Here is a 72089-nt window from a genome sequence, read left to right as displayed (position 1 = left end):
TCCCCGGCGTAGGGGAGCCCCACGCGCAAGGAGTGCACCCCGTAAGGCGAGCCGCCCAGCGTGAAACAAGTGCAGCCTGCCCAGGAATGGTGCCACACACACGGAGAGCTGACACAATAAGATGACTCAGCAAAAAGAAACACAGGTTCCTGGCGCTGTTGATAAGGATGGAAGCAGTCACAGAGGAACACAGCGGATGGACATAGAGAGCACACAAATTGGGGGTGGGGGAAGGAAGGGGAGAGGGAGGGAGGGAGGAAGGGAGGAAGGAAGGAAGGAAGGAAGGAAGGAAGGAAGGAAGGAAGGAAGGAAGGAAGGAAGGAAGGAAGGAAGGAAATCTTAAAAAAATTAAATGAAAATTCTTCAAAGGCTGAATGTAAGAACTATATTTAGAAATCTTAGAGGATACATAGGTGCAAATCCTTGTCATCCTGGAGTAAGCAAGGATTGTTTTTTAGATAGTTCACCAAAAGCACAGGCAAAAAAGAATCAATAAACTGCATAGCAAAACTCAAAACTTGAAAGAGATGTGGCAGAAAAATGAGAAATGTAGAGGTATCTTTGAGCTCGGACAAGAAGTATGTTTGAGTCGTCAAGTAGAAGGTTGGATAGGAAGGCTTCACCCAGGACATTTTCTTAAGCTTTGCAAGCACAGTTCTAGATGTTAAGAATTCAAAGAAGGGAAGCGGACCAGGCTCAACTGATAGAGCGTCTGTCTACCATATGGAGGGTCCAGGGTTTGATACCCAGGGCCTCCTGACCTGTGTGGTGAGTTGGCCCACGTGCAGTCCTGCCGCTTGCAAGGAGTGCACCCCACAAGGGCAGCTGCCCTGCATGAAAAAAGTGCAACCCACCCAGGAGTGGTGCCACACACACGGAGAGCTGACGCAGCAAAGATGATGCAACAAAAAAGAGATGCAGCTTTCTGGTGCTGCCTGGTAATACAAGCAGACACAGAAGAACACACAGCTAATGGACACAGCAAGCAGACAATGGGGGTGGGGCGGGAGGGGAGAGAAATAAATAAAAATTAATCTGAAAAAAAAAAAAGAATTCAAAGACGATTGCCCACAGTACCTAAAAGAAAGAAGAGAGAGAGAGGGAAAAAAAAGAAAATATTGCACAGCTAAAAGTCACACAGATAGTAGAACATATATACACAAAATGGGGGAAAAATCAGCAGTGACTCAAGAAACTGAATTATAGCACAAAATGCACAAACATTCATTATGGGTGTCCCAAAAGAAAAAGAGAAGCAAAATGGAGCAGGAAGAGTGTTTGAGGAAATAATGGCTGGAAATTTCCCAACTCTGATAAGGGTGATGGGTGTCCTATCCAGGAAGAGCAGTATATGCAAAACAGAAAAATATCTTACCAGACCTACTCTGGACACATGCTAACCAGATTGTCAACAGCCAAAAATAAAGAGAATATCCTGAAGGCAGTAAGAGAAAAGAGATCCATCATATGAATGGCACCAGGGGGTTACTACCAAGCAAAACCAGTACATTTGGACAAAGACTTGACTAAAAGGAGAAAACATTAAATACCAAAGAGATTTTATGACTAAGAGATTTCAAAATGAGTCAGGAGGCCATTCCAGAGGTTATACTTAACACAGGTCTCAGGGATGGATGTAGGATAACTGAATACCTGAAAGTAACTTGTTTCTCTCCCTGATGCTAGGCTACAAAGAAAAGAATTGTAAGTAAATCAGAAGGTAATGAAATGCAACCCTCTCTTTGGGCCAAATTCCACTTTGGGTGGTCAAGAATATCCTGTTGAAGCAACGAAGTATGAAGACCAGCTTCAACCAGTTAGCTGGACCTGTGGAGAAGCAGCCCCTTGCTATCCTCTCTTCAACTTGCTTAATTCCCACCTAGGGAATTTTACTGGCCTTAGCTCCTTACCTCTGCAGACGTAATAAATGTGAGTTTGCTTAACTCTCGTACTGAAGTTTTCTTCATGCCGTCTCTGGTTATCCATAAAGGCCCTGCTTTGAAGCCTAACATCAGGATCTCACCTTGCCTTGGAATATATGACAACCTATTTCCGTACTGAAACAGAGTTACATTCATTTATACTTTCCCTACACATGATTTTTCTACATCTTTTTTTAAGCCGATAGATAGTACTCTACCCACTAAATATGTGTCCGAGACTTAAATCTTTCATCTGTTCACATGCTGGTTGAGCTCTGAATCTCAGAGAGCAAGCCACCTACTCTCCAATTCATCGAACTCACCCGATGATGATGATGACGGGCAAGCCCATCCTGAAAAACACAGTATCTACTACTGCAAGCAAAACAGTTACTTCCATCTGCCCCATGGGATCTAAGCAACCGCTCAGTTGGAAGCAGGGTGGACATCACCATCCCCAAATCCTCAAGATTGAGGAATGAACAAACATAGGAGGAAATGCAGCCATGGACAAAGTAAGCGTATTATTACTGAAGTAATGGAAAACAGGAAACATGGGTATCAAGATAGTTGGTTACCAGATGTCCTGAGGGGAAGAGGGAATAATAAGTGGAACAGAAGGCGTATTCAGGGCAATGGAATTAAGTGTAAACAACAATGAAAACTACAGACCTTGGTTAATAACAATGCTTCAATATAATTCATCAGTTTTAACAAAAGCACATCACACTATTATAAGAAGTTAACAAGGGAAGATGTGGGAGCGGGGAGAGGTGAAGTATATGGGAATCCCTTATACTTTTGACTCCGTTTTTCTGTTTCTAAAACCTCCTTAAAAAATAAAGTTTATTACACGAAAAAATTACATGATGCGGTAAAGTCAGTGCTGAAAGGGAAATTATATCCTAAGTGCTTACAGTAAAAAAGAAGAAAGAGCTAAAATCACAAACCTTACTATGCACCTGGAGGAACCAGGAAAAGAACAGCAAACTAATCCCGAGGCAAGCAGAAAAAAAGACGGAGCAAAGATGAGAGCAGAATTAATGAAATTGGGACTGAAAAACAAGAGAGAGATTAACAAAACCAAAAACTGGGTTTTTGAAAAGATCAATAAAACTCACAAACCCTTAGCTAGACTAACAACAACAACAAGAAGAAGAAAGAAGACGCAAATAAACAAAAAATTAGAAATGAGTGAGGGGACATCACCATCGCCGCACAGAAACAGAGAATAAAAGGGTACGATGAAAATCCATATGCCAAATTGGACAGCTTAGATGAAATGGACAAAATTTCTAAAAACACACGAGCAACCAACACTGATGAAAGAAAAATTACAAAGTCTCAAAAGATGTTCTTTTATGAATCCCAAAAAGAGAAAGATTATGTTTTTACGTTTTTGAATGAATCCATTTCTGTGGGATAGAGACCCTTTTGATTGGGCTACATCAGGGATGCGAGACTCAGGTTGGGTCTTTTCCTTCTTATTGGAGCTGCTATAAATGGAGACAGAGAGAAAGGAAGCCACCATTTTTTACCGTGCTATGTGAGAGAGGACTCGAGGATCACTAGCAGCCAACACTTAAGCAGAAGCTCCCAAGCTGCTGGGCCCACAGAGCAGTTGAAGAAGAGATGAGCCCTGTCCTATGCTTAATCACCATGTGGCAGGACACCAGGATTACCAATAGGTGACTTTGGCTTTGGGACATGGAGCTGCCCTGGATGGTGCTTCAGAGGCAATCACCGGACATTGTATATCCTCACAGGGCCCACTGGATGGAATGGGGGAGAGTATGGGCCATGATGTGGACCATTGACTATGAGGTGCAGAGGTGCCCAAAGATGTACTTACCAAATCCAATGGATGTGTCATGATGATGGGAGGGAGTGTTGCTGGGGGGGGGAGAGGTGGGGTGGGGAGGTGGGGTTGAATGGGACCTCACATATATATTTTTAATGTAATATTATTACAAAGTCAATAAAAAAAAATAGGTGACTTTGGTGACAAAATATCTCTGATGGTGCTTTGATTTGGACATTTCATGGCCTTGGAACTGTAAGATTTTTACCCATTTTATAAGTCAACCTGGGAGCTGGTGTAGCTCAAGTGACTGAGCACCTCATTCCCATTGGGTTCAATCCCAAGTACCACTGAAAAACAAACAAAAAAGGCTAACGATAAGCCTAGCTCTCACAAGGAAGCAGATGTAGCTTAGTGTTTGAGTGCCCGCTTCCCATATACGAGGTCCCGGGTTCACCTCTCAGTGCCTCCTTTAAAATAAATAAAAATAAAAATTACAAGAACCATTTCTGGTACTTTGCATCAGCAGCCCTTTGGCAAACAAAGACAAGGTCAATCACAAGTAATGAGACTGAAGAAGTTGCTGAAAACCTCCCAACCAAGAAAAGCCCAGGCTCAGAAGGCTACAAAGGTAAATTCTACCAATCATTCTAAAAAGAACTAACACCACTCCTGCTCAAACTCTGCCAAAAAATAAAGAAAAGGGAACATTACCTACCTTCGTCTATGATAGCAACATCACCCTAACACCAAAGCCACTTAAAGATGCCATAAGAAAAGAAAATTACAAACCAATCTTTCTAATGAACTTAGATACGAAAAAGCCTCAACAAAATACTTGCAAATCTAATACAATAATGCAACAGATGAATTACAAACCATGATCAAGTGGGCTTCAACCAGGTATGCAAGTTTGTTTCAACTTAAGAAAATCAGTGTAATATAACACATTAAGAGAGCGAGGGAGAAAGATTACATGATCATCTCTAATGACACATAAAATGTATTTGACAAAAAATCTTAGAGAGACAGAAGTAGAAGGAATCTTTCTCAACATGCTATAGGGCATATATGAAAAATCCACAGCTAATATCATACTTAATGGTGAACAGCTTTCCCTCTAAGATCTGAAGAAGACAAGGTTGCCCTCTGTCATCATTCTAATTCAACATTTTGTTAAAATATTTTCCTATAGTCCCAAGGCAAATGAAAGAAAGACTGAAAGATTGAAAGAGAGAGGAAGAAAGAGCATCCAAATTGGAAAGCAAGAAATAAAACTTCCACTATTGCAGATGACCCGATCCTACACATCAAAAGTCCAGAAAAATCTATGGCAAGGCTACTGATAAAGAGCTGATAAACGAGTTCAATAAAGTGATGGGATATAAGATCAATACACAAAAAAATCACTAGTGTTTCTTTGCACTAATAACAAGTGATCTGGGGAGGTAATCAAAAGCAAAATTCCATCTTCATTCTTTTTTTAAAAGTAATTTTTAAAAGATTTATTTACTTTTATTTTTCCTTCATTTATCCTCCCCCCGTCCCCCTACCATGGCTCTCTCATCTCTGTTCTCATTGTCTGCTCAACTTCTCCGGGAGGCACTGGGAACCAAACCCAGGACCTTCCACATGGGAGGCAAGTACCCAGTGGCCTGCGTCACATCCGTTCCCATTGGCTGCAGCCTCTGCTGGTTTATGGCATCTGCTCATTTAGGCATTTGCTCATAGTGGCTGCGTGGTGTCTAGTGAGGTGGTGCAGTGTCTGCTCATCTTCTTTAGGAGGCACTGGGACCTCCTGAACGTGGGACCTCCGGTGTGGGAGGCAGGCACCCAACTGGTTGAGGCACATCTGCTTCCCCACCGATTTTTAATTGTCTGCTTTGTCCTGGCCTGTTTCATGGCATGTCTGCTTATTTACATCTTCAGTCCGATGCAGTCAGCCAGCCAGTGCTGAAAATGAAAAATTTCTTCTCCACCAAAACTGATTATTTGGATGAAACTATTTCAATCTGACTGTGGCCTCTGGACAGACCTTACAACATACCAAACAATGTTCAATATCCATGGACGTCATCTCACAACCAATCATTCCCTGTTAAACAAGTTTCATGCTGTCTTTATCCACCATTAAGACATCAGTTGGGATCTGACTAATTTACCTCAAGAGGCTAGGCCACCCTTCCAGACATGGATTTGAATGAATTTGGAATCACCAACTCCCCGAAAGAGGGGCACTTTTTCAACCTCATTCGACTTACCACCGTGACTCAGATATCCAAGAGCCTTATCGCTTCTCGATGGTGCGCATGAACCCTTTGCATCTGAAGTGCCGAGCAAAGAGAATTTTGTGTCCTGGGTTGTATGTAACTGGAACACTGAGCATGCCAAGATCAAGAACTACAATGAGATAAGAAAAAGCACGGACATCCATAAGTATGGGCAAGCATTTGGAAAATCTGCGAACAATGAAATTTCTATTCCTACCATACCTACATGCGAATGTTATCTTTCCTTTGAAAACTCAATCCATAAAGATTGCATCACTGGAAAGTTCCATAATGCTTTTCTAGCTGGCTCTGTACCTGTTATACTGGGGTCATCTAGGGAGAACTACAGAATTACATTCCACCTGGTTCATTTATTTATGCGAAAGATTTTACTTCTCTCAATGGGCAAGGAAAGTATCTGAAGTCAATGGAGAGAAACAGTAAGTTATACCTTAGTTAATTTAATTAGAGGAAGGATTTCACAGGGAATCTTCACCAATTTTGGGAAGCACATGCATGCTTGGCTTGTGTCCATGTAGAAAGACATAAAGAATATATGTTCATCAATTGTAACAAGTACGCCACACTAATGAAGGAAACGTTGCAAATGTGGGAGTGTTTGGGGGGGGAGGGAGTAGGGCATATGGGAATCCCTATATTTGTTGCGTAACATTGTGGATCGAACACTTCCTTAAAACAAACAAACGAACAAACAATCTGTTGGTAATTTAGAGAGAAGGTTTTGAGATTCAAGTTTCCCACCATTTTCCACAGTGGGTAAAATATCTTGATGAGAAATGATCCAAGTTTTGAGGATAAGAAGAGATAACATTCTGCTTTTGTGTCACATTTTATCTTTCATAACATGTATATCTTGGTGGAGACTTTTAAGAGTGCAGCATTACTAATGGTTCCGTTTGGTTTTAATTATTCTGTGTACACCATATTATGGGCACTGAAAAATAATTTATTCTTCACTATCATTTTTAAACATTGTTTTTTCATATTTTTGTCGTTTTCTGTAACGTAAGTTTGTGATTTGCTTTCTGTGTTCCTAAATTTTTTTAGAGATTTATTTTATTTATTTCTCTCACCTTCTCTCCCCCCCCCTTCACCCCCCCCGTTGTCTGTTCTCTGTGTTCATTCACTGTGTGTTCTTCTGCGTCCGCTTGCATGGATTATCAGGCGGCCCTGGGAAACTGCGTCTTCTTTTGGTCGCATCATCTTGCTGCTTCAGCTCTCCCGTTTGTGCGACACCACTCCTAGGTGGGCTGCATTTCTTTTCCACAGGGCGGCTATCCTTGCGGGACACACACCTTGTGTGTAGGGCACCCCTGCACGGCACGGGCACTCCTTGTGCACGATGGCACTGTGTGTGGGCCAGCTTACCATCCAGGTCAGGAGGTCCTGGGGATCGAACCCTGGACCCTCCATATGGTAGACAGACACTCTATTAGTTGAGCCATGTCTGCCTCCCTTTGTGTTCCTAAATTCATCAGATGTTTAATAAATTTGGAAGATGAAGGTGCACATATTAAAATACCAGGAAAGAATTTCACTAAATAATATGATCTCTAGTTCCAAGTTTGCATAATGTAACGAATGAAGAACATATTATAATTACGACCCCTTTGACTTCAATGCTGAACAAACAGTTCTGTTTGGTCTATTTTTCAGCTGTTTATCACATTTCTGAAAGCAGAATTAGTCATGTAGTACACGAAAAAGAGATTGAAGCATAACTGTTCTATTCAGAAGGTCATCAGACTTCCCATTTATTTTCAATATGCTGACTGGTGAATATAGTCATTTTAGTCTCTTCATCTTCAGATAAAATGTTTAAGTATTTTTGAAAATCCAATTTACCGAGATTTTTCATACCTGATAAATAATTCAATAATGCTTATGAACAACTAAGGCAGTTCTCTTTCTGATTCTGATAAATCTTGGTAAAGTAGAACAACTTATTCATATAACAAGGAAAAAAAGAGTATCTATAGATACAAATTGCAATTATGAATAGTACCACTTATGTGGTACTATGCTTTTTAACTACACTTTTATTAGGCCCCACTATTTAAAGCAATTTCATTTTACCATATGCAAAAACAAACAGATGTAACATTTGAGCTAAGAGAAGCTAAAAAGAAATTATCATTGAGGTGTCAAAAAAGGAAAAAAGAATGAAAAGGGATCCCTGTCTCACACCCTGTGCAAAAATTACCTCAAGTTGCACAAAGACTTTCTGGGACCACAAAGCTCCTAGAAGATAATGTAGGAAAGTATCTTTGAGATTTTTGTGGCAGGAAATGGTTTCACAAACTTTACAACCACAGCATGAACAAAGAGAGAAAATAGATAAATTGGAACTTCTAATTTTAAAAACTCTATGTTTCAAAAGAGTTTGTCAAGAAAGTGAAAAGGCAGTCTACTCAATGGAAGAAAATCTTTGGGATCTAATATCCAGCATATATAAAGAAATCCTACCACTCAATAATAAACAGGCAAAAACAAAAAACAAAAAAACCGTTGTGCGAAGATGTCAACAGACTAACAGGCAGCACTGAATGCTCTGACAAAAACAATGAAGAAAGAGCCAAAAGCTGCCTGAGGGACTTGATTTGGAGGGTCATCAGATGAGGACAGTACTACACAACTCCCAGGAGTGTGATGGACAGGGAGATCAAGAAGCAGAAACCACTTACCAACGAGTCACCAAGCTCAGGTGGTGGCCCATCCTCCACCCTCAAGATACTAAGCTGGGGTACACCACCTTGCTCACCACAGCCAACTGAGAGGGGAACAGACATCTTCCTCCCTGACAGCTGTTCAAGAAAGAAGGGAGGGGAGGTCGGGGTGCTTTTCTTCAGTGATTTGGGCCAGCAGAGCCAGCTTTCAACACAGCCACACAGGAAAACTGAGACCGAAACTCCTCTGGGAAAAGGTGCACTGACTCGGGCCATCTGCTGGCCAGCCTGGAAATTGCATAGACGGGAACTGTTTGGCTTGCTCTCTGTATGCAACCCTGGGAGAAAATCTACACCCACTAGTTATGTCTCTGGCCTGATTTTGAAAACTTCAGCTGGGCAATTTTAAAGACTGAGAAGAAGTTGAGCCAAATATCAAAGAAGAACTGTGAGAGAAAAAAATAGGCAAGAGAGAAGTTAGCCATCACAGTAAATTAACCAACGTATTCAATGTACCTGTCAAGTATATTTCTTAGAGACTTAAATTTGCGGACTGTTCATATGCCCCTGAGCGCTGAATCCCAGCAGAATAGTGACCAAGTCCTACTCTCCAGTTCTAAGGCTTTCCCTGGCACACAAACAAAACAATGATGATAGACAAGTGCCATTCCAAATAACACAGAGTATCGACAACTGAAAGCAATATAATTCTTTCCATCTTCCCCATAGTATTGACATTCTCTCTCAGCCTGAAAGTGGACATCATCCCAAATCTGTCAAGCTTGAAAAATAAACCTTCATGGGGGGGGAGGGGAAATATAATCATAGACCAAAATAGTTCATTATCTTGTGCCAATGGAAGATCTTGTAACATTGATACAGTCATTCCCAGCGGCTCAGAAGGGAGTGGGAGAGAGAAATGGAGAAAACGTAGGGCATATGTGGGCCAATGCGTTTCCACTGTATGGTTCTACAATGATAGACATACAACATTATGCATTTGTCAAGACTATGGAACCGTACAGCTCAAAGTGTAAACCATACTGTAAACTAGACTTTGGTTAGTCTGTAGTTGGCTCATCAACTGTATTGGTTCATCAACTGTAACAACTGAACCACACTGACTTAAGATGTCAATAATAGGGGAAACTATGTGTGTGGGTGTCCGGGGGGTTGTACGGAAATTCCCTATACTTTCAGGGTATACACTAATATAATTTACTGTACTACACTGCATTAAATTATAGCATAATGACTGTACTATAATATACTGTACTAAATTACAGAATAATTACATTATAATTTCATAATATAAATCTAAAACTTCTCTAAAAATAAAGTTTAAAAACAACTCCAAGCTTTATGTGTTTCAAAGTGCCCATTAGGAAAGTGAAAAGACAACTCTTGGAATAGAACACTTCTACAAATCATATATTTGATAAGGGCCAACTATCTAGAATATTCAAGAAACAGACATCACAATTAACAACCAGGCAAGGAGTCAAGTAGACATTTCTCCAAAGAAAATATACAAACACCCAAGAAGCACATGAAAAGATGTTCAAGGTCATCAGCCTCCAGAGAAATGCAGATTAAAACTTCAGTGCATACTCAGCGCTGTCATGACCAATTTGCTTAAAAAGACCCACTGGTCTGGGGCGATTGGCTGTGATAGTTGCACATGAGAGATTAAGAATTCTGCACCCAAAAACCCTCGATTTTCTTCAGCAAATCCCTAAAAAAGGCAGCATATAAAAATATACAGAACAAATTAAAATGAGAAGTTGGGTATACCTGGGTATTGTTAAAATACAACCAGGTGCTGAAAAATTAGAAGACAAGCTTCAGAGTGGCCAAAGAGAAGAGGTAATTCTTGACGCTGAGTGCAATCGAAGTATGCTGAGAGAAACGATACAGTGGAGATCATGGGAGCCTGTAGTGGAAGAGCCTCACATCAATTAATGGAAATAGTCAGTGTAACCATCATTAAATGACTTTGGTGTGTTGACAGGTAAATGATAGAATTAAATGTTCAGGTATATTATTAAAATGTTTCCATATTGGGGCCATCTGAAAACCAAGAAAACTGTTACAAAACATATTAAGGCACGTATTAAAATTAGTGCTACTCAATATTTATAGTTAACAGGGATTTATGAATCACTTTTTTATTTGTAAAGCTTTCACTCAAAATAAATTATTTCATATGTTATTTCTTTCAACAGACATGCTGGGAAGACTTGAAAGTTAATTGGAAAAATTCCTACACAACTTCAAATCAGAAAACATATTCTAAAGGGGAAGTACCTTTAACTGGTATTTTATCTTTAACATATCTTTTTAAAAAATTATCCTAGAAAAAAGAAACTTATTTACTATTATTGTATAACCAAACATATAAATCACTGCTTGAAGTGTTAAGAGTGAAGATCAAATGTGATGGAATAGTGAAGGAAGCAGGTGATAAAGTTTTCAGTTATGGTTAAACTCCTTGACTCTGTATGTCAAGTAAAATTTAAATATATGACTATACACTAATTAAGAACCCATGGTAGTTGTGATTTTCCTTTAGCCTATTTTTGAATTACTTACTCTATTTACTCAGTTTTCATATTGTTCATTTTATTATATCTTTACTATAGTACATTAGAAAATCTTCATCAAATTAGAATTCATTGTACGGTAAAATAAATTGTTTCAGTACTCGAAAGAATGATTTCTTACTGTGCAGGGGTAGTTGGAAAAGTTTTCCCTTTTTTACCATTTAAGAAGATTAACTTTCTGGTCCTTAGCCCTTTTTTTAAATCAACCCAACTGCATTACGATACTGGTAGAATTTTTATTAAAAGGAGACATGAAGAATTCCTAAAGATTTTCTCTGCTTCTTAGCATCGTCTGTTACTCAATCCTTTTTATTTTCTGATTTCCAGGATTCAAATTCCCTGCCATGTCATCTGAAGAAGGGACTCTCTTTATGGGAGGGCTTAATTTCAATGCCAATGAAGCAGGCATTTGAAGACCACTTCAGCAGCTGTGGCCTTATCTCTGACGTGCTCATCGTCAAGGGCCGGGAGACTCAGCAGTCCTGGAGTTTTGGCTTCATCACCTTCACCAACTCAGAGCGTGCCTGAGATGCCATGCAAACCATGAACGGAGAGTCCCTGGATGACCACCAGATCCGTGTGGACCATGTGGGCATGTCAGCCCGAGAACCAGAGGAGATACATTTGGGGTCATGGGCATGGTTGCAGCTAATATAGAGGTGTTAGGGACCAGGATATGGGAGCAGCCAGCATGACAGTCAGGGAATCCAGTGGTGAAAGATGGACTGTAGTTAACAGGACAAATATGAAAACATTCTCTTGTGAACAATAACAAATGTGTAATACTTATACAGGGAATTAATAATTAATAATTGGGTGGGTGGAAGGAAAATACACCAAATTTAAGATATGGAATATAGTTAGCTGATCTATTCTGATGATACTATTTCATAGTTTGGAACAAACGTTTCACAATACCGCAAGGTTTTGGTGGTGGAATGATGTATGGAAGCCCTGTATGATGATATGTTTGTTTATTTTATAAATTCACAACTTTAACTGTACACTTATTGTTTATGTACGTTCATTTATGAATGATATACTTCACTAAAATTTTATTTTAAAAAATTTTGGATATGCCAGCCCAACCCACACACCAAGTCTTCATTCTGTGTTAATTGTAGATTAAAAGAGTTATTTATTCCAACCTCTAGACTTTATCAAATATACGATTTGAAGAGATTTTCTCTCATTCAGTAGAGAAAATCTTTTCCCTCTTTCCCCCCAATTTTTGCAAAGATTGTGTCCTTGTCCTGTGTGGTCACTTAAGTCTCAATTCTATTGTCCTAGACCTGGCAGCCTTAACCAGCCAAAATTACATAAAGGTTGAACATCCTATCAAGGGGAATTGCTAGCAGACTCCCTCTTTCCATGTTTTTATTTGACCTTATTCAATCATCTCATAAGCCAGGTATTGTAAATATCAGTCTCACACTTCTTGAGGATGAAGACCATCTGTGACACCCAGGAGAAAAATTATGGTCTTAAACTAATCCATCCCCATGGGTGTGGGGCCCTTTGCACCAGATTCAGTTAAGGGGCCTTTGATTAGATTGATAAGATCAATTTGGGGTTTCTGATTGGACTATGTCAGTGAGTCATGAGCCAGTCTGGATCTGTGCCCTCCTGCTGGGTCAGATATAAACAGTGATACACAGAGACAGAGAAAAACACAGAGAAAGAAAGCCACCGTCCTTGACCCTGAAATGTGAGTGAGAACTTGAGGATCACTAGCAGCCAAGCTGAAGCAAGAAGCCCCTAGAGGCTGGGTCCACAGATCAGGTCGAGGCTGAAGAGATGACACAAATGCCTGATAGCTCAGAGGAAAGCAGAGCAGCCAAGACTGAGAGGAGGTCTGGAAAGAGACAAGCCCTATGCCTGGCTGCCCACAGCTGAGCTCTGGGAGATGGTAGATTCTGGAGGGGAAGGCAGGGACCAGGCTGAGATCAGCAGCCATCTTCCCCATGTGGCAGGACTCCAGGATCACCAGTAGCTGACTTTGGTGAGAAAGCATCTCTGTTGATGCCGTGGTTGGACATTTCATGGCCCCAGAAGTAAAGCTTTTATCCTAAATAAATTCCCATGATACAAGCCTAACCATTTCTGTTCTTTGAACCAGCAGCCCTCTGGCAAACTAAGACTCCATTTAATGCCCGTTACCACTTTTCTGAACTATTTTATTCCTGGGTACTCGCAAACAGGTACGATGAAACTGTTTGCAATTGTACGCTTGGGGAAAATGAGACAAATTAGATTTATGCCAGGATCTAATCTGTAAAATTAATACAAAAGCTGAGTGCAAAAAGACCATGACATGGACAATATGCACTATACTTACCTAGAATTAGGATTGAAATTAACTTATAAAAAATCCAGAAAATGGTATGCTTGCCAAAAGTCTTGCACTCACCTACCCTGTGAGTCATTTTTCTTGAAAGAACCTTACAAACTGGTCCTCCTATGCAACCTGTGCTTTGACTTGAACAAAGCTTTTGAAAATTGCAACATTTTCCGGAAGATCCAGATCCTACAAGAGACCTATCAGGAAATCTTAAGTGCACCAAAAGGTACATTTTCATGTATGGCAATCCTAAAAGTTTTCTACGTTTTGAAGGCACTGTAGAAGGCGTCTATGATTCCCAAGTCAGGATGACTCAATGTGTAAATGATGTTTGGTAAGAGGCCAAGGCACAATAGGATATCTAAAAAACCTGGTATCTCCATTTACCAACCCACTGGTCATACCAAAATAATTATACCAGGAGCACATTATGGGACTAGGATTAGCCATGGGATCGTTAGCTCCCTGTCGAGGATTTGCTCATGATGAAGCCACTCTAAATAATGTACCCGTTACAGCAGAAGAGCTCAATACATATCGTCATGGACAGCTGGGTTGCTCTAGACTATCTACTGGGAGATCAAGGAGTATGGGTGGTAGCCAATACCTCCTTCTGTACATGGGTAAACGTCTCAAACCAGGTTGAGCTCTGTATACAGAAACTGTATAGTCAAGCTACAGGCTTCATAATCTTTCAGAAGGACAGTAAGGGGTAGAAAATTTGGAACAGAGTAGAACAGGCAATCCCCACTTTCACTTTGTTCCCCCCATTTCTGTGACCCCTGGCAGCAATCCTTCTTTTCATATTCAGACCCTGTCTTCTTTTTTTTTTTTAATTTATTGAAATATACCACTCATACATAAACATGCATAAACAATAAATGTATAATAGTTGTGAACTTACACCTTAAACCTTTTTAACTAATGGTTAAAGAGCATTGTCAAAATATTACTACTAAACAAAGTGTTTTTCCCCTAACCAATCCGATTATTATTATGTTTATATCATTTATATATGAACATACATAAACATTTAAGTATGTAGCAAAGTTGTGAACCTACAAAGCAAACATGCATAACATCATCCAGGGGTCCCATACATCAACCCTCCTGTCTTCTTAACGGCTTAGTATCCTTTGTGAGTAAAAGGACAGAAGCTATTAAACTGCACTTGATCATAGTCCAGGACTATGAAGAATTCAACCTTTAGCCTGGGAACTAGTGAGGGAGGTATTCTGCTCCTCTACATGGCCCCATAATGACATCGTTAGATGAAAGGAAGAAGTTACAGGAGCTAGACCTTCTGCCCTCAGGACCCCCACAAGAATGAGAAGCAGGAAACAGAGAGAGGAGCGGTTTTTTACCAGGAAAATAGGTCGTGACAGGACAAATAGGTCATGGAAAGCTCCACCTAGCCTTGTGTTTGAGCTATGCTTGCTTTCAGAAACTAAGTGCAGAGTGCCAGTAACCACAAGACCAACTTGAACTAATTTTACCCAAGAGGGTGCCAGGGTTTGGGGCACAAGAGTGTGGTCAAGAGTACTGCATGCAGAGGGCAGTCATCTGTGCATGCCCAAACCATGCCCCCATCTCATCTAATCCTCTATAAAAGAACTTCCTCTACCTCCCTTTTGATGGTTCCCCCAGCTCCGTACTTTGACCAAAGAATAAAGCATCTGCTCTGCTTTACCAAATGCGGTCTCATTAATTTGACATGATTGACACCAGGTAGCAGTCCCATTTCAAAGGCCTGGTCCAGAGAGTGTTAATAACAATACATTTCAGCACTTGGGGTAAATTAAGGAAAACTAAAATGTACCTGTATTCAAAACCAAACAAAAAACACTGTTGTGAGAGGAAAAAAGCTTACTCATTTTCAGTTCTGAATTGGCATCTGTCTTTAAATCCCTTCAGCAATCTCTCCAATGCCGTAACAAGTAACTCAAAATTACAAGAGTCTGAAAAATACTCTGTGTGTATAAAATTAGACATTACTATATATATTATGGCCTCCATTCTCCAACGCAAATTCCACTGCTTGCATGCTACTTTAGCCCTCCTCCTAAAAAATTGGCATATGATTCCTAGTATTCATTCAAAATAGTATGGCCTTATGTACCTGCCTCTCTAACTGCTACCCACCCCCCTCCTGTGTCAAAGCATCTACTAAGTGAAACACAAATGTGAACCAGAAAGGCAAGCTTATTCTTCATTACATATGTTTCTGTATTTTTTGTTTTCTATCATCTCTCTTGTGTTTGAAATAAATATACCCTCCTTATATTATGAACAAAAGAGGACAGGGAGGAGGACGGGGATATTTCCTGGGCTAAAATATCATGTTTTCATGAGTCTATTTGTGGCAGTCTGGGATTATTTTATGAATCCCCAAAACAGAAAGATTACATTTTTAAACTAATCTACTCATATGGGTATGAAGCCCTTTGATTGCTTTAAATTTGGTTGAGGATCCTTTGATTAGATTACTTGAAAAGATTGTTTTAGGGCTTTGATTGAAGTACATCAGTGAGGCATCTCTCAGATTGAGTCTCCGCTCTTTTGCTAGGGTCTGATAAAAACAGAGGCAGAGAGATAGAGACAGGAGAAAAGAAGCTGCCGTTTTTTATCCTGCCATGTGAGAGAGGTCTATAGGATCGCTGAAGTACGAAGTTCCCAAGAAGTTGGGCCCCTGTAGCTGCTCAAGGGGAGATGAGATCTGGTATATGCCTGATAGCTTACAGCTGAACTAAGAAAGAAAGTGGAGCATCTGAGACTGATAGAGAATGCCTAGAAAGAGACAAGTCCTATGCCATATTGCTCACAGCTGAGTTCCAGTAGATGGGCTTTGAGTGACAGAGAGCCCAGAGAGGAAGGCTGAGATCTCGGCAGAGATCAGTGGCCATTCTGCTCTGCCACATGCTTGGACAACTGGATCAACAATAGCTGACTCTGGTAAGAAAGTACCTTTTATGGTGCCTCAATCTGGACTTATAACGGCCTTGGAACTGCAAGCTTCTATCCCAAATAAATACCCCATATAAAAGTCACCCCATTTCTGGTACTTTGTATCAGCACCCCTTTGGCAAAATAAAACAACATCCTGCAAAAATCCACTATAGATAAGTTTGCTCAAGAAAAACTATATATAGGGGGTGACAACAACAATTTGGCATAGCAACATGCCACTGGCAGCTAGAAAACATATTTATTAAAACTTCTTCATTTAAGCAGCTCTGGATCTTATCGTTTCCTCAAACTGGTTGAGTTGGTTTTCTATTCATCTAATTTTGGAAGTGGATTTTTTGTACTTAGTTCCCTAAAGGATATTAACCAGAACTTCTCAATTCTGCTTACTGGAAAAAGATAATGTCTCAAAGCAAAATCAGACAAAATGGTGTCAGGAGCACTTACGACCCCAGTAAATCTAAAGCTTTCCTCAGATTAAAAAAAAAAGAAAAAAAGCAAGCCTGATATCCTTGAGCATTTGGATGAGAAATGAGTCATTAAAACCTTGCACATAGGAACCCCCACAATATCTAAACTGATCAATTAGCTGCTGAAACCAAGGACAAGTTTGATGTGCCTTACACAAGGTAGGACAGGGAATTTGCATGTACCTTCCTTATAAAATTCCTGGATGCATCAGTTGGTTTTCTGTTTGTTTGTTTGTTCGTTTATTCATTTTCATTCTCACCTGTACCTTTTTCTTCTTTTGCCTACTAAACTCATTCTCACTTTGAACTGGTTTGGGGACGATTCCTCCAGTTCCTTGCTTGTGCACTCAAAATAAACCACCTTTACCCTGAAGCATATTTCTCCTTTGTGGTGCTGGGTCAGGTGGGCCCTTCTTTTGGAAATAGCCAAGCTTATAGTAATAAATTTGGTGGGCTAGCCAGGAGATGCCCTGCTCTGGGATGCAGCACCCAGAGCAGCCCCGTCCATGTTTCATCAGCCACAGGGCTTCCCTGGGTCCCTTAGCTCAGTGCCTAGCAGCTGCCTGGGGATTTCCCTGGAGATCCAGGGCTAGGGGTTCCAGGTAAGGATTATGCCATGGGTGGGCATTGGGTGCTTTGTGTGAAGGTGATTCTCAAGGTTGGTCTTTCCCTGTACCAGGTAAGTGTGTGAAATTCTTATTTCTGTTCTATCTGAGCTTATTTAACTTTGCCAGTTGTCTCTTGCCAAGGCGACTGTTGATTTTTTTGGTTGATCTGAGCTTGTAAATACAGACTTAGTGGGTTTGAGTCCCATTATCTGTGATCTCAGATTTGAGGTTCACCTGTTGATTTTGTAACCACATTTGGTGGGGAACCTGTTGATTTTGAGAGAACCTCCTAATTTGGATGTTTGTCTTTGTGACCTCTGTTGTTGCCCAGCTGTGGGAAACTCCCAGACTGTGCCAGCTGTGTCTCCCTTGGGTTGTGATTTGGGCCTTGGCTGAAAATTGGAGGGACCTTCTAAAGAAAATGGAATTGATTTTCTGTTGTAATATTGCCTGATCACAGTATAAATGGGATGGCAGCAAAGAGTGGCCTAAGAATGGGATTATAAATTTTAATTCTATTTTGCAGTCATATTTGATTTACAAGAGAATCAAAAATTATGAGGCACCTTCTTCTGTTCAGATTTTCTTAGAATTGTATAATGACCATGAAGCTTTGGAAAAAGGTAAATTGTTGGTTTTAAAGGGTCAAAAGAAAGTGCCTCAAGAGCCTCAAGCAGCTCAAGGGGTGACCTCTTAGATGATATTCTGTTCCCTCCTCTGCCATCCCTTGTTTGCTTCATGGCAGCTCCTGATGGCCCTCTGGCACCTCCTCATGATCCAGGAGAGAGTGCAGCTGGAGAAAAGGCTTCTCCACCTCACACCCAGAGTGGTGTATTATTTGGTCAGGGAGCAGCTGCTTCTGGGATAGAGCAATCCCCAGTATGCCAAGTCCCTCCAAAGGGTGATCAAGGGCAGTTTCAAGGATTTGTTCTAGTACATGCCCCGTTCTCTACCTCTGATCTAATAAATTGAGAAAAAAGGCACCTTTGGCTGTAGAGAAGATCCTAAACAAATGAGAAGGTAATTTGTATCAACTTTTGCCACACACATACCTAACTGGGCAGATCCTCAGGCATTATTGAATATTTTACTGACTGTAGAGGAAAGGCAGAAGGTTTTGGATAAGGCTAGATAAGAAGCTGAGTACCTGAGGGAAGGGGCTCTTCAGAATCCTGTTTTTTCTTTCCCTGGAGATGCTGTTCCTGAAGTAGATCCCACCCAAACAAGCCTGTGCAGGGTGCCTGGTTGAATAATTATACGGTATGCAATTTGACTGTTTTAAAGCATGGGGTCCCAAAGCAAAAATCTCTGAAGAAAATGCAAGTGTACACCAGGAATATAATGAAAACCCCTATCTTTTTGGAAAGAATTTTTAAGCCATAGCACAGGGATGCTGATATAGATCCAGAGAAGCCTGAAAATTCTAGGATTATTAATGCGATTTTCACTAGCCAGAGTATTCCAGACATCCATTGTCAGTTGCAGAAAAAGAAGGTAGACTTCCAATGCCCACGGCAATGCTAAGAGATGCTGCCTTCAAAGTATACAGTAACCAGGAACAAGACTAGAAACAAAAGCTAGAGCAGCAGACTACATTGTTAGCTGCCACTCTACATGGAAACAAACTACAAGGGGAGTGGGGCAAGGGATTTAAAAAGGGAGATGGTAGACCTACTAAGAACCGTGCTTATTGTAAGGAAAAAAGACAGTGAAAGGAAGAATGCTGAAGGAAAGAAGGAAGAGAGGAAGGTAAGGAGGGATGGAGGGAAGGAGAAAGGAAGGGAAGGACAAAGGGAGGCACAGAGGGAGGGACAGAGGAAGGAAGGAGAAAAGCAAAACAGAAATGATGGCCCATGGGCTAGAGTCAGAGGATTCTGATCGGGAGGGCCCCTAGGATACTGGTAGCACTTATGTCTGCCACTCATTCCCTTCTCCCACCAAGGATCTCGAGGAAAAATAAAGGTGGAAAGTAAATTGATGGACTTTCTTACTGATACAGGGGCAATCTACTCAATGCTGAATCAGCAATTAGCCACAAAAACAAATGCACTGGCTGGATGTACTTCACTATCGCTGGGAGTGTGGAGAAGCACAGTCCATGTAACCTGCCAACTACATTTAGCAGCCATATTGTAATATTCTTGCATCAATGCCTAAGAGGTACTGTGTTGATAGTAAGGGGGTACGGAAAAGTAGGCTAAATGTATCGACCATAGTTGGTGGCAGTAGTCTGATGGTATTATTTCATAACCTGTAGCAAATGCTCCACAACTATGTGGTATGTTATTGAAGGGATAGTGTATGGAAATTCTACACATGTGCACGATTGTTTTGTAAGTTCACAACTTCTATAATAAAAATAGATTTTTAAAAAAACGAGCAGGTCATGATAATTGGAATAAATGGTCAAAGCATACCTAGAGTGTTTTGTAGCCCCTGAATTGAAAACTTGGAAAGAAATACCCACAGCATCAAGTTTGTATGTGCCTGCGTTTCCTAATGGGAAGACACTTGACCGAATTAAATGCTCAAGTTGTGTTTTCAGGAGAGACGCAGATATGGGGGCTCCCTGACAAAGCTTGCATTGCAAGCTGCCCTCCTTCTACTAGCCAAAGAAGTTGAAAAGGACGCTGTACCAGCCCACATTTTGGAACAAGTCACCACCGAGGTATGGTCGTCTGGCCAGGGAAGGTTGCAGCCACCACCCCAGCAAAGACTGAGCTCAAAACAAGGCAACTCAACACAAGGTACAGCAATACCCTTTATAAGTGCAGGCTAGGAGAGGCATTCAACCAGCAAGAGGACTATTAAAAGGGGCTGGTCCTGTTCAGTCTTGCCAGTCCCCATATAACACACCTATATTCCCAGTCTCGAAGCCTGGCACTGGCAATGAATATAGGTTCATTCAGGACTTGAGAGCTTTAAACAAGATTGAAAAGATGGGAAGCAGACTTGGCCCAGGGGATAGGGCGTCCGTCTACCACGTGCGACATCCGCGTTTCAAGCCCCGGGCCTCCTTGACCCATGTGCAACTGGCCCACGCGCAGCTGATGCATGCAAGGAGTGCCCTGCCATGCAGGGGTGTCCCCGTGTAGGGGAGCCCCACGCGCAAGGAGTGCGCCCCGTAAGGAGAGCCGCCCAGCGCGAAAGAAAGTTCACCCTGCCCAGGAATGGTGCTGCACACACAGAGAGGCGACACACAAGATGACACAACAAAAAGAAACACAGACTCCCGTGCCGCTGACAACAGAAGCGGACAAAGAAGAGCACACAGCAAATGGACACAGAGAGCAGACAAACAGGTGGTAGGAGGGGGAGGGGAGAGAATTTTTTTTTTAAATTGAAAAGATGTTTACCCAGTTGTGCCTAATCCTCACACTTTGTTAACCACATTAACAGGAAATTTTAAACGATTCTTTGTATAGACTTAAAAGATACTTTCTTTTGCATGCCCATGGTTTTTGAAGCATAGGAAATATTTGCCTTTAATAGTCAGAAAATTGTAAATTAAGAATTTTCCCCCCCTAAGCAGCTATAAAATACCTATTACCCCTCCCTAGCAGTGGTGGAACTGGCTGTCCATTAACCCTCCATCAAGAGCTCGTTACCATCTTACACTTAAGGCATTAACCAGACCTTCTCTGTTCCACGTACAACTCATTGTAAAACAGACAAGATGGCATCTTGGGGCACCCTGTGGCTCTGTAAATCAGTGACTTGCCCTTAACGATCAAAAGCCAGACATGCCTGAGTGGTCAGCAGAAAAGGGAGTTATGGAAGCCCTGAACTTAGAAGCCTGTACATCAAGATCTAACTCTGAGCTGTGGTTGATTAACCACTGAATAAGGATTAGGCTGACATACTCAAGAAAAAACAGAATTAAGGAGTATATCCTATTCCAAGACCCTTGAAGAAATTCTGCATGTTTGCTCATCTCGCAAAACTGTGCCATGTAGCTTTATTTTTTTGCTTTTCCTTTCCCTCATATAACACCCCCAACTCACATTCTCACTGTGAACTGGTTTTGGGAAGACTCCCCCAGTTCCTGGCTTGTGCACTTGAAATAAATCACCTTCTCACCGAGAGACGTGTTTCCCTCTGTAGCACTGGATTGCACAGGCCCTTTTATTGGAAATAGCTGTGACTATGATAACACCTTTGAGTGGGAAGACCCAAGCATGAAAACTTAGGAACAATTTCCATGGACTTTTTACCACGGCAATTTAAAAATTCCCCTACCCTTCTTGGGGAAGTCTTAGCCAAAGATTTACATGACTTGCAATTACATCAAGACATCTTACCCCAATATGTACAGGACATACTAGTAGCCAGTGAAATTGCAAAAGATTCAGCTGCAAATGCCATTAGAACTTTGAACTTTCTAAGCTCCAGGGCACACAAGCTATTTCAGGAAAAGGCTCAGATTACTGAATGCAAATATTCAGGGTACTTTCTCTTTCAGAGCCAGAGGGCCTTCCTCCTGATATCACTAAGCCCTGGTAAGTGTTTTTGACCCTGCGATGAAGAGGCGGTTAAGAGGGTTTGAGGAGTAGTGGACTTTTTTCCACATCTGGATCCTTAACTTTGGACTCACCGCCAAATCCCTGTATAATGTCGTGCAGGTTCAACAGGGAGGCCCTCGAGTGGACTGGAGAATGCAATCAGGCCTTTTACCAGATTGAGGAAAAGCCGAACACTCCAGTTTTGGAACGGCCTGATGGACAGAAACCTTTGACCTGTTTGTACGTGAAAGGTAAGGAGTAGGACTTGGTGTTCTCGTACAAAATTCGGCAGAGTGCTGAAGACCTGTGGTGTGTTTGTCAAAAAAAACCACACAAATAAAACAAAACTGGATTGGGTAATGCAGGGTTGGCATCTTTGAGGCAGGTTAGTAGAGAAAACAGGGAAGAAATATAGAAAACAAGGTCAGAACAAAGCCTTAATAGCCCTCACCTGCCGAAGAATATGATCATGAAAACTGACCTAGAAGCCCCCTGTGGGAAGGCAGCTCCTTGAGAACAAAGTCATAACCACACAACTGAAAAGTTGCCAAGACCCTGGTCACAAGTTCCCATTTCAAACATGAGCCCCAGATAACTCCAAAAAGAAAGGCATCCCTATAGGTTTCCTGAAAGCTAAGGTGATGATAGAAAGACAGTCAGGACAGCAAACAGCGGAGATTCCTCCTTAATAGGGGTGGTCAGGAGAGGCCCTAAAAAGGCCAACCCCCGGGCAGCACCTTGAGTCTTTCTGCCTGGAGAGTGCCCACCTTTCTTCCCTCACTTCTCAATAAACTCTCTGACTTGCCTCATTAGATGACACACCTCTGAAGTATTTCCTATGATGTAGCCAAGAACCTAGAAACCCAGACTCTGGCAATGCCTTGCCTTGGAGCTGTGACTGCTACTTGCCCGTTCTGCAGGAAGCTGCAAAGTTTCCCGTGCGTCAGGACGTTATAACGCACACCCCAATAGAGTGATCTCCCTACGCAAGCAAAAGAAGGCTACTGGCTGACTCAGCAGGCTAGGAAAATATCAAGCTATAGTACTGCATAATCCAAATGTGCACCTCTTACATTCTACAGTTCTAAACTGATGCAGTTTCCCAGTGCCACCAAAGGTGCAAGAGGACACAGAACACACGCAAGTGGACAGAGTAGACAACGGGGCGGGACAACAGGGCAGAAGGGGAGAGAAATAAATAGGAAATAAATCTTCAAAAAAAAAAGGTTGATTATGAAGAACGTAGAATCATATACCCTATACTTAAGTTATAATTGTCATTTATAACTCTGTCTCTTTCCCTGGGGCTCCAGCTTAAAACTTCAGCATCAAACTCCAACATTAAAACTTCAACATCAGAAACCCTCAGCTCTGTTCTTTGCTATGCCATGCCCCACCCAACCCAGGTGTGGGGAACTCAATGCCCTAATCATAACTCTCTTGTGCACAGGTACAGATAAGATTACAAACATAACCCAATATTTCTCTTTGGAATTCATCAGTAATATCCAACTACTTCAAAGTCACTTTTAAGTACTTGCAAAGACTTACAAATAAGTTAAAACACAAGGTTCACCTAGTGAACCACAGAAACCGTATGGTATTTAGTTTCAAAAACTAAGTGATTTATATCCAAGCTTAAAACACAATTTCAACTCAAGCACTTTGAAAAGAGCACAACATTTCATTTCAAAAGCTAATGAACCTCATTTTCATTCACTTCTACATATATTTATTGAAATACAATCCATGTACATGAGCAGCAAAAACAGCAAAATTTTAGTTTAAAAACCTATCTGAAGAAGGTTTGGATCACACAGGGGTTAAACTATGGCAGGGAGAGAGCACTGATGTGGGGTGTCATTGTTCATTGGGTATTATCATAGTGGATAGAGTTTCCTCATGGCTACTGAGGGAGTGCTGAGTTCCCATCCCGGGGAGCTCTGTCACATTTCCCAATGGAACAGCAACAATCCCCAAGTGTAAGGACAAAGACCAGGGAAGATGCATGGTCCAATCATGGGGCCTTGATACTGATGACTATGCTTGTGAGCCTGCATGCTTGAAATTTCAACTAGGTCTGGAGCTGCAGGCCTAAGAGTTACCTCCCGAGAGCCTCCATGTTGCTCAAATGTGGCCACCCTCTAAGTCAAACTCAGCATGCAAATGCATTACCTTCCCCCCAGTGTGGGACATGACTCTTGGGGATAAGCCTCCCTGGCACCAAGGGATTAGTACCACCACCAGCTGGGGATGCAGCTAGAAAAAAGACCTTGAATAACAGGGGGAAATGGTGAAGAGAATTGAGTTTCCATGGCTAAGAGACTTCAAAATGAGTCGGGGGAAACAGACTTCAGCCCAGTGGTTAGGGCGTCCATCTACCATATGGGAGGTCCGCAGTTCAAACCCCGGGCCTCCTTGACCCGTGTGGAGCTGGCCATGCGCAGCGCTGATGCGCGCAAGGAGTGCCGTGCCACGCAAGGGTGTCCCCCGCGTGGGGGAGCCCCACGCACAAGGAGTGTGCCCATGAGGAAAGCCGCCCAGCATAAAAAGAAAGAGCAGCCTGCCCAGGAATGGAGCCACCCACACTTCCTGTGCTGCTGATGACAACAGAAGCAGACAAAGAAACAAGACGGAGCAAATAGACACCAAGAACAGACAACCAGGGGAGGGGGGGAAATTAAATAACTAAATAAATCTTTAAAAAAAAAAAATGAGCCAGGAGTTTATCAGAGGAGTTGTGCTTACACACGAGGCAGCAGGATCCCAGAGAAAGCCAAAGTAGACACAACTCCAGCGACTAATGCTTCCGAGGACTACAGAGACATACAGGTTCTATGGTCATGACAGATGCCTCTGGAGTTCATTGCCTTGCCAGTGTGCCTGACCCTGGAATTTGTGTTCCTGATTGATGAAGTTGGACTCAGATGTGAACTCTCCACACATGCCCCTTCTGTCATTTTTACTGAACATGTGATTGGTGCTGGTATTTGTGTATGCTCAGAAACTTGAATCTGGGGACTGTCTGTGAGCCAGCTGGGCCCTGAGCCTCAGCAGAGTTGCAACACCTACTCTCCAGTTCATTGGACATACCCAGGTCAGCTGAAGGAGAGATGAAAATGGCCAACCACCACACCAGGGAAACGAGAATGTCGACAGCTGCTAACAGGAGAATTGCATCCACCAGTCATGTGGGATTTAAGGCCCTCTCAATTTAGAGGTGGAGTGGACATCACCAACCTAGGGCTCACAAGATGGAGGAATACAATATGGACTAGAGTGGACTTGCTGGCATTCTACTGTAGAACTGTTTTGACTCTAGCAATGTGAAGATGGTGTCCACAGTAGTAGCTGAGGGCAGGGTGAGGGAGGAAAAGTTGTGATATGGGGCATTTTCTTGACTTGTAGTCATCCTGAAGGATATTGCAGGGACAGATGTGGGACATTGTTATTCTGCCATAACCCACTGGATGAACTGGAGGAGAGTGTGAACTGCAATGTAAACTATGGTACATGCAGTGTGACAGTGCTCCAGGGTGTAGTCACCAAATGCAGTGAATGTGCCTCACTGATGAAAGGCGATGTTGATGCGGTAGGAGTGGGGATGGCATGGGGAGTGGGGTATACGGGAACCTCTAATGTTCTTTAACATAGCCTTTGGTGTGATCTATTTATCTTAAAAAAAAAAAAAAACAATTAAAGAATACAATTTTTAACCATGTACAGAGTATCATGAAACTACTGTTTCCACATTTGCACTCGTTCAATAGGAGTTCTTTTCCATTTATTTTGCAGAGAAGTGTTTTCATTGCCCATGTATTTCATTTCTGTTTGAAATCCTCAATCTGATTTTATTGATTTTTTAAGGCTTCTCTTTTTCTCTTTTCTTAGGGCATGGTTGCTATGGAACTTTTCTATAACCTTTTCATTCCTGTGTACAGCAGCTTCAAATTGCAGTGACTGAGCATAACCCATGTGTTTGTATACAGAATTGAAATCCATGTGCACCCTGTAAGAATGGACTTAACAGTACTGCCGGGCACGTGTGCCAAGAGGACATTGATTCCTCAAATAAGAGGAAATAATCCACTGAACACGGCTGTGGGAAGGGAGAGAGGAAACAATGCTAATCAGATGAGAATTGTATCCATTGCAGTGAACATGTTTAAACAAACAAAAAGTACAATACAGACATACAACAGCAGATCTAAAATCATGGAAGAAAGAATCAGGGACATAGAGGGTAGAAGAGCGAAAACTGAAAAGAGAGAAGAACAGAGAGGAGAAAAAATGGAAAAATCGAGCAGGAGCTCGGGAAGCTGAATGATAGCATGAAGTGCGACAACGTATGTGTTATGGGAGCCCCAGAAGGAGAAGAGGAGGGAATTCCTCAAATACCCAGAACATGTATTTGAGGAAATAACGGCCCAAAATTTCCCACCTCTCATGAAAGACATGCTTTACATGTCCAAGGAGCACACACACTCCACTTAGAAGAAATCCAAATAGACCTACTCCGAGACATATTATATTCAGAATGCCATGTGCCAAAGATAAACAGCAGCAAGGGTGAAGTGAAACATCACATACAAGGGGTGTCCATAAGACTTAGTGCAGATTTCTCTTCACAAACTATAGAGGTAAGAAGGCAGTGGTATGAGATAATTAAGGTACTAAAAGAGAAAAACTGCCAGCCAAGAATTTTTTTATCCTGCAAAAATCCTCTTAAAATACAATGGTGAGTTTAAAATAGTCACAGATAAACAAACTAAGAGAGCTCATACACAAGACACTAGCTCTGCAAGAAACACTAGAGGGAGTTCTGCAGCCAGAAAAGACAAGACAAGAGAGAGAGGGATGGAGGAGAGTGTAAAAGTGAAGATGATCAGAAAGAGTAACCAAAAGGGTAAGAAGATGGACAAAAATAACATGTGACATAGGAAAACTAAAAGATAAAGTGGTCGATTAAGTAATACCTCTACAGTAATAACATTGAATGTTAGTGGATTAAATTCCCCAATCAAAAGACATGGGCTGATGGGATGGATAAGAAAATATGAGCCAAACCATATGCCATCTGAAGAAGACCCACCTTAGACCCAAGTATGCAAACAGGTTGAGAGAGAAAGGTTGGAAAAAGATATTTCATGGAAACAGGAAAGGAGAAGAAGAGGAAGAAGAAGAAGAAAAGAGCAGCGTCAGCTACACTAATATCAGACAAAGCAGACGCTAAACGCAAAGAAGTTGTATGAGATACAGGAGGCCATTACATATTAATAAAAGGAATAATCTACCAGGAGGGAGTAGCAGTCATAATGATAAATATACCTTACCAGGGTGTCCCAAAATACAAGAGGAAACCTGTGGGAAATCTAAAAGTTGGAATAGATGACTCTACAATAATAGGTGGGGGCTTTGACATGCCACTTCACATCAACAGATAGAACAACTAGGCTGAAGATATCTCTTAAGGAAACAGAATTTAAACAAAATGAAAAACAAACTGCACCTGAAAGACACAGACAGAGCACTGTATCCCAAATCAGCTGGTTATATATTCTTCTCAAATCCTCATGGATTGATGTTGGGTCAGAAAGCCATTCTTAAGAAATAAGAAAAGACCGAAATCATACATAGCACCTTCTCTGATCATAATGGAATGAAGCTTGAAAATCAATAATAGCAATGAAAGGGGACAATCAATAAATATTAGGAGGCTAAAGAACACACTGCTACACAATCAATGGGTTTAAAAAAATTGCAAGATGGAAATGGATGAAGCTCAAGCAATTCGGCTCCCGTCTACCATATAAGAGGTCCAGGGTTTGGTACCCAGGGCCTCCTGGTGGAGAATAAAGGACTAATTCAACACCCGAGGATCTAGAACAGCTGACCAATCTCACATGAGTAGAAGGAAAGAAATAACAAAGATCAAAGTACAAATCAATGAGATTGGTAACAAAAATAGAGAATATCAGCAAAACCAAAAGTTCTGTTCTTTGAGAAGATCAATAACATTGACAAACCTTTAGCTAGACCAACAAGGAAAAAACAAGATATGAAAGTGAATAAAATCAGACATGACTGACCCCACAGAAGTAATGACCATAAGAGGATGTATGAGAAACCGTATGCCGCCAAAATGAAACAACCTAGGTGAAATGCACAAATTCACAGAAAGGCACAATTTACATTGACTCTACAAAAAATACAAGAACACACCAAACCAATCACACCTGAAGAGATCAAACCAGTCATCAAAAATCTCCCAGCAAAGAAATGTCCAGGACCAGATGATTTCACAGAAGAATTCTACCAAGCATTTGAAGAGGAATTAACACCAAACCTCTTTAATAACATGGGAAAAAGACAAAAAACAAAAACGGGCGAGGAGGTAAAATTACCCAACACATTTTATGAAGCCAACATCACCCCAACACCAAAGCCAGAGAAAGATACTACAAGAAAAGAAAATTTATAAACCAATCTCTCTAAAGAACTCAGATGCAAAAGTCCTCAACATTGTACTTGCCAATAGAATCCAGCGGGATATTAAAAGAGTCGTGCACCACGATCAAGTGGGATTTATTCCTTGTATGCTAGGCTGTCCCAACATACGAAAATCAACTAATATAATACAAAACATTGACAAATTGAAGGAACAACATCCACGTGATCATCTCGATCAACGCAGGAATGACACTTGATGAAATCCAGCAAACGTTCTTGAAAAAAAATTTTTCAAGACCGGAATGGAAGTAAAGTTCCTCAATATGAAAAGCCCACAGCCAATGGGGAGCTGTTGAAAGCATTCCACCCAAGACTGAACAAGACAAGGATGCCCAATGTCACTCTTATTCAACATTGCGCTAGGACACTAGCTTGAGCAAAAGACGAGGGGAGAAAAAGCTCCAAGATGGAAAAGAGGAAGTAACACTCTCACTATTTGCAGACGACATGATCCTATGGTTTAAAAAGTCTGTAATAGCTACTCCAAAGATATGAGATCTAATAAATGATTTCAGCAAAGTGGCAGAATGCCAGATCAACACACAGAAGTCAGTAACGTTTCCATCCACTAGCACTGAACAATACAGGCAGAAATCAGGTTTTAAAAAATGCATTGACAATGGCTATGGAAAGAATCACGTACCTAGGAACTAATTTAACCACAGACGTAAAGGACCCACAATAAGAAAACTACAAAACACTGCTGAAAAAAATCAAAGAAGACCTAAGCAAATGAAAAGACATCCCAAGTGCATGGATTGGAAGACTAAATATCGTGAAGCTGTCAATCCCAGCCAAACTCATTTCTAGATTTAATGTAATCCCAATCTTAATTCCACAAGCCTACTTTACAGAAAGAGAAAACTAAATTATCAAATTTCCATGGAAGGAGAAGGGGAAGTGGACCCAGACAATCACAAACATCCCAAACAAAAACAGTGAAGTAGGACGACTCAACTGCCTGAACTTTAACTACATTACAAAGTTACATTCGTCAGAACAGCTTGGTATTGGCATAAAGAAAGACACATTGATCAATGCAGTTGAATTGAAAGTTCATAAATAGACGCTCATATCAGGCCAACTGAATTTTGGCAAGGCTGCCAAGTCCAAACTAACTGGGGAAAGATAGCCTTTCAACAAATGGTGCTGGGAGAACTGGATATCTGTAGACAAAAGAATGAAAGGGAAGCCTATCACACACCCTACACAAGAATCAATTCAAACTGGGTGAAAGGCCTAAACATAAAGGCCGGAAACATCTTCAAATTCTTGTGGTAAGTCATGGCTTCGTGACCAAAGAAAGCACAAGCAACAAAGGAACAATTAGATAATTGGAACTTCCTCAGAATTAAAAACTTTTGTGCATCAAAGGCCTTTGTCAAAAAAGTGAAAAGGCAGCTTACTCAATGGGAGAAAATATTCACATCCAGGAGATATAAACAATAGAAAGACAATTTAAAACGTGGGCAAGAGACTTGAATAGGCATTTCTCCAAAGAGGGTATACAAAAGTCTAAACACATATAAAAAGATGTTCAACCCCACTAGCTATTAGGGAAAGCAAAATAAAAACCACGGTGGATATCATTTCACACTCACTACAATGGCTACTATTACAGAAACAGAAATCTACAAGCACTGGAGAGGATGTGGTGAAATGAGAACACTCATCCATTGCTGGTGGGAAGGTAAAATGGTGCAGCCGCTGTGCCAGGCAGTCTGGCGACTCCTCAGGACGCTTAGTGTAAAATTACCACGTGGCTCAGCAATCCCATTACCAAGTAGAAATCCAAAGGAACTGAAAACATGCACTCGAACAGATGTTTGCACACCAATGTTCATAGCAACGACATTCACACTTGCCGAAAGTGGGAGCCACCCGTTTTTGTGGGTCTGTTTGCCTTGCAGTTGTAGATACTCTTTGCATTATGGGATGGAGGTTACCCACCATCATCATTATGTTATGGTGTCCTTGGGCCATTCCAGTTAACTGGAGAACAGGTACTGACTGCAACCCTGCTGAGATTCGGGGCAGAGATCTGAACAGACCTCTGTTCAGAGAGATGAACAGACCAGAGATGTAAGTGTCTGTAACATATACTTAATGCGTATAGTGCCAGTTATAGGTTCAGATAAAAGGGATAGGAGAATCATGCGTAGGGAAAGTTTTAACATAAATGAGCCTAACTGTTTCAGTAGGGAAATAGGTTGTCATATAACCAAGGTAGGTGCACCAATGCAGTGCTGATTTCTTGGGGTTGTGTGCCTTGCCCATAGGGTCCGGGTGTCTCCAGAGCCCTCAGGAGAATCCCTGTTTGAGGCTTTGCTTACTGTGGCAGTCAGTGAGGTCCTGAGACCTGCATAAGCAGTAATCTCTGGAATGATCTCTTGAACCAAGGTGAAAGCACTTAGCCCTCAAAGCTCCCATAAGCGATTCTGACAGAACTTTGTACTTTGCGTCATCACTGAAATGACTGTAAGTTTTTGGAAGGTTGTGATGAGATGAATGTGTGCTGTATTTCGAAACAGCATGCCTTATTATAAGTCCGTGGGTGAAGCGTGGTGGTAATGGAGCTGGATGTACCCCAGACAAACATGCCCTTAGGTTAATTCATTCCGTGGGTGCGTACCCATAGTAAGTAGGGCCTTTTGATGAGGTTACTTCCTGTTAAGGTATGGCCAAGTCAGGTCTTAATAACTCCTGTTATTGGAGTCCTTTGTAAGTGGAATTATATTCAGACAGAGAAAGAAAGCCATAGAGGGAGCAGCCAGAAGCTGAAACCAATGGAACCCTTCAGGTGATGAGGGCCAGAGAGACTGCCTTGAGCATTGCCACATGACAGTGGAGCCCAGGACCAATGATCACCAGCAGCCAGCCCCAGAACACCTGTCTTTGGGAAGGAAGTATCGTCCCCTTGATAATGCCTGATTTGGACCCTCTCTTAGTTCAAAACTGTGAGCTGAGAGATTTCCATCGTTTAAGCCCTCCCACTGCATGGAATTTGCTTGAGCAGCCCAGGAAACTAAAACACTGAGTTACAGTGTCCACTCTTCTAGGTAAAGCTTTCCTCAAACTCTGAGAACATAAGGATTCCACCACCAACACATCCCTTCCTTAATTTCCTTAAATGAAGTTCTTTAATTTTCTTCTGCTGAAAATTTTGGTTCTGTAATATTCACTCTTTACCCTGCAATACACCTAAAACAATTTCACAATTACAATTACCAGTGTCTGCTTAGCTCACATTGTGAAACTACCGGGTGGATTTTGGAGATGCCCTGTCTTTAGGCCAGCAGCACTCAGAGTCTGGTCTCTGGACTCCCTGCCACTCATAAGAATGTTTGAGGACCCCCTCCCAAGTGCTTCCGTCCTGAAAAGGAGGGTCGTGGTGGTTCATACATATCTCACTTACCTTACTGGGAATTAAAACTGAGACATTTTCAAAATATTACTTAGTTATTCCTTTTCAATGAATAGCAATAAGCCCTTTTCATGCTGTAACACCACACACTTAACACTTTTTAATGAAACGGAACTGTCTTCCAACAAAAATTCGGTGAGAGTAGTGGAGTTTTTAATATGTCTGCGAATCCCTTCAATATCTGGCTTATGAGAAGACCATGGGCTACGCCTATCTGCTTCAGCATCATTGTTTTAGGTGAAGCACGTGAAGAAAACGCGGCCTCACAGATGCCAGAGTAGTTGGAAGAGAGAGGAGTGTTTTAGCCGCCATTTCAGGTAACTGTGGACTTTTGGAACACACTCGTGGCATTTTGAGCCAGGGGGTTAACGGCTGTCACTTAGGGAGATGAAAAAAGGATGGAATCTTAGGACAAGACAACATTTAGAGGGTGAGTAGAGAAGGGAGTCTTGGCAAAGGATTGGGGGCAGTCAAAAGACCAGGAAGAAAAGAGTGAGAGCCTGAAGGAAGGAGCAATTGTGTCAAGCGCTGTGGGATTACTGAGTGAGAAGAGAGAACAGGAAGGCGAACACCAACCAGAGCCTTTGACTTACCACATTCTCAACGCCTAGCATTCTATCAAATATCAAGTACATACTAGGCGGTCAGTACATGTCTACTGAATAGCAGGCTGAGTTATGAGGTCTAATTTACCTCACAACAACCCAGAGCTCCTACTTTTTTGCAGTGCCACACTCTGCACGTTTTGGAACAAAATCAAATCATGCCTTTGACTTATGGAAAATTGTTTCCTAAATGTAGCTTTGCCTCTCCGGTCAAGTTTTAAAACTCCCTCCTGTTAGGAGCTTTGAACAATTTATTTTGATTTGTGTGCATCTAGAACAAAATTACTTATCGACTCGAAATATTGCTTCTTTTTCCCCAAACAACAAAAGCTCAGCTAATTGCTAAGTTCAAAACATTTGGTGTCTACGAATTAGACAAAAAAGTCAGGTGTAGATTCCTGTGAAAGCAGTTCTAGATCTAAAATACTGTCGGTGAAAGAACGAGGCTGCACCAAGGGTTCTTAACCTTTTGTGTTCCACGCACCCCTTGGCCAGTCAGGTGAAAAACATGGGCCCCTCCTCAGAATGTAGCCGCAGAGAGTTTTCAGACACTCAACCAGCGCCGGGTCTAACAACTATGGTAATTTCAAAGTAAGGGCGAATATAAGTGGTTTCTCAACATGTGCAACAACTGTCATGTGACATGAGGTGAACACAACTGTAATCTACTGCACACATTGAGAGGTGAAGGAAATGCTGCATTTCAGGTACAGGTCAGAGAAAATAAAGGTAATAAGGTGGTTTATTTCAGATCAAGCTCAGGGACCCACTGAAATATTTCCACAGACCCCTGGTAAAGAAGCCAGGGGCTATACTGATTTCCGTGATTCCTTCTTTCCATTAAATCTACAGTATAGGCTTTCGGAAGTACAAATACTTGCTACGACACGAATGAACCTTGACAGCATTATGCTAAGTGAAAGGAAGCCAGACACATCAGTTCACTTAATTCCATATGGCAAATCCGGGCAAACAGAACTCAGATTGACGGTTGCCAGGGCCAGGGGAGGAAGCAGGATTGGGGTGCAGCTGCTTACTGGACAGCGGATTTTATTCTGGAGTCATGGCAATATTTTCAAACAGGACAGAGATGGAGGCAGCACAGCAATGTGAAGGTGCTGCATGTCACTGAAGTATTCACTTTAATATGGCTGATATTGTGTATATGACATTCAGCTTAAGTTTGTTTGTTTTTTTTTTAATGGAAAAAAGAGCAAACACGAGGAAGATTGAGTCCGCTCTTCCCAATGAATTCTTCTTTTCTAAACAGTCCAAATAAGAGTGCAGCCTGATTCAAAGTGCAGGTAAAACAGCCAAAAGATTTAACTCTAAAAGATGTCAGGAGACCAAAAAGCAGATGTTAGGGTTAGGAGAGTAGTGACTATCAGTTCTTTAATCTGAATCTGATTGGTCTTTAAGAGTTTGTGCTTGACTTCAGCATTGTAAAGAAATTTATGCCTATCATCTATATCTCTGCTCTTAAGACGTTTGGCAAGAGCTCGAGCTCCGCCAGAAGCCGCTAAGTGCAGTGCTTTTGTTAAGTCCAGGCTCTAAATGAGAGGAAATGTACTAGTTTTATTGAAACCCAAAAATAGGAGATTTCAATTACAATCAATATTTATCTGCTCCAATCGCTGCCATAATTTCTTCTAACTTGAATTCACCTCCTTCATTTTACATTTACAGCACCAGTGTTCGGAAAAGAGATATGTGAAGTTCCCAGTTCCTCTGTCAGAAAGCAGTATTAGAGTAATTTCTCACAGGAAGATAATCAGTCGTATTCTCTTTTATTTCTAAAGATTTATTTTTCACTTACTTCTCTCCCCGTACCGCCCCACCCCGCCTGCTCTCTGTGTCCATTCGCTGTGTGTTCCTTGTGTCTGCTTGCATTCTTGTCCCTTTTTCTTGTGTCATCTCGCTGCATCAGGTCTCTGTGCGTGAGGCCCCATTCCTGGGCAGGCTGTGCTTTTTTCGCGTGGGAAGGCTCTCCTTGCAGGGCACACTCCTTGCGCATGGGGATCCCCTATGCGGGGGACACCCCTGAGTGGCATGGCATTCCTTGCGTGCATCAGCGTGTGGGCCAACTCACCACACAGTTCAGGAGCCCCTGGCTTCTTTACCAGGGGTCTGTGGAAATATTTCAGTGGGTCCCTGAGCTTGATCTGAAATAAACCACCTATTACCTTTATTTTCTCTGACCTGTACCTGAAATGCAGCATTTCCTTCACCTCTCAATGTGTGCAGTAGATTACAGTCGTGTTCACCTCATGTCACATGACAGTTGTTGCACATGTTGAGAAACCACTTATATTCGTCCTTACTTTGAAATTACCATAGTTGTTCCGGCGCTGGTTGAGTGTCTGAACCCTGGACCTCCCATGTGGTAGGCGGACACTCTATCAGTTGAGCCAAATCTGCTTCCCTCAGTAGGTTTTCAATGCATCAAATACGACCTTAAGTATACAAATCTTTCTCTTCATTCCTTGGATTTAAAGTTGTGTCAGTACAATTAAATGCACCTAAAAGTGGCTGTTTTTTTTTTTTTTTACTAACAACAAGTAGAATTTACAGATTTCTAGACTAAGACACGCTACCTTTTTTTAAAACCTCCCAAATTGTTGGGGATAGAAACAAAGGAAACTGCAAAGTGATGCTCTCCAAATGGCAGAGTGGGAATGCCAGTCTTTCATCTATCCACAGAAGCAATTAATGGGCTGGCAAAAACTTAGAAGAAAAAGAAGAGGGAAAAAAATGAGGAGGAGAAGGAGAGACGGAGGAAAAGAAGAAGAAAGGGAAGGAGGAGTGGGGAAGAGGAAAGAGAAGGAGAAAGATGAGGAGGACAAAGAGGAAGAGGAGGAGGAGGAGAGGATGGAAGAGAAGGAGAAGTGGAAGGTGGAGGGAAGGGAGCAGGAAAAGGAGGAAGAGACCTATGAGGGGGATGCAGAGGAGAAAGGGGGTGGGCTGGAGGAGGAGGGGGGTGGAAGAAGGGGAGAAGAAAGTGAAGGAGGAGGAGGAAGAGGAGGAAAGCTTGGTCAAGAAAGAAGATACTCCGTGTTGTAAGAGTACTGTGGCATTTTTATTTGCCCTTCTTCCAATGCCCACACCCCAAGTCATGTAGGTGGTCATGGAGCTGGCAGCAGGTCACTGCATGGTGCAGGTTAGTAATGCCTGAACTGTAGCTCTAATTACATGGCTCTGTCTCTGAGGCTTTGACTGAATTTTGCTGTCTCAGAGTTTACCCAGGTCTGGAGTGGCCACTCCAGACTTCTGTTGAAAGTATATGGATGTGAAAGTATCATCTGCAGCAGCCTAGGTCAAGAGACAACAGCTGGGACAAGCTAGAGAAAGAACATGCTGGGAAAGAAGAAATTAGAAAAGAGACATGATGTATGGGGGTTCAGGCTTGCCTTTAAAAACTGTATGAAAAGCTGCATATGTTCATTTTAAACAGACTCTCAGCCCATTAAAGTTCTTTCATTACTCCCGAAATCTGAATCTTTTACCATTGCTGAAAAAAAAAATAATTCAAGGTGGGTGAACTCTTGTGACGAGCACTGACTTAACAGTCAGAAATCTCTCTGTTCATATCCCCATTGCATCACTTACCATTAAAAAGACTTTGGATGATCCCATTGTGCCTCCAAAATTGATCATTCAGTTGTAAAATATGCTGAGTTCCCAGCCAGGCAAACTCTGTCACATTACCAATGGAAGAGAATGGAGTAGCAAACATGCCCCCAGGTGCAATGGTAAAGACCAGTAAAGATGGATGGTACAACAATGAGGGCTTGATACCAATGGCTATGATTATGAGCCTATGCACCTGAAATATGAAGTACAACTAGAGCTGAAGGGTGCCTAAGAGTTATCTCCATGTTGTTCAAATTTGGCCACTCTCTAAGCCAAACTCAGCATGTAAATGCATTACCTTCCCCCCACCCCCCTTGGGACATGACTCCAAGGATGAGCCTCCCTGGTTCCTAGGGATTACTACCAAACACCAAATGATGATGTAACTAGAAAAAGATCTTGAATAAAAGAGTCAACTCTGACCAGCAGAATATCCCAGTCTACATGTAATATCAGGAGTTAAAAAGTGCTTTTTAATTTGGATAAAAGGGGGAAATGGAAAGGACAAATGAGTTTATATGGCTATGAGTCTCCAAAAGAGAGGTGGGGAAACGGACTTGGCCCAGTGGTTAGGGCATCCATGTACCACATGGGAGGTCTGCGGTTCAAACCCTGGGCTTCCTTGACCCATGTTGAGCTGGCCCATGTGTAGTGCTGATGTGCGCAAGGAATGCCCTGCCACGCAAGGGTGTCCCCCACATAGGGGAGTCCCACGTGCAAGGAGTGCACCCCGTAAGGAGATCCACCCACATGGAGAGCTGATGAATGAAAGAATGTTCAGCCTGCCCAAGAATGGCGCCACCCACATGGAGAGCTGACACAACAAGATGATGCTACAAAAAGAAACACAGATTTGCATGCCGCTGACAACAACAGAAGCAGATAAAGAAGATGACGCAGCAAATAGACACAGAGAACAGACAACCGGGTCAGGGGGTTAGGGAGGAAAGGGAGAGAAATAAATAAATACATAAATCATTAAAAAAAAAGAGAGAGAGAGAGGTGGGAGGTCATCAGCGGGGTAATGCTTATGCATGCCTCAGCAGGGTCCCAGAAACAGCCAAAGTAGATAGAATCGGAGGTACTGGTTCTCCTGAGGGCTACAGAGACCCACAGGTTCTATGGTCATGGCAGATGGTTCTGGAGTTCAGTGCCATGTCAGTTAGCCCTACTTTGGAGTTTGTGTTCCCAAGTGTGATGGAATTGGACTCAGATAAGACCTTTCTACATGTACCTCTTCTTTTACTTTTACTGGGCCTGATGTTGATGCTGTGGTTTGTGTATACATAGGAGACCTGAATCTCTGGACTGTCCATGTCACAGCCAGACCCTGAGCCTCAGTAGACTTGCAACTCCTACCATCTGAATTATGGAACTTACTGGGCAGCTAACAGGGAGGTGAAGAAAGTCAACCATGACACCTGGGAGTCAGGAGTGCCTACAACTGCAGGCCGGAGAATTGCATTTATCATCCATGTGGAATCTAAGCCCCCTCTTGATATACAGGGGAAGTGGACATCACCATCCCAGGGCCCACATGATGGAGGAATAGAGTATGGATCAGAGTGGGCTTACTGATATTCTACTATAGAACTATGGTGATTAGTAATGGAAGAAATTATAGCATTGTTGTGGAGAAAGTGCCCATGGTAGCTGCTGAGGGTAGGGAGAGGGAAAAAGAGACATGATGTGGGGCATTTTCAGGACTTGGAGTTGTCCTGCTTGGTACTGCAGGGACAGATGCTGGACATTGTATGTCTTGCCAAGGTCCACTGGGTGGACTGGGGGAGAGTGTAAACTACAATGTAAATCACTATCCATGCTGCAGTGTGTTCCAAAATGTATTCACCACATGCAATGAATGTACTATGATGATGAAAGAGGTTGTTGATTTGGGACTAGAGGGGTAAGGGGGGTAGGGGGTATATGGGGACCTCGTATTTTTTTTAATGTAACATTAAAAAAATAATGAAGGATAAATGAATGAATGAATGAATGAATGAATGAATGAATGAATGAATGAATAAAGTAAGACCATGTTTCCTGCCCAATGGAACAGCCACCTGCATTTAATAAGTTGCTTTGTATTTAGATTTCCTTGCGTTGTGACTCTAAGTGACCTCTACTGCTTGCAGTCTTATAAGATTCCATTTCTTTTTCTCGATTTATTATTTAAAATATGATCTATTCTCCCAGAGAATTTTTAGGGGTATAATCAAATCCTGCCAAATGGTGAGAAAACTCTCAGCATCCATTCACATCTTCACCACTGTTGGCATTTTGTATCGAAAATACTTTTGTGGGGATGTCCTCTGCATGGTTGATGCTTAGTAGTATTGCTAGTCTTTACCCACTAATTGCCAGAGCACTCTCCTACCTGCCCCATTCCAATGTACTGTGACAATCAAAAATGTAACCAGACATTCCACATGTTCACAGACATTCCACAATGTGTTGCAGTTGAGAAACCTTACTCTACAACTATGTGGGATACACTTTAAATAATAATATTGAGTTTGAAACAAAGCAAAACCATAAGAAAGTGGCAAATAGATTTTCATTGAAACCACATAGGGAAAAGCTAGGAACAATGTATCAAGACTGTTGCTCATAGTAAAGTATAAAATTGGAGATGAAAGCTCTACACATGCCCAGCTGGTAGTGGCAGCTCACTCAGAACTGCTGTGAACACTCAAGGTTTTCCTAATTAATTCATACTCCAGTTGACCCCAAATAAATTAAGTAGAGGTGGCTAAATAGTAACCTGCAATTAATTGATGTTCTTCCATTAATGTGCTCTGTGAATCTGCACTGAAATGGCAATTCCCCTGTCCCTGATGTGACTCCCTCCTTCAAATCTGAAATGCAAAGTGAAAATGACACAAAAGACCCTGGAAACAATCATACAATTAACAATGGAATAAAAGTCACTTAGCCTTTTAACTGGGTTTTTCCTTGTACACACTAAAAATTAATCTTCCCTAATTTCCTATTTCTTTGGTATTAACACAGCAGAGGCCCCAAGAAGAGAGAAACAAGACCTGGGAAGAGAGATGAACTCTATGCCAGTCTAAAGGTGAGATGGGAAGAAGCAGGACCCGAGATGAGCCATTTACCTAAGAGTTTACAGCTGACATTATGAAGAGAACAAAGCAGCTGAGCCTGGAAAGAAATGAGCCCTGGGAAGAGAGATGTAAAAAGCCGGACCCATGGAGCCTTACGACATCACCTGCCATCTTGCTTCAACATGGCAACAGAGTTTGGTAAGGAAGTAACCTTGAGCTGGACTCTTTAGGACCTGTGACTGTAAGCTTCCACCCCAAATAAATATCCTTTATAAAAGCAAAAAAACAAAAACAAAAACAAAACCTAATAAATCTTCTTTTGCAATTCAACACATATAGTGTCTTTAATAAAGCCTGTCCATTCTCTACCGGGAAACCCCATAAACCCTCCATGAGCTTCCTCATGGCTGTGAATCCATTTACCAGGCAATAAGCAGAAAACCTCAACTGTCACTATCCCTGCTAACTACCTGATAATGCGCCTCACTAAATGTGAGGTTTAAAAAATGCCACTGTCATTTCCACAACAGAGCAAGTTTTTTGTTTGTACTTTGTTTTGTGGTGGAAGCCTGAGTGCTAAAACAATTTTCCATTAATGCATTAAAAAATTGAAACATGCTTGATTTTAGTCATGTTTATCATGAGCTCTCAAAACCCTGGTTTTTGCTTGCAGCCAGAAAGGAGATTTGACCACATTAGACAAAGAGTTCAATTCACTGCATAATGGGAGAAAATCAGATGGAACTGAGGAGACAAAATTTGATGAAATAATATCCAGCAGCCATTAAAACTACAACATTCATTGTTACTAAGCTCTGAATGTCCACATTACATATCCTTACATAAAACCACTGATGTAAATAGCTTTCATCTTACGTAAATGATACTGAATTTACTGTTCCTCAGAGAAGTATTTCCAAACTCTAGTATAACTAGAAATAAGTTCAGGACTCAGAGAGAGCCATGGAAGAGGCATCTGAGATCACCAATAGTTCTCATTATAATAAAAATAAAATGAGGCTGCACAACCACTGCCTGCTGGAATTGATATTAGTCTTTCAGGACACTTACAGGTCTCATCTGACCATCAATCCTTATTTTAAACAGCCATAGAATAAGACACAGAGAGAATAGGTACCCTCCAATCCATTCTCTGCCAGGCAGCCAGAATGATCTTCCCAAAGTGATATCTGATGTCAGTTCCTTTGGTTTAAAACCATCAAAGCCTCCCACTGTCCAAAGCGTCCCACTCCTCCAAGCTCTGACTTCAGCCACACTGCTGACCCCACCTTGCACCCACCACCCTCCCCCTGGACTCCTTACTGATATGACATTAGCCCCACAGGTCTTGGCTGCCCCATAAACATGCTCAGCTCCAAGAGGCCACCCTATAGACAAAGAGGAAAAAGACATAACCAACAGAGGAAACTGCATACACAGAAGCCCAGAGTTTGGCAGGGAACCATTGAGGGAGGTGGTTAAGGGCTTAGGCTTGGTCCAAGATAGCACCGGCCTTGGCCAATTAGCAACAGTACTTTCTGGCCCAAGGCAAGAGCTAGATGTTATTCATCTAGAAAATGAGTATCAAAAAAATATTCACTTCCATATTTATACAATAGAATATTATTCAGCCATAAAAAATAAAGGAAGTGCTGATACATGCTATAACATGAAATGAATGAAAAATGCCAGATGCAAAAGGAAAAATGTTGCAGGACTGCATTGACATGCAATATCTAGAATAGGCAAATATCTAATTCATCAGTCAAAGGAGGGTGGAAGCATGATTTATTTGATTTGGATTAGAGAGACATTCTGATAAAAAAAGAAATGCCAAACGTGTTTTTTTTAGGCAAATTCATAGAGATAGAAAACAGATTAGAGGAGGAAGGGAGATACTGCTTACTGGGTACAAAACTCTGTTTTTGGTGGTGAAAATTTTAGTAGTGGATGATAATGATGGGAGCACATTGTAAATTATGCCACTGAATTGTATGCTTAAAAGTGGTTAAAATTGTAAATATGTTATAGCTGTATTACCACAGTTTAAAAAACAAGTCCCCAACTTGCCAGTTCACTATGTGGACAATATGAACTGAAGCACTTCGTGGCTCAGCACTGTGTCCATTGCATGGTCAATGCTCCCTGAACAAGAGCTGGTTTTACCTTTTAAACACTGACTCACAAGATGGTGATCGTGAAAGAGGACAAGAAGGAGGAGGAGAACAGGAAGTCTCCAGGGGCCAGGTGGAAAAGGGGCATAGCGAGGAGCTCAGAAACCTGTGGGGAAAGATTCACCATTCCCAAAATGAGACTGTCACAAGTAGGATGATTAACCTTCTGCCAGGCAGTGTGCTAGGAGCTGGGGAGCAGAGGAAACAGAGAGCTCCCCCTTGAATGGAGTCATGAAGTCCCCATCCTCTTGGTCAGACAAATTGTGGTAGAGTTCAGTGAAAGAGGTCAGCATGGACGGAAGACTCAGTGTCAGGGAAGGCCCCTGCAAGGGACAACCACCAAGAGGACAGTTTCCTAAGGCAGTCCATGCCATCGATCACCATCAGGGGCTCAGGGCCAGTCAGAGTCTGGTGTGTTTCTTCCTATTTTAGTAGTTATATTTTCATAGAGAATAATCTTAAGGTAGTTAAGAGGGGGGTGCCACTTGTCACCATCAATTACAGTGATAGAGCAAAGCTAACACTGGGCCAGGGCTAGTGTGGCTTCAACACAGCTCAAAGTGAGCCAAAGGGCTGGGAATGGAGCCTTGACTGTCAGCAAGCCTGGAGAGATTCTGGCCTGAGCTCAAGGAGAAGAGCTGGCTGATAGAAGATGTGGTTCCTAAGAAGTGCATGGAATGGGCACAAGTTATCAGTCAATAAGTCAATAAGGTACAAATGGTTACTCACCATCACTTTGGTTTCATTCTTTAGGTAGGAAGAGGAAAACAGAAAAATTTAAGAAGTTTAGGTCATTTATTAGGATCATTTGGCAACATCTATCAAACTTTTAAGTTTATTCATTCTTCACTTGGCAAATTGCTGCCAAGGAGTTACGCTGTCCTGTGAAGACAGAAAAGCTTTGGATTCCTCTAGGTTCTTGGCTGTGATGCATAAAAGAATTTATGAATGTGTGAGTTCAGTTAGGCCAGTAAAAAGAAGTTATTTGGGAAATGGAAAGAGCAGTGCTTGCTGAAAAATGAAAGAGAAGGGTGGAATACTAAGATGTGGTGCAGACCCCTCTAAGTTACCTTTTAAACTATTAATTATTCCTCACCTGCAAAGGACCAGGAGATGAGCCCCAGCACTGATTGTTTACTCCACCATGGTGGGACCAATGGTGAGGCCATTTTGGAATATCTGGGGCCAAGGGGAGGTCCTGGAAAGAGAAACTGGGACCTCAACGTCAAACTCAAGGTCCCAGTAAGGTCTTGCAGCCATGTTGTCTGTCAGCCATGTTTGAGTCATCTTCTCCTCCATTACCCTGTACTAACCTGCCTCAACTGCCCCCTCAGAGAGTTCTGCCCTTATCCTCAAGGGGGTGGGAGTGGGGGTGCTGAGGGGCAATGGTCAATCTTCTGTAGTTACTTCCTACTGGTTAGAGCAGTAGTCCCTGCCTGAGAGGGCATAAACCTGTCTGTTTATTCTACTGAGGTTGAGGGAAGATTAAATCCCCATGTGACTAATATCTTGTTTTGGAAGATGTTGATTCTGGAAGAAACAAACTTAGAATTTTGAAGATACATGTGCCCACTAAAAGGATATAGAAGACAGTGGTAAGGGAGTCCAAAAAGGGAGGTCAGCTATGACATGCTGGACCACACAAATGAGAAAGACCAGGTACCTTCAAAGGGTGCAACCCCCTGAAGTTAGTGAGCTTCACTTTCCAGGTTTCAAATGCGGTTTTGTACTATTCCAGAATGATTTACATAGAAACAGCATTTTTCCTTGAGAAGCAGGTCTTTTCCCCCACTCCCCACCCCTATGCTGCTGTTAGCATTCTTAGGGCTTTGCAACTTTGCAGTACAATGCAGCAAGAAAGTCCATTTGCTGCATAAGAGCTTTTAAGGTGAAGCTAGTTTCTTCGATACTGTTAATCACCTCTAGGAGAGATTGTGGGGTTCAGTAGATAATTGGGTTCAGTATAAATTGCCAATCCCAGTTTTTTATGGTGGTGGTTTTGCCTAAGACAGCCAAGAGAGAGATGAGAAGAGGCATTATCCTTTTAGTTATTGTTTAAGGAGAAACTAAAGGAAATGGGGACAGGGGTGCCTTGTTTGCCCTCCCCCAAGAAAAGGCATCTGGGCTAAAGTTAGAGGGAACAGCTGCCTTTGACACAGACACTACTTAGCTTTGCCTCTTGAAGAGGATTTCAGGCCTTCCAGGGACTGGCCCTCTTACATCCCATCAGGTGCTTTCGATAGAGCTGGCACTTCCTTGGGCAGCTGGATTCGTTTACGATTAGGACACCCACCTCGCAATTCCCATTACTTTAACAGCTGTGGGACTGATTAAACCACAGAATAAGGTCCCTTCCATTTTGGCTCTATTTGGGATTGAGGTTTGTTCTGCCACCAGAACCTGGTTTGCAGGTCCTGGGTGACGAAAGGTTGTCTGTGGGCCATCTCAGAGCGGCTAAGCTGAAGTGGATCTTCGCCACCTCGTTTGCTGTTTCCCTTCTGGAGGGAAGTACTTAGCCCTCACAGGATGGCATGTGGGTCTGCCAGTCCTCTCCAGGGTATAAGTGGACAGGTTCTGGAAAAAGGGCTAGGAGGAAGATGTAGCTAACCATGCCTTCCACCTTGTGTGGGGTGAAGATGGAGAGGTCATCCCCAAGTTAATTTGGTGGCCTTTTTAATTAAAAGGGCTGTTGCTTGCACTGCTCTCAGGTAAGGTGGCTGTTCCTTTATCTTAGAGGCATGTTCATTACTTAGAAAATTAAATTCATCAGGATCTTTAACGTGCTCAATATCCCTCTACATATGATCGAGAATAGAAACGATATCAACATAGTCATCAGGCATGTATCTAGAGTAGGATATAGTACCTAATGCTAATTAATGCAATACCCAATGTAGAAGTTCCCCTTTGACCTTCAACTAATAGATCTAAGCTACAGGTTTGCAAAACCATACATGTTATCTCTCTGTGGGAGCAGGCCATAATGCCAATTGTGGATAAGTTATATTCACCATACTCTGGTTATCTTTGCTCCACTTGGTATGTCCTTCACACAGCCAGCATGCTGCAGCACCATTGACCCTAGAGAGAAGTTAGGAAGGTAGGCTCCAGTATTCCACCAGACTGGTGCATGGAAGTCTTTGGCACTATGAAAGAGGGCCAGTCTGGAGGCAATATCCAATAGCTCATAGCCTATGTCTGACAATATCAAGCCATAGCCATCATTGGCTGCTGCAGGATTCCAAAACTGCAATGTAGTTTCCATCTATGTTAGGAGCACAAACAGAAATGCAGTAGACACATTTATTGTTCTAGGGGTCAGTGACCAATGTGGCCAATAAATCAAATGGAGAGCCAGCCTGCAGTGTATTGAAGGCCTGGTTTGAATGTACAAGAGTTTGGCAATGCTCAAGTTTCTTCTGACTTTTATACACTTTCTAAATACTTCCAATGCTGTCTATAACATCAAACAAACTTAACTTGTTAGTACTTTGCTTTTTACTTCTATACTTTTACCATGATGATATTAATTACATAAGTATTTTATTTTAGCAGCACAGGAAAACTTTCTTAGTTGTTTTATGAAAACTGAAGATTTCCAATGGAATTAAGATTATCTTTCCTTACCACTACTTTAACATGCAGACTGAGGTGGCCTCTGACAGGTTTTCCTGTTATGAAGTTATTTTTTGCTACTAATATCAATTTAGGTTTCTATTAATAATGGCTGCTTGGAATTAGTCATTGAAATGCTTCAGTTTAGAACAACATTCCTTATAATTAACCATAACCACATAGACTGTTTACTTTACCATAAGATAAGCTTATTAAATTAGAGTTAGCAACAATGAAATTTACTTTATCCATTTAAGAGAGGACAGATCTACATCTTCTTCTGTAGCTTAACTGCATTAAATACAAACTTATAACTTTCATCGCTTTAAAGGTTTAATACATGTAATGTTAATTCATACACTTGGTATTTTATAAACTGAACAGATGACACCCAAGCTAAATAAATTGAAAACATTATAGTTTATGTAAGGAATGTTCTTTTACCTTCCTTTACAGGAGGTTAAAACTTTTTAAAATAGAAAATTCTGAAACTGAATAACCTTAAAGGCATATTGATTGCTAGTTCTCAAATATATTACAGTTGCTTATTTTGTTTCAATCATAATTTAGAAAAGATCTTTTCATAGACCTTAAGGATCCTTTATTCACTGAAATTTGGTAATAGAATTATTAACCACCCTTATTAAAGGGCTGCCAAAAGATTTAAATTCAGGAGTTACAGGGCAAACATTATTCATTTACCTGCCTATAAGAGTTTTCATCTATTTTGCCTATCAATTCCCCCAGAATTTTTGCAAAGAGAAGGCCCTGAGGGATAGGTAGGTCAAAGAGCTCAGGAAAATCTTTTTTCTTTTCCCTAATAGTTCTTATATTTAGATTTCTATATAATCTTTCTACCCTGCTTAGCCTAATTGGAGCTCTAGGAATATTCATCACATATATAACTGCATATTTAATTTTTAAGAATTTAAATGGAGCTCTTTTAAGAATTTTCACTTGTTAATTTGATATTATCCTCCCAATTTATGAAGATGTACACTGAACAAATGGGTGGACAGGAACAGAGTTTCACACAAAAAGGCAATTGATTCCAGTTACTTAAAATTTTCATTCTTTTACAAAACAAGTTTAACTGTAAAATAACATTTGAAAGATTTCCTTGAAGGCTTTTTCCCCCTCTAATTTGCATTATGACCCTGCAATTTTGCACAAGAATTTCATTATTTAATTATTGGCTTAAGTGTCCCCAAAGTTGTATTTTTTTAATAGTTTTTTTTCCTTCCCTTCCCTCCCATCCTGCTGTTTTGCTGTTTCTGTCCATTTGCTGTGTGGGCTTCTGTGTCTGTTTCTTTTTGTCCTCTCTTCTTATTTTCTCCTCGAGGCTTCACTGGGATTCAATCCCAGGGACCTCCAATGTGGAAGAGAGGTTCCCTGTTGCTTGCACTCCAACAATTCCTGGTTTCGGTTGCATCTCACCTTGACTCTCCCCTGCATCTCTCTTTTGTTGTATCATCATCTTGTTACATCACTTGCTGTGAGGGTCTGGCTCATCACATGAGTGAGCTTTTTCTAAAACTCCCTGGGGATTGAACTTGGGTTCTCCCATATGGTAGATGGAAACCCATCCATTTGAGCCACATCTGTTTGCCCCCCCAATACTTTAATACAATTTTCCTTTGTTTCAGAACTTTGCTTATTTCCAGTTGTGATTTTAGCAGACCTTGTATACTCAGTGAGGCTATTGAAGCCTCAGGAAACTGGTTTTTCTCATGAATTGCCACTTTTAGGACTCTGACAGCCCAGGCAGGAGGACTCCTTCACTTCCCAGTCCTCAGAGATAACAGGGCCCAATGGCTGCAAGGCTGAAAGAGTGGATTTCAAACCTGGGCATTGAGAATTCCACCAGGCAGCAATTTAGTCCACATTTGGAGCCACAAGAAAAGCAGGGTCACTAATACCAGTAGGACAGGAGACATGGATGTCTCAAGTTTGCTTTCCTTTGAGCCATAAGCAAATGCAAGGGATGAGGCTGGACATGATCAACCATAAAGAAAGGCAAACGGTTTAAAATTACTATCATAATAGCTGAAATTGAAGGCTATGTAAAGTTAGTTACAAAATAAGCATAATCAAAGGTAAGTTTAGTTTGATTACCATTACAATGGCTCAAGTTTACATTACATCCACCCAGTTAAAATTTCAGTTATTACCCTCCTGCTGTTTTATAATATAAAGGCACTGATGTAATGACCATAACTTCTAGTTAGAGTTTCCAGGAAGTTTTCACTTAAAAACAATTTGAGCACTTTGGTTCATTAAGCAACTAAAACAATTTTATTAGTAACAAATTTGCCAAGTTTTTCTTTTCCCACAGTTGAATTAATTCCACTTGCGATTTCTTTAAACATCAATTTTTATTGCAAGATGGCATTTAAAGACTAATTTGTGTGTGTGTGGTTTTTTCCTCAGGTTACCTTCCACCATTATCCAATTTATAATAGGCAAAGCCCAAATCTGATTTACAATTTTCTAGGCATGAGCAGACTAACAAAGTTAAAGCAAGCACAGATTAGAATGGAAGAGAGATTTTACATGCTTAGTTTAGCTTAGGGAAAGACTTGGCTTTAGAACTACCTGGATGCAAAGATTCCAGTGTCTGTCCATGGCAGAAACTTTGTGCAGGACCCTCCAGCTTTGTTCTGCCAGGAAAATCCCTGGGAAGCTGGTAGATAGGGAGCTAAGGGGTCTATAGAAGACCTGCCCCTGATGAGACACAAATTGGGTATTACAAAGAAATAGTCAGGGAGTTAGGAAAGCCAGGAACCTTCAAATCATAACTGATGGCACATGAAGTAGTTCCTTGTTCTACAGGAGAGAGGTCTAGTAATTAGAGTGCATTTCCTCATCCCTTTAAGGCCGCACTCATCAACCTTTTGTTCCATGGACCCCATGTTAAGAACCCTTGCTTTAAGGACACATGACCACATGGTCTCTGGCCCTCAGATCTGTCTGTCCTCTCCTCGTACACAGGTTTAACTGGCGTTCAGGTCCCATACAGAGCCCATTCTCAGCCATACTGTGACCACATGCTGTGGAAGGAAAAGATTAGACTAAGCAGGTTGTTGCCATTTAAGACCTGCCTGTTATCCTAGGGGAGGAAAATGTGTTCTTCTGTCTGGATGGTGTCCCACTGCTGTCCTGGTGGAACGAGTTTGCTCTCTGAACCAGTGTCCTGAAATAGGGAGTTCTGCTCACTGTTACATGCTTTGGGAATTGGGAACTTTGTCTCTGGGTGTCCTCAGACCCATAGAAGTCTTGGGGGCCTCTTGGTCAGGTTCCCAGCCCTTCACACCCAAGCCTGACTTTCCCCTAGGGAAGGGGCTCGCTAGAGACCTTTAAAAGCTTTCTCTTACTTTGCAGCAGTTTCAGGAGCTGGCCATCACTCCATAGCCACTCCCAGAGACCAAGATCTTTAGTTAAACCTGACATCAAAATCCCACTAACACCCTCAGGGACCATCCCCCCTCCCCAGACAATCTCTGGACCTCTCCAGGGTGGAGAAGGAGCAAGGCCTCGGGGCACTGCTGAGAGTTAGGTCACTCTAACAAATGCATTTTCAGTTTCTGAGGTTTTCTAAAGCATCTCACAGACCCAGAATGAGGGCAGCAGTAGTCAAAAGATCAAAGGCACCTTAAATTAAAAGAAGTTAACTAGCAATCTAAGTTAACAATACACCCAGTGATAACCGCTCTGAACTAGGAAAGGATCTGGTAAACTCCCAGTAGACTCCTTCTGTGCTTAGGCCATGTGCCCAGTCAGGTCTCAAGGGTGGTTTCACCCACCACCCAGAACTTCTTTGGATCTATACAGCATGGGGACTAGCCCCTGCAACCCTGGAGAGGGAGACAAAAGTCTGGACAGACTGAGTTTATGTCCTGTGGGAGCTTATCCAGGAACTTCCTAGACATGAAGTCCTTTGAAACAGTAGAACCAGGAGAGGGCACAGACAGGCCTTCAAACACCCAGCAGGGTTCTGGGAGCACCACTCATTATATTAATATTTCTCCTGGTTGACTCACCAAATGAAGACAGAGAAGTGTTTGATTCCTCTACGTTCTTGACTATGATGCATAAAAGAATTTATGAACGCATGAGTTTAGTTAGACCAGCAAAAAGAAGTTATTTGGGAAATGGGGGAAAGAACAGTGCCTGTTGAGAAATGGGAGAGAAAGATGGAAATGCACACTAAGATTTGGTGCAGGTCCCTCTAGGTTACCTTTTAAACTGTTCATTATTCCTCACCTTGCTAATGACCAGGGGATGGGCCCCAGCAGTTATTGGCTACCCCACCAATGGTGGGATCGATGGTGAGGTCTTTTGGGAATATCTGGGGCCAAGGGGAGGTCCCAGAAAGAGAAACTGGGACCTCAAGTTTAAACACAAGGTCCCAGCAAGGTCTTTCAGCATGTTGTCTGCTGGCTATGCAATCTCTGGCCATGTTGTCTGTCAGCCATGTTGTAAGTCACCTTCTCCTCCATTACCCTGTACTAACCTGCCTCATCTGGACTTCCACATCTGCTCAAGGCATGATTTTAGCTCCAAATAGCTAGAACCTACCTAAATGCCCATCAGTTGGGGACTGATAGAGATATTATGGCTCAGCCAGTTTCTCCTACTGACTCCTGGACAGACATCACTAATCAAGAAGGTACCCAGGCAGCCACAACTAATTGATCAGTGTATTGGCCTACAAGATGACATCTATTTGGTATTCCTGACATAAAAATGGAGAGGGGTAAGGGAGCATCATCAAGGGACCATTTGAGTGGGGCTTTGGAAGATGATGCCTTAGAGCTTTGGGTGACTAAACAATCACTTCCTGCCAGGGCATTAAGGAAAATAATCTCCAAAAATAATCTATGAAAATGATTTTAAGTATGTAAATACCCCAGGAATTATCATAATTACCTGCCACATCACAAAAAGATTATAAAATTTAAAAGGAAAAAAAAAAAACCACACGTCTGGCATTTGTTTTTGTATCAGAATGTCTCTCTAATCCCATTCAAGTAAATCATGCTTCCATCCTCCTTTGACTGATGAATTAGATATTTCCTGATCAATTAGATCAAGGCATCCCCCAAATTTCATAGCAACTGAGCTTATTTTGGCCATTTATCCAAAACTTTCCAAATATGTTTGTTCAGATGCCTTGACTCTAAGTTTCACAGAACGCACAAGTCATTTTCTGGCCCCATTTAACACTGGCTAGAGGAAGGGCTCTAGAATTTCCTAGGATAACTACTTTACTGAATCTGCCTAGCTAAAAGCACATACCACCCAGCTAGCACCCATAAACCATGTGCCAGGCATTTGACTTACGCTTTATGCATCAAGTCATATAAGCAGCCCCACTGCAGGGTGGGCCCACCCACCTCATGGAAGAGGCTGGCAGGACTCAGAAAGGTGACAGTTGGTTTGTGAACCCACCCTTGATGGCCCCTGTCTATGCTCTCTGTACTCCCTCAGAGCTCATTCAGCATGGCAGAAATATATATATATTGTTTTCTGGTGCAGTGTCAATTTAGACTTAAAAACTAGGAAAATTAGCTACTTTAACTGAGGTAACGCATGTCTAGACCCAGCCCAGAACACAGGGTCACAGGAAGTCCTTATAGATTAAGAGGGTGAGTCTAAGAAATTGGTTCACAGGACTGTCAGGGCTGGCAAGTCCAAATTCCATAGGACATGCTGGAAATTCCAATCAAGTTCATGTTGAAGTCCTGAGTCTGAATTCCTTATGGGAAGCTGGCAGGTCAGAAATTCCATTAGGATGCTGTAACCTTGAGGCAGATATTCTTCTGACCTCTGGACCCCTCAGTTCTCTTTGGTAAGAACTCCAATTGATTGTGAGCCCACAATGAGTGACAGTCATCAGCAGGCCATGAAGGAGATGATCTAGGTTCTAGCTACTCCTCCGGGCCTACTGAGGCTCAGCCTGGATTATCAAAGAGGAGGTTACAAACTATCCCTTCAGGTCATCCTAGTTGTAACAGAGCATTCAGAGTAAGCAAGAACCTTGGCAAATGCAGGTTCTACCAAGCTCAGAGTTCAGGGTCCAAAGCTGACCCTCAGGAGCTCTCTTGCAGCCAGGAAGAAGAATTTCAAGGGTTTTTGCTTTATGTGAATGCATTTTGGAAACCAGTTTCTAAGTGAAAATCCCAGTATGAAGACAATGCAGGAGACTATCAAATAGAACTTCTGAATGTTCCTATGAAGGAGCACTTTAATGGGGAGAAGCCTTAGTTGGAGTATAGAAAAATGAGAAAAAATTCCAAGTCCTATCTACTCACTGCTATATGACTTTGAATGAATAACATCACATCTTTGAATTTTGGTACCTTATTTGTAAAATGAGTCTATGGTTCCCTCTTGAGCTGGTTTGTCATGAAAAACAAAGAAACAATAACTTCCCAAGACTGCACATTGCAGAGCATCAGTGAAACATACTTAAGGAATCCTAACGAGTGCTTTCTATCTATCAGGCTCTGTCCTAGTTTTAAACATTAACACACATGGCATAGTTGTAAACATTAATACACATGGCAAGCATGAACGATACAGATTTAGCCCCATTTTATAGAAGAGGAAGCCAAGGCTCAGGAAAGGTGAAGCAATTGTCTAAAGTCAGGAAAGCTGCAAGGAAGGTGTCAGTCTGACTCTGGAGCACATAGCCCTATGGCTTCTGCCTCCCAACTCCCTCCAGCTTCTTTCTTCCTTCCTGCCACCTTTTGCTTTAGTTCTGCTGGGGGTGGGGTGTGAGAGACTGACCTAGGAAGTTATTCAGGCTTCCCCTAAAGAGGAAGGAACATGGTATCTTGGGACTGATTCTCCTTGATGCCACATAAGGAAGAGGCCAGAGCACTGTGTTCATCAATGCCCATGAAACAGATCCATCCTGAGGTGGCAGCATGATAATGCTGTGTGGGCTCAGTCTGCCCCAGCTGCTGAGACAAGTACAGGTTTGAAAGTAAACCCTGGTGACAACACCACATTTAAAAGACTGCCTTAATCTCCTCTGTAATAAGCCTCTCTGCATTTGGAGTGCTGAGTTTGAGAGAAGATTTGGCTATGGTTTAGTGGAGGGGTTTAAAACACCAGCACCAATAACAACTCAATTAATCCTGGCAAGCCTCAAGAAACAGATCTTTAGGTAACTGTCACAGCTCTGCCAGGAGCCACTGAGCTCCAGTCCCTAGTGTTGGTTCTCCTCTCTTGTAACATGTGACCTTTTGGAAAATGCACAAGACAAGCCATGGGCAAAGCCTGTCTCTAGGAGCAGATCTATCACCCAAGATAACATCTAGTTTCTCCTGTCTCCTCTAAGGACCTTTAAAGAGGAAAGGCAAAATATTTGGAAATGACAATGATAAACTATCAGACAGTACCTTGGGTGGTCCTTAGAGACAAGGGAGAAGTCATGGAAGAAAAAACAAACAAAAACAAAACCGTGATACAGCAGTGCACAGTTTTCGTGGACCCTAAAAAGTCCTGGCCTTAAAACTAATCCATTCCTGGGCATATAAACTTGTAGATGAGATTTATATATATATATATATATAAATATAAATAAATAAATAAATAAATATATAAAAATATATATATATATATATATATATATATATTCAGCTAAGGGACCTTTGTTTGGACTGGATCACTTCAGTGAAGCTTGACCCAGAGTGGGTCTTAATTTTCTTACTGGGTTCCTTCATAAACAGAGGAATAAAAAGCCACAAACACAAAGAAAAGGCCAGAGACAAAGAGAAGGCCACAGGAGCCAGAAGATGAGAGAAAGTCACTTTAGCCAAAAGCTGAAAGCAACAAGGCCAAGGGAAGAGAGGAGAGAAAAGCCTCTGTCACTGACACCATTGTGCCACCACTGCCATTTGCCCTGGCACATGCCTGATTGCCGCACAGCTGCAGTTCAAGATATAGGATGTCTTGATTTGGACACTGTCACAGCCTCTGATTGTAAGCTTTTAATCTGATATGTTTCCATTGTAAAAGGCAACATATTTCTGGTATATTGCTCCCAGAAGCTTTTAGCAAACTAAAATACATATGTTCCAGCCCTCTGTTGAAAGATGCATGCACACAAGAAGGAGACGATGAAAAGACATTGATGCAGCTGTTAATATTTTAATAGCTTCCCATCGATTCTCGTTTATACTATTAGAGCAACACCAGGAGATATCATGTAGCTAAGAGCATATTCTCTGGAGCTAGGCTGCTTGCTGGCAAAACCCACCAGTCCCCCTGACTTGTTGTGACTTGGGGCAAGTTACTCCATCACTCTGCACCTCAGTTTCTCATCTGTAAATGAGGTGAAAATGAGGTGAGCAGATTTCAAAGTGTTTTCATGAGGTTTAACCAAGTTTATACCTAAGAAACTCCAGACTTGTCTTACATGAGTTATTCCCCAAATGTTAGCCATTATCATTCCATTACCCAGCATCAAACAAAGCCCACAGGGCATGTACTGCAGCAGCCACTTTTTCTGAGTACTTAGTACACGTCAAGCACCATTAGGGGGTAGGGTGGAGCAAGATGGTGGCTGATAGTCTCTCCTGCAAAGCAGCGGCTGGGCAGCATTGGAGGTTCTTCGGCACCAGGCTGTTTCAGGATTTTTGCAGGGCAGGAGGTGTCTGGACATCGATTTGGTGGGAAGGTAACACAGAAAATTCATCTATAAGATATAATTGAGACTCTATTACACGGAGGTGGGGGCTGTGCGTGGGATGCTCCCTCCTGGGGTGGGAGGAGCTGTGGCACCGGGCGCTGTGGTGGTGATATCTGGAGGCTCTGTGGCACTGGGAAATTCATAAGCCCTGAGCAGGCTATTGGGGAATTAACAGGACAGGAGGCCTTTGCAGACCAATTTGGGGAGACAAATGGGAGTTTTATTGCGAAGCCGGGCATTTTTGATTGCCGATGCAAATAATAGCTCTTCTGCCTAGAGCCCCACCCCCCAAGGCCGGCTGCCGATCTGCAGCGGACTTAAATTGCTAGCAATAAAGAGACATCATAAGGAGGCTGTTACAGGCTCTGGCAGGGCGGGAGACGTCTGGAAGCTGATAAGGGGAATATTTTGCTAAGCGTGGGAATTTCGGTTTTGGACTCTGTTTGCCCCACCCCCGGGCCTGGCTATTGATCTACATCATTAAATTGGCAGAAGTGTAGAGGCGCCCCAGGTGGCGGTTCCGGGGGCTTACAGAGTGGGAGGTGTCCTGAAGCTGAACTGGTGATACATCCACAGAATAGACCCCAGTGAGTCAGTGAATTGCAGGATTCAGACACATAGGATAGAGCTTGCAGATATGACCTCACCCATAGGGCTGGCATCCAGCTGCTGGGATCCCTGAAGGCTGTGATGCACTGCGGTGCTCCCAGGCTCCCTGTTAACCAGATTTGAGGTTGCCAGGTCTGAGTGCCCTAAACCCTGGTGGACCACAGCCCAGAGACTCAACCTCTTGAGTCTTCAGTATCTCAGACTTTCCATCCCTGATTCCATCACGCCCTGAAGTCCATCTGAGGTCCTTGAATGTCCTAGCCCTCAACATTTGCATTTTTTCTTTTTTCTTTTGTTTTGTTTGGTTGTATTTTATTTTATTTTACTTTTTATTTTTTTTAATGTCCTGATTACAAACATTGCATTATCTCCTAGTCTTTTCTCCCAGCGTATCCCCTAAAGTATTTTTTTGTTTTTTGTTTTTGTTTTTGTTTTTGTTTTCAGTTATTTAGGGTGATTTTGTTGTTGTTGTGGTGGTGGTGGTGGTGGTGGTCATTGCAGTTGTGGTTGTTCTATAACTTTTTTTTCTTTTCCCTACTTGTTCCCTTCCCTTTACCAACCCCCTTTTTCTTTCTTCCTTTCTTCTCTCTCTCTCTCTTTTTTCTTTCTCTCTCTTGTCCCTCATTTTCTTCTTATTTTATTTTATCTTAATTATACAATGGGCACTGCAGGGAACACCTCACATTTGCTGGATTTCCTCATCCTCCATTTCCTCATTCCTGTGTGAATTGATTTTGGCTGCCTACACTATCCCCTTTCCCCTACATCTTGATATCCCCCATCATCTACTACCTCTCCTATATCCCGCCTCCCTTTCTTTGATCCCCAAAGTGTCTAACTCTTAATTTCTAATACGTTTCTCTTGTTTTCTGTCTTTTATCCACTCTTGAAACTATTGCCTTTCTTTTCTCTTTCCCTCTCACACAAAAACAATAGCTTTTTAATTGATACCATATTCCTCCCATATTCAGTCAACTACCTCACTATAGGTACTTTACCTACTGCTATAACTCTACACAACTTACATGAATCTAATATCCATCCTCCCACATATCATATTGTTGCTCTGTTAACATTTATCACCAATACTACTTTACACTTTTTCCTTGCATACACAATTGCCTTTCCCTAGCCCTAATACTTTCCTTTAAAGTGAACTCAACCAGCAATAAGAAATTAGAATAAGAAGAACAAAGTGACAAAGAGAAGATATAACACTTACACAAAAACAACAGCTAATTAATCCACAAGACTAGACAAAGAAGCTAAGGAACTGATTAAACCCATCAGGATAAAATGATGACCAGACAGCAAAAAATCTACAAACCAAACCAGTAATCAGGAAAACATGGCTGAATCCAATGAACAAACTAAAAATCAGGAAGGGGAGCAGAACTTCACACAAGTAATGAAAGATCCCAGAACATTTATCACCGACAATTTAATGAAGTAAAGGAAGAGGTTAACAACATGAAGACAACACTTGGAGGGGAAATTGCAGACATATGCAAAAAGATAACAGATATGATGGGAATGAGCACCACAGTTCAAGAAATCAAAAATACACTTGAGCAAATATCAGCAGACTAGAAGAGGCAGAGCAGAGAATTAGTGATGTGGAAGACAGTCTATCAGAAATCAAACAGATAGTAGAATTGGTTGATAAAAAGATAGAAAAAATCCAGCTAGGACTTAGGGACCTGAATGACAATGCAAAAACGGTCAAACATACATATTATAGGCATCCCAGAAGGAGAAGAGAAGGGAAAGGGATCAGAAGGAGTATTGCAGGAAATAATGGCTGTAAACTTCCCAAATCTACTGAAAGAGACAGATGTACATATCCAAGAAGCACAGCACACCCCAATTGTCATAAACCCCAATGGGCCCACCCCAAGACATATACTTGTCAAATTATCCAACGCTCAAGACAAAGAGAAAATTCTAAAAGCAGCAAGAGAAAAGAAAACCATTACATACAAGGGAAGCTCCATAAGACTAAGTGCTGATTTCTCATCTGAAACCATGGAGGCATGAAGGCAGTGGTATGATATAGTCAAGGTACTAAAGGAAATAAATTTCCAACCAAGAATACTCTATCCAGCTAAACTAACATTCAAAAATGATGGAGAGTTCAAAATATTCACAGATAAATAGAAACTGAAAGAGTATGCCAACAAGGAACCTCCCCTTCAAGAAATTCTAAAGGGAGTTCTGCAGGAAGAAAGGAAAAAACAGGACAGGCAAAATTGGAGGAGAGTGTAAGAGCAACAAAAAAGACAAAGAGAGAAGGGGAAAAAAACCAAACAAACAAAATATGACAAACACAAGTCCAATCAAAATATGGCTAACACAAATAATTCCTTGAAAGTAATAACACTGAATGTCAATGGATTAAACTCACCTATCAAAAGATTCAGACTGGGACATTGGATAAGGAAATATGACCCATCTATATGCTGTTTACGAGAGACACATCTTAGACCCAGAGACTCATGGAGGCTGAAAGTGAATGGTTGGAAAACAATCATACAAGCAAACAATAACCAAAAAAAGGCAGGAGTAGCTATATTAATATCAGACAAAATAGACTTTAAATGTGAAACAATTGTGAGAGACAAAAAAGAAGGATACTACATATTAGTGAAAGGGACAATCTGTCAAGAAGATTGAACAATCATAAATATGCTCCTAACAAGGGTGCCTCTAAATATGTGAGGCAAATGCTGGAAAAACTAAGTGAAAGAATAGATGCATCTACAATTATAGTGGGGTTTTTTAATACACCACTATCAACTCTGGACAGAACATCTCAAAAGAGAATCACTAAAGAAACAAAATATTTGAACAGTATATAAGAGGAGCTGGATCTCATAGACATATATAGCGCATTACAATCAAACACAGCATGATATACATTTTTCTCAAGCGCACATGGATCATTCTCCAATATGCTAGGCCACAAAGAAAGGCTTAATGAATTCAGAAAGATCAAAATCATACAAAATAATATCTCTGACCACAGTGGAGTGAAGCTGGAAATTGGCAAGGGCCAGAGGCCCAGATTTCACACCATGATTTGGAAAATAACAGCACACTCTTAGAAAAATGGTGGATCAAAGAGGAAATCTCAAAAGAAATCAATGACTACCTTGAAACAAATGATAATGATAACACAACATACCAAAATTTATGGGATGCAGCAAAAGCAGTACTGAGAGGGAAATTGATAGCCATAAATTCATTTATCAAAAAGGAAGAAAGAGCAAAAATTGAAGAACTAACTGCACATTTGGAGGAACTGGAAAAACAACAACAGAGTAATCCAACAGGAAGAAGAAGGAAGGAAATAACAAAGATAAGAGCAGAACTAAATGAAATAGAAAATAAGAAAGCACTTGAAAAGATAAACAAGACCAAGAGCTGGTTTTTTGAGAAGATCAACAAAATTGACAAACCTTTAGCGAGACTAACAAAGAAAAAAAGAGAGAAGATGCAAATACACAAAATAAGAAATGAGTAAGGCGATATCACCACTGACCCCACAGAAATAAAGACTAACATAAGAGGATACTTTGAAAAACTATATTCCAACAAAAATGACAATTCAGAGGAAATGGACAAATTCCTAGAAACACATAAGCAGCCCATATTGACGAAAGAAGAAATTGATGATCTCAACAAACCAATCACAAGTAAAGACATAGAATCAGTCATTAAAAATCTCCCAACTAAGAAGAGCTCAGGGCCAGACGGCTTCACAGGTGAATTCTACAAAACATTCTGAAAAGAACTAACTCCAATCCTGCTGAAACTCTTCCAAAAAATCAAAAGAGAAGGAACATGGCCTAACTCCTTCTATGATGCCACCATTACTCTAGTACCAAAGCCAAACAAAGACACCACAAGAAAGGAAAATTACAGACCAATTTCTCTAATGAACCTAGATGCAAAAATACTTAACAAAATACTTGCTAATCATATTCAACAACACATTAAACTAATTATACACCACGACCAAGTGGGATTCATTCCAGGTATGCAAGGATGGTTCAACATAAGAAAATCAATCAATGTAATACACCACATAAACAGATTGAAGGAAAAAAATCACATGATTATATCTATAGATGCAGAAAAAGCATTTGAAAAAATACAGCACCCTTTCTTGAGAAAAATACTCCAAAAGATCGGAATACAAGGAAATTTTTTGAACATGATAAATAGTATATATGAAATACCTACAGCCAACATTTTTACAACAAAGAAATCCTAAAGTCCTTCCCTCTAAATCAGGAACAAGACAAGGATGCCCACTCTCTCCCCTTCTATTTAACATTGTCTTAGAAGTACTTGCTTGAGCATTGAGGCAAGAACCAGATATAAAAGGCATTCAAATTGGAGAGGAAGAAGTCAAAATTTCACTATTTGCAGATGACATTATCCTATACATAGAAAATCCTGAGAGATTAACAACAAAGCTTCTAGAACTCATAAATGAGTTTAATAAATTCACAGGTTATAAGATCAATGCACAAAAATCAGTAGCATTTCTGTACACCAATTATGAGCAAGATCAGGAGGAAATCAAGAAACAAATAGCATTTACAATAGTAAATAAAAAAATCAAACATTTAGGAAATATTTAACTAAAGATGTAAAAAACTTATACACTGAGAACTATACAAGACTGTTCAAGGAAATCAAAGAAGACCTAAATAAATGGAAGAATATTCCCTGTTCATGGATAGGAAGACTAAATATTCTTAAGATGTCTATCTTACCAAAACTGATCTACACATTCAATGCAATCCCAATAAAAATCAACACAGTGTTCTTTAAGGAACAAGAAAAACTAACTATGAAATTTATTTGGAAAAGAAAGAGGCCCCAAATAGCCAAAAACATATTGAAAAAGAAAAACGAAATTGCAGGAATCACACTACCTGACTTCAAAACATACATAAAGCTACCGTAGTGAAAACAGCATGGTATAGTCATAAGGAGAGATACACAGACCAATGGAATCAAATTGAAAATTCTGATAGAGAACCTCATATATAGAGCCATATAATATTCGATAAAGCCACCAAACCCTCTCAACTGGGAGAGAATGACCTATTCAACAAATGGTGCCTGGAGAACTGGATAGCCATGTAGAACAATGAAAGAGGATTACCATCTCACACCTTATACAAAGATCAACTCAAGATGGATCAAAGACCTAAATATAAGAGCCAAGACCATAAAGACCTTGGAAAGCAGTGTAGGGAAACATCTACCGGACCTTGTAATAGGAAATGGATTCATGAATATCACTCCAAAACCATGAGCAGCAAAAGAACAAATAGATAAACGGAACTTCCTCAAAATTAAAGCCTTCTGCACCTCAAAGGAATTTGTCAAGAAAGTAAAAAGGGAACCCACACAATGGGAGAAAATATTTGGCAACCATATATCTGATAAGAGACTTATAACTTGCATATATAAAGAACTCCTATATCTTGAAAATAAAAAGATAAACAACCCATTTAAAAAATGGGAAAAAGATTTAAACAGACACTTCTCCAAAGAAGAAATACAAATGGCTAAAAAGCACATGAAAAATGCTCCAAATCTCTAGCTATTAGGGAAATGCAAATCAAAACTACAATGACATACCATCTGACTCCCATAAGATTGGCAGCTATGAAAAAAACAGAAGAATACAAATGCTGGAGAGGATGTGAAGAAAGGGGAACACTCATCCACTGCTGGTGGGAATGCAGAAGGATCCAACCATTCTGGAGGACAGTTTGGCGGTTTCTCAAAAAACTAACCATAGATTTGCCATATGACTCAGCAATACCTCTGCTGGGTATATACCCAGCAGAACTGAAAACAAAAACACAAACCGATATATGCACACCAATGCATAGCAGCATTGTTCACTATCGCCAAAAGTTGGAATCAACCCAAATGCCCATCAACAGATGAGTGGATCAATAAAATGTGGTATATACACACAATGGAATACTACGCGGCTGTAAGAACAAACACACTACAAACACACGTGATAACATGGATGAATCTTGAGTCCCTTATGTTGAGTGAAGCAACCTAGGCATTGAAAGACAAATACTACATGACCTCAATGATATGAAATAAGCAAGCTGCCTCAGAGAGCTAGAGACTGGAAGATAGGCTTACAGGAAATCGGAGGGTGGAGGAAGGATGTGAGCTGACGTCTGCAGGGGTGGAATCTATGATGAGCTGGCAGTAAGTAGGAGCACAAAGAAGAGATAAAATGGGGGCAAGGGGTTGCCTTTGGGTGGGTTTTGCGGATTTGAGGGGGACTGGGGATGGGTGGAGGGGTAATATTGCCCAAAAATGGGGGGGAGGGAGGGGCAACATACAAACGTATGAGAGTGTCAGGTGTTGGTTGAGAGTAAAATGCTGAGAAACCGTATCAAAATATAATTAGCAGGCTTACCTGTTTAGGATGCTCGGAGGGGATTGTCTGATGCAGGACAGACTCCAGGGGAATGTCTGAATGCTCATTTTGCCAGGGTGGGCTGTACCATTGGGTAGAGACCCAAGTAGTGAGAGTGGGGGTGGACCCACATCCTGGGGAGGACTAATGCCATCAAATAAAGGGAACTGTATCTCTCGAGAGAAAGGGTGGCTCCCAGGGCTTTAGGGCAGTTGAACAAGTCAGGCCCTGAACACTGTTGCAAGTATCTCTGGACATGGCTCCTGAGGAAATAGAGATTGGCTGTCGCTGTGGGCCCCAAGGGGAGGGGAAAATGGATGTTGAATGAATGGAACCAAGTTAAATGTGTGGGCAAGAGAGGAGTTTCGCGAGAGTACACAAGGATGAATATAAAACATGTAATATTACACCAAAAACATATAGGGGACGACAGACTAATAATGTAAACCATAATGTAAAACATAAGATAACTAAAAAATTTAGAAAACTGTATATCCTAAAGTATGGACCACAATGTAAGCACAGATGTCACTTTGTTTGAAAGCTATTGTCTCGGAGTCTGTACATCAGTTTCAGTAAATATGATATGAATAAGTTAAAAGATTATCACTGTGGAAGGGAAAAGGTTTTATGGTGGATGTATGGGAGTACTGTATATTGTATATATGAATTACTGTGATCTAGGGCTCCTGTGAAGAGAAGCTCAATAATTAGGAAAAAAGAAAAGAAAAAGATAGGATGTAGAATTTTTCCAAATCAATATGTATTCTAGATCTAATGTTTAAACTCATCGCTATATTCCATTTTATTAGTAAGGGAACCTGACATTATAATGGGCTTCCCTTTTCAGGAAGTTTTGGATCATAGAGTGGTTCAACGCTGGGAACAGAGGAATACTGTTATGGGATGTTATTGACAGGGGACATATGGTTGACAGGGAGTTATACATGGCATGTGTCCAGGGTGCATGGAAATGTTTGGCTATACTCATAGTGGAAACAATTGAAAACAACAGCTGGGGGGGGCTACTGGGTTCCTGGCCGGGTGGGGGGGTGGCTCTGTCGTGGTCCCTAGGGGAGCAGCGGCAGTCCCACAGGTGCAACGGCAAGGACCAGGAAGGAATGAGGGTCCAACAGTGACCCCCTGATACTAATGACTATGCTTGTGAGCCTATATACCTGAAAGAAGAACAAGGCCTAGAGCAGCACTGTGCCTAAGAGTTCCCTCCTGACAGCCTCCATGTTACTCAAATGTGGCCAGTCTCAAAGCCAAACTCAGCATGTAAATGCAATGCCTTCCCCTCAGCATGGGACATGACACCCAGGGATGAGCCTCCCTGGCACCGAGGGATCACTACCAAGTACCAGCTGATGGCATAACTAGAAAATGACCTTCAATTAAAGGTTCGACGCAGACCAGCAGAATATGCCTGTCTATATATAATAACAGGAGTTAAAAATGCTGTTTGACCTAAATTAAGGGGGAAATGGAAAGGACAAATGAGTTTATATGGCTATGAGTCTCTAAAAAAGAGTCTGGAGGTTGTCAGAAGGATTGCCCTTATGCACACCTGAGCAGAGTCTCACTGACAGACTAAGTAGATACAACCCCAGGTATTGGTCCTTTTGAGGGCTAACGAGACCCACAGGTTCTATGGTCATGGCAGATGGGGTTCACTGCCATGTCAGTTGGCCCTTTTTGGAGCTGGTATTTCTGCATGATGGAGCTGGACTCAGATGGGATCTCTTTTCACAAGCCTTTCATGCTACTTTACTGGAATTGTAGTTGGTGCTGGGGTTTAAGATATATCTAGGGGATTTGAATCTCTGGACTGGCAATATGATAGCCAGGCCTTGAGCCTCAACAGACTTCAGCTTCTACACTCTGATTTATTGGACTTACCCCACTCAGCTAACATGGAGTTGAAGAATGTCAACCACCACACCATGGAGCCTAGAGCGCCTACAACTGAAAGTAGGAGGATTGTATCCAGTATCCATGCGGAATCTAAGCCCCCTCTTGACATAGATGTGGAATGGACACAACCAAGCCAAGGTCCACAGGAAGGAGGAATACTGTAAGGATTAGAGTGGACTTAATGATATTCTATTCATGAATTATTGTGGTTGATAATCGAGAAAATGTGGCATTGGTGTGGAAAAAGTGGCCATGGTGGCTGCTGGGTGCGGGGAATGGGAGGAAGAGATGAGATGTGGAGGCATTTTTGGGACTTGGAGTTGTCCTGGGTGGTGCTCCAGGGACAATTGCCAGACATTGTATGTCCTCCCATGGCCCACTGGATGGAACGTGGGAGAGTGTGGGCTATGGTGTGGACCACAGGCCATGGGGTGCAGCGATGCCCAGAGATGTACTCACCAGATGCAATGGATGTGTCATGATGATGGGGGAGAGTGTTACTGTGGGGGGCGTGGCGGGGTGGGGGTGGTGGGGGTGAATGGGGATCTCATATTTTCTGAATGTAGTATTTTTTAAAAAATGAATAAATAAAATAAAATTAAAAAAATAAAATACTAAATGTAAAAATATTGAAGAGGCAGCATTTATTAAGATTAAAAATAACTTAAAAATAAATAAATAATAAAATGTTTAAAAAAAGCACCATAAGGGCCTCAGATAAAGCCTCTCTTAAGCAAATAAGAAAATGTGCATCTTCTGAGTGGTCACAGCCCCACAGAGCTTCAGCTTGGTAAGTGGCACATGGCCTTATGCACTGTACAACCTGCACAACAGCACACAGCAATCTAAGACACTATACTAGATGCTAAGGTTACTCCCATTTTACAGAAGCGGAAACTGAGTCCTAAAGTGGCTAGAATACTTGCCCATAGTCATACGGAGATGGCAAGTGGCAGCATGAGTAGACACTCAAGTCCATGCTCTTTTTCCTTACCCCAAATTCCTACAGAGAGAGGAGTGGCACAACCATGACTGGCCTTCATACCTCCCAGCAGACAATGCTGTTGCCAAAGCAGTTTCCACAGCCCTGGTGCACTCTAACCAGAATACTGGGTCTCCCCCAACTCCATCACTCTCACTGGGTGTTTGCTATAAAACCACCCACAGCTTATTTTCGTCTGATCAATTATGGGCTGGTCAAAGGAGAAGAAAGAGTAAAGGCTCCATTCTGGCAATAGAGTCGATAACAGAGTTTACCTGGCATCACACAATGCCTGTAATTACAAGTCATTACAAGCACAAAACACTGCTTGGCTCTGCTTGTGAAAATGGGTCAAGAATTACATGAGGGAAGTGGACTTGGCCCAATGGATAGGGCATCCGCCTACCACATGGGAGGTCCAAGGTTCAAACCCAGGGCCTCCTAACCTATATGATGCGCTGGCCCACGCACAGTGCTGACGCGCGCAAGGAGTGCCATGCCTCACAGGGGTGTCCCCAGAGTAGGGGAGCCCCACGCGCAAGGAGTGCGTCCCATAAGGAGAGTCACCAAGTGTGGAAAAAAAGCGCAGCCAGCCTAGGAATGGAGCTGCACACACGGAGAGCTGATGCAACAAGACGACACAACAAAAAGAGACACAGATTCCAGGTGCCGCTGACAAGAATATAAGCAGACACAGAAGAACACACAGCAAATGGACACAGAGAGCAGACAACGGTGGGGGTAGGGGGGTGGTGGGGGGAGGGGGCAGGGTAAAGGGTGGGGAAGGGGAGGGAAATAAATAAAAAATAAAATAAAATAAATCTTAAAAAAAAAAAAGAATTACTTGAAAAGACTCTACAGGCCTTCTCCTTTCAAGCACATTGCAGTTACATGATCACGGAGGATGGCTATCGATTTTCCAAGGACCCAGACCTGGAAGGCAGTTCACGCCTTGGACCCTTCTGCCTCCCGAGCACAGAAAGCCTTCTCCAGCCTGCCAAATGGACAGCCAGGGAGGAAGAGCAGGGAAGGAGGAGGGGGTAGCAGACCCAGCACTCAGCCCGGTGCCTGCAGTCACTCATCCATTAGGTACCTCATGTGGCCGGTCCATGGCACAGCCCCTCCTATGGCAACACCTGTTGAATATCTGAAGAGTCTCCAATTTGGGCATTTATTCATGCAGTCATTCAACAAATACGTGCTGAGGTTCTCCTATCTACCAAGTCCTGGCCCAAGCACTGTGAACACAAAACCAAAGTAGAGCTAAAATTCCTTGCCTTTTAGTTGTCAATTCCATCTAACAGATGAGGACACAGGCTTGCACAGGGTTAGAGCCAGTCAAAGCTCATCGGCAAAGGGCTTTGGTTTCTAACCCAGAAATCACCATGCTGCACAATCTGTTACTGCTCGGGGGTCATTGCTCTTGTGACTAAACTCCTCTCTGTGCCCCTCTGGAGCTACTTACTCTTTCACTCATGAGAATATAATGTAATCCACATTTCTTCATTCATTCAACAGACATTTACTGACTACGCGGCTGTGGGCCAGGTGCTGTCCTGGGCGCTGGGCATCAGTGGTGACCAGGACCCTGCCCTCGCAAGGTCATTGATCCTTGCAGATTCAGGCAGGCAGTCAACAGTTTCTGGAGGAGAGCCACTCACCGAGCCAGAAGGCCAGGGGCCAGGGAGGGATCCAGAAGAGGTGACGCTTGGCTGGGCTTGCAAGGCGGGAAGAGGCCAGCCAGCACGAGGCAGGAGAGCAGTTCAACCCAGGACCACCTGGCCACTTCCAGGCCAAGCCACTTCCCTGCTTCTGCCCCCTGTTATAAAATGGGGACCCTTGATGCTGAGTGGGAAGGGCCCTTCTGAGAATCAACTGCGATAGAAACAGACTTGAACGCTTCCAGCCGCCCCACCACGGTCACCGCCGGCAGCTTGTCATTGTTCCTGAGAATCGCTTGCCAGGCCCACAGAGTTATATGATATCACTCATCTAACACCAGGCTCCCCAATTCAGAGGCTTCTCCAGAAAATATTTCGCAGTTTTTAAATAACTGTAAAAGTTCATAGCCTTTACAGTTATTGTGCAGGTTGCTGGAAAATTTCATATGAAGATGCAAACTCTGAAATTATGTAGCTCTTTGTCAGATTCCAATGTCTTCCAGAAATCAGGGAAGGCTGGTGTGCATTTTTAATCATATTCCTTCAGAAGGAATACACAGAGATCCCCCAAATATTTCAAATGTAGCTCAATAAATTATGTCCAAGTTTCAAATAAAAGTAAATGAAAAACGTTAAATTTATGAGCATCAAAACTGCTTTTCTTTCTTGAGAGTCCCTTACACCCAGCAGCACTTGCTTCAAGCTAAGCAGAACCCTCTTCAGGTAATGACCACCAACCTTGCTTCTCCCAGGGAAGACTAAGCTTCATGCCAAGTCCTCACTGCAGATACACATACGAAGCTCAAGTATAAGCAGATGGTGTGAGGTTTTGGTTGGGAGGAGGAACTTGAAGGCTGAGGACCAGGATTCACATCCCAATCTGCCAGTTACTTGTCATGTGTGACCTTGGGCAAGTCATTTCTCCTCAGTGGTCTCAGTTTTCCATCTGTAAAGTATCAGGTGATTGGGGCACTTACATTACAGTGCTGTTAGGATGAATGAATGAGGGAATGTCTGAAAAGAACTCAATAAATGTTACTGCGTTTCTGATTCTGATTAAAGCCTCAATTTATAGTGAAATTCACTGACATACACTGAAATGTATGCATTGCATAAGGTTTCTTTAGGTTCCAAGGCCATCACAATGGAAAGACAAGATGGGACACTTAAAAAAAAAAAAAACCCTGAAATTTAAAGACAGATTTGGTTTGCATCTGAGGTTGTGCTTTACTAGTTGTGTCCCATAAACGGGACCAGCTTCTATTTCCACGTAGAACCAAATTTCTGAGTGTCTCTATCTCATTGTTTCACTGGCAAAATGACTATCTTAACTTCTTCCTTCAAAGGAGTAACGTGGGGTGTCCATGAAATCCTGGAAGTTAAAGTAGCATGCATGCAGTCTGGCCTTAGCAGGCATTCACTGAACATTAGTTACCTTTCCTCCATCTGTAGAGGGCCACAGGGAATACAGTTTTTTCTCTGGGTCACTCCAGCCCCCATGACATACTGAGTCAAGTCAAATGAAACATTCTCACAATGCTTTCCTCATCATGGCCTCCAATAGAGTGCTTCATCAGGTGTGATTTCCCTTTGCTTTCTATGACTTAAGCAACCAACTTTACCATAAAAGGTCAGACCTGCCTCCCAGAATCTGGTAGAGGCAAAGGGAGTTTGCACTGCCAGTGGCATCTGTCAAAGGTGGGGGAGTGTTAGACCTTTTTCTTTACCTATTGGCAGAAAGCACTGACCTCAAAGTGACCTGGCTGGCTCTGAAGTAGAAGCCCACAGTTGTTCTAAAATGGGAACTATATGTGACAAGAGGGTCCTTGTGACAGAGACAATGTTACTGTCCAAATAGTCCATTGGCACCCCTCTTTTCCCTGCTTTCTTTGCATAGACTTTTGACTTTTCTGGCCATCTGTTTCTGGACAACCCACATTGGGCACAGTGTGAGTGCGAAATACACTTAAAGTTAATGCATTATTAAAACTGGAAATTGTTTATTATGCTGCAGAACCAAGACTGTCCTAACAAACACAGTCCTTTAGCTTGATAACTCTGAATCTACCTGTCTCTCTCACAAGAGACCTGAAAGTATAAGAAATACCAAAGAGACCAAAGAGGTTCATTTAAAGTCTGTCTTACAGCACGCACATGTAGTAAGTAACTTGAGCTCCTTTCACTGAAGACACAACTAGACTCAGACAAATTAAATCACTTGTCCTTTTTAAGATCATACAAAAATTAAACAGGATTTCATTGCAGCTAGAGCCCATTCTAATTAGTTATCCCAGAAAAAACAAGGAGATGACGAAGACTAGCAAGATGATAATGAAGAGAACAATGATAATGAAGAAGACAAACAAGCAGCAGTAGTTGCAGACACATACTGACTATGAAATTAGAGCTGGTCATTACATGTTACATGAGAAGAACTTTAAAAAGTGATCTCCAATTCCCGATTTGACGCTCGAAAACCCTACTGGAGGCCCTTATGGCCAACATCTCTTTACAAATAATTCCAGCAAGGCTCATGAAATTGAGTCACTTGTCCTGGCTTGGGTCTCCTGCTGTCCCCAAATCATACACCATGGGTGGGCATGGGGATGAAATGTGCTGACTGGCAGGGTCAGAGTGCCTATTTGTAAAGAGGACCATGTTTCTAGCATGTGTAATAATGATACATAAGTGTAGGCCAACTCAAAATGAGTGAAGTGGGTATCACAGAAGAAATCAATAAAGATGCACAGAAGATCTCTGTGCAGTGGATATGTAGTAGATTTCTCCATGATGCAAAGGAAGATGTGCTAAGTTCAAAGATACTTATCTGGTGCATAGATAATCAAACCACAGGTGCATGGGCTATGAGAGTGTAGAAGAGTGCCCTCCAGGTTGTAGATGAGCTCAAACTGGCGAAGGAAACAAAGTAAGGTTGTTGTGGAATAGTGGGGAAGCACTAGAATTTATGACTGGAAAAGTTTGTAGTGGATATGGAGAGGAATATGCTGATGGTTTAGAGGAACTAAACCAAGGTTTTGGAGCACATCACCGTACGTGTACAGAAGTCCACCGTATTTGTAGAAGTATGTAGGATAGGGCACCATGGGTATGAAGGAAATTTCCTGAGATGTAGACTATATCCATATTTTAAAAGCAGACACACCCGTACATATGATGGGAACATGCATAAACAGACTAAAAAGATAAAGGTACTCATCTGAGGCATAGAGTATCTGTCTAAATGAAAAGGAGACAACCTTGTAGTGGGTTTATAAAAGTACTTGGTTTGTCTTTAGTGGTCACAGCAAGAAATAGATGAGTCTAACATATTTTAGTGAGTATGTAGAGAAGAGGACCTTACAAATACCATATAAACTTATCTATAACAGATAATTAGATTGGGCAATTCACTGTATTTGGGTGGCTCACCGTTTGTGTAGGTGAAAGTCATCTGCAGCCAGGAAGAGGTTACCATCTGTGTAGAGAAGCTCTGCTCATTTGAATGAGAATATAAGTAGGTCACAGTAAGTGGAATGGAATTGACCTGAGGTGAAGAGTTCATCATGGGAGGACAGGACTGCAGCAAGTTCAGGAGATGCACCAGAAGGAATACAAGAAGGGTCTAGAGGATATTCATGGATACTGAACTTCTCGCCATGGATCTAGAGTTGCCCACCATAGGAAAATAAGGAGACTATCATATGTGTAACAGAATTCACATGTGATGTAGCAGACCTGCAGATAAATGTAAGCACAGCCCACAATACTTAAAAATAGAATATAGAGCGTCACACCGCAGTAGTAAATGAACTCCTCTGAGATATTAATGATCACACCATAGTTTTTATAGGAATTTACCTTCCTCACAATGGGAATGCATTAAAGCACACTATATATGTGGAGGAGTGTACTACAGAGATAGGTCATAGTGCTGTGGATGGAAAAGAACCTGTCAGATTTATAAAAGTAATGAAATACAGATGAGTGAGGAGGAAACTTCCTGGGATGCCTGTTCTGAAGGTCTGTAGAAGTGACCACCGTATGTAATGGGATGTAGAGGAAGTGCCAGAATTTCAGATGAACTCACATGATATAAAGGATTCCACAGACAAGAAGACACACAGAGGAGAGAACACTGTCATTTTGATCCTACTAAGTGACAGAAAAGAGAAGGCTGAAACAGCTAAAGGCCCAGGGAGAGATGGACCATTTGCCGGTAAGGTCAGCTTACGGTTGACCTTGGGGAGAGAGCAGAGATTGATAAAGGAAGCCCTGAGAGACAAGTCTTATGCTGGCCTGCTGCTGAGATCAGGAAGAAGTTGAGCCCATGGAGCCTCAAGAGGGAAAAAGAAAGTCCAGAGGGGAAGGCTAAATCCAGCAGAGATCACATCCATCTTGCCTCAAATACATGGCCGCTGACTCTGGTTGTTACCTTGGGTTGGACTTTCCATGCCCTTGGGACCTATAAGACTTTACCCCAAATAAGTACCCTTTATAAAAGTCAAATTAATAATAATAATAATAATAATAAAGCATCCTGCAATGTTAGTGTGTGTATATTGGTGGGAATCAGAGTGCCAGTCAGCCTTTCATGCAGAACTGGAAAAAGGCAATCCTCAAACTCATATGTAACTGCAAAGACCCCAGATAGTCAAATCAATATTGAAAACAACAAGGATGGAGATCGCAAATGTACCCTTTCCAAAATTTACTACAGATCCACTGTAAGTGGGGAAGTGGATTTGGCCCAATGGATAGGGCGTCCGCCTACCACATGGGAGGTCCACGGTTCAAACCCAGGGCCTCCTGACCCATGTGATGCGCTGGCCCACGCACAGTGCTGATGCTCACAAGGCATGTCGTGCCTCACAGGGGTGTCCCCCACGTAGGGGGGCCCCACGCACAAGGAGTGCTCCCTGTAAGGAGAGCCGCCCAGTGCGAAAAAAGTGCAGCCTGCCCAGGAATGGTGCCGCACACACGGAGAGCTGACACAGGAAGATGATGCAACAAAAAGAGACACAGATTCCGGGTGCCACTGACAAGAATACAAGTGGACACAGAAGAACACACAGCGAATAGATACAGAGAGCTGGGCGTGGGGAAAGGTGGGGAGGAGGGAGGAGGGAGGATGGGCAGAGAAGGAGAGAGAAATAAAAAACAATAATAATACTAAATCTTCAAAAAAACCCAATGTGGTACTGGTAGGATAAAAATAAACCTATATTTTGTTGAGTATTTTTTTCCTTCTGAGTTCATGAGAGAAATTGCTCTGTAGTTTTCTGTTCTTTTAGGAACTTTATGTGTCTTTGGTATTAGAGTGATGTCGGCATCATAGAACGAGTTAGGTTATGTTTCCTCCACTACAATTTTTTTGAAAAGTTTGAGCAGGATTGGTATTCGTTCTTTCTGGAATGATTGGTAGAATTCACCTGTGGAGCCACCTGGTCCTGGACTTTCTTTTGTTTGGGAGATTTTTTAATGACTATTCCAATCTCAACTGCTTGTGATTGGTTGGATGAATACTTTTCTTCTTTTGCCAAGTAGGTTGCCTGTGTTTCTTGAAAGCCATCCACTTCATCGAAATTGCTCAACTTGTTTGCATAAAATTTTTCAAAGCATCCTCTTACGATACTTTGTTTCTGATATCTCTCCCATTTCTGATTTTGTTTATTTGCATTTCTTTTTTTTCCCTTCGTAGGTCTAGCTAAAGGTTTTTAAATTTTATTAATCTTCTCCAAAAACAAGCTTTTGGATTTGGTAATTCTTTCTGGTGTTTTTTATTCTCAATTTCATTTAATACTGCTCTAATCTTTGATGTTTCCTTCCTTCCGCTTGCTTTGGCATTAATTTGTTCTTTTTCTAGTTCCTCCTGGTGTGCAGTGATGTCTTGGATTTTAACGCTTTCTTCTTTTTTAATGTTGGCATTTAGGACTGTAGATTGCCCTCTCAGCACTCATTTAGCTAAATTCCATAAATTTTTATATGCTGCACTGTCATTTTCATTTGCTTTCAGGTAGTTACTGATTTAGCTGACAATTTCCTCCTTGACCTTCTGATTGTTTAAGAGTGTGTTGTTTACTTCCATTTTTCTCTGACGGTAACAGTTCTCCACCCCTTATTGATTTCTAGCTTCATTTTGTTGTGGTCATTGAAAGTGCTTTGTGTAATTTCAATCTCTCTAAATTCATTGAAATTTGTTCTATGACCCAACATGTGGCCTATCCTGAAGAATGGGCCATGAGCACTCGAGAAGAATGTATATCCTGTTGTTTTGGGGTGTAATGTTCTGTGTAAGTTCTTTAGGTCTAGTTCATCTAACGTATTATTCAAGGCCTCGTGTTTTCATTGAGGCTCTGTCTACATGTTGTCTAACGGAGATAATGGTGTATTGAAGTCCCCCAACAGGATTCTAGAGGCATCTATTTCTCCCCTTAGTTTTGCCAGCATTTGCCTCAAATATTTTGGGACCCCCTGCTTAAGTGCGTACATATATTTGACTGTTCTTTATTCTTGGTAAATAACCCCTTTTATTCAGAGAGTGTCTTTCCTCATGCCT

The 72089-nt window shown here is 41.8% G+C and overlaps 1 long non-coding RNA gene and 1 pseudogene across 1 annotated transcript; both read left to right on the top strand.

Moving 5' to 3' along the window:
* Positions 1-5623: 5623 nt before the first annotated feature.
* On the top strand, positions 5624-11811 carry LOC139438250 (4-galactosyl-N-acetylglucosaminide 3-alpha-L-fucosyltransferase 9-like; annotated as a pseudogene).
* A 10255-nt stretch (positions 11812-22066) lies between these two features.
* Positions 22067-39720, top strand: LOC139438326 (uncharacterized). The gene is made up of 3 exons (XR_011648030.1): positions 22067-22165; positions 22289-22419; positions 39350-39720. It is a non-coding gene; the product is annotated as an uncharacterized lncRNA (long non-coding RNA).
* The last annotated feature ends 32369 nt before the right edge of the window (positions 39721-72089 follow it).

This window comes from Dasypus novemcinctus, chromosome Y (assembly GCF_030445035.2).
Source record: "Dasypus novemcinctus isolate mDasNov1 chromosome Y, mDasNov1.1.hap2, whole genome shotgun sequence".
In the NCBI taxonomy this organism is placed as follows: domain Eukaryota; kingdom Metazoa; phylum Chordata; class Mammalia; order Cingulata; family Dasypodidae; genus Dasypus; species Dasypus novemcinctus.
The sequence above is the reverse complement of the archived record's forward strand: the minus strand, read 5'-3'. Positions and strand labels throughout refer to the sequence as shown.